Below are 72,089 nucleotides of genomic sequence, written 5' to 3' on the forward strand. Positions count from 1 at the left end.
CAAATGACAAACTACTCCGAAAGATATAAGTGAAGATTAATGAGTAGTCGAATAATTATGCAATTATGTGAAGACTCTCTAACATTTAATAATTTCAGATCTTGGTATTCTATTCAAGCATCAAGCAAAGCAAAATAAAATGACATTCTAAGAATAGCGAACATCATGTGAAGAAGCAAAAACTTAGGATCAACCGATACTAACCGATAGTTCTTGAAGAAGAAAAGTGGGATGCCAACCGGGGCATCCGCAAGCTTAGATGCTTGAGACTTCTTGAAATATTGTCTTGGGGTGCCTTGGGCATCCCCAAGCTTGAGCGTTTGTGTCTCCTTAATTCCTCTCATATCACGGTCTCCCTAAATCTCAAAAGCTTCATCCACACAAAAACTCAACAAGGACTCGTGAGATAAGTTAGTATAAACCATTGCCAAAACCTTATCATACTCTACTGTAGCAAATCACTAAAATTATTATTCAACATTGCATACTAAATGCCTCTTCATATTTAATAGTCCTATCCTCAAATAGCATCATTAAAGAAGCAAACATATGCAAACAATGCAAACATAACAGCAATCTGCCTAAACAGGATAGTCTGTAAAGAATGCTGCAACATCCATACTTCCCTAGCTCCAAAAATTATGAAATAAAATTCCCACTATAGTAAATTTATCAGATCATAATATGCAAAAGGTTTAAACATTTTATCACATTCTGACTTTTCTAGGGAATTATTGCAACAGCGGTAAACTTTCTGTTTTCAAACAGCAACATGTATACTTGTAACATAGGCATAGTAAAGGCTATCAATGCCACTTTTATTGAAATAAAGATGCAAAACATTGTTCTAAATAACACCAAGCAAATTCTAACAAAATAAATTGAGGCTCCAAGCAAAACACATATCATGTGGTGAATAAAAATATAGCTCCAAGTAAAGTTGCCGATGAACGAAGACGAAGGAGGGGATGCCTTCCGGGGCATCCCCAAACATAGGCTCTTGGTTGTCCTTGAATATTACCTTGGGGTGCCTTGGGCATCCCCAAGCTTAGTCTCTTGCCACTCCTTATTCCATAGTCCGTCGAATCCTTACCCAAAACTTGAAAACTTAACAACACAAAACTTAACAGAAAACTCGTAAGCTCCGTTAGTATAAGAAAATAAATCACCACTTCAAGGTACTGTAATGAACTCATTATTTATTTATATTGGTGTTAAACCTACTTTATTCCAACTTCTCTATGGTTTATAAACTATTTTACTAGCCATAGATTCATCAAAATAAGTAAACAACACATGAAAACAGAATCTGTCAAAAACAGAACAGTCTGTAGTAATCTGGATCAACGTATACTTCTGGGACTCATAAAATTCTCAAATAAATTGCTGGACCTGAGGAATTTATCTATTAATCATCTGCAAAAATAATTAACTAAATATCACTCTCCAAATAAAAATGGCAGCAATTCTTGTGAGCGCTAAAGTTTCTGTTTTTGACAGCATGATCAACAAGACTTTCCCAAAGTCTTCCCAAAGGTTCTACTTGGCACAAACACTAATTAAAAGCATAAAACCACATCTAAACAGAGGCTAGATAGATTATTTATTACTAGACAGGAACAAAAAGCAAGGACTAAAATAAAATTGGGTTGCCTCCCAACAAGCGCTATCGTTTAATGCCCCTAGCTAGGCATGATGGTTTCGATGATGCTCACATAAAAGATAAGAATTGTAACATAAAGAGAGCATCATGAAGAATATGACTAGCACATTTAAGTCTAACATACTTCCTATGCATAGGGATTTTGTGAGCAAACAACTTGTGGGAACAAGAATCAACTTGCATAGGAAGGTAAAACAAGCATAACTTCAAAATTTTAAGCACATAGAGAGGAAACTTGATATTATTGCAATTCCTACAAGCATATTTTCCTCCCTCATAATAATTTTCAGTATCATTATGAATAAATTCAACAATATAACCAGCACCTAAAGCATTCTTTTCATGATCTACAAGCATAGAAAATTTACTACTCTCCACATAAGAAACATTCTTCTCATGAATAATAGTGGGAGCAAACTCAACAAAATAACTATCATGTGATTGAAAATTAAGATCAAGATGACAAGGTTCATGGTTATAATTATTCTTTAAAGCATATGTGTCATCACAATAATCATCATAGATAGGAGTCATGCTTTCATCATAATAAATTTGCTCATCAAAGCTTGGGGGACAAAAAAATATCATCTTCATCAAACATAGCTTCCCCAAGCTTGTGGCTTTGCATATCATTAGCATCATGGATATTCAAGGAATTCATACTAACAACATTTTATAGATTTCTTCTTCTAGCACTTGAGCACAATTTTCCTTTCCATCATACTCACGAAAGATATTAAAAAGGTGAAGCGTATGAGACAAACTTAATTCCATTTTTTGTATTTTTCTTTTATAAACTAAACTAGTGATAAAACAAGAAACTAAAAGACTCGATTGCAAGATCTAAAGATATACCTTCAAGCGCTAACCTCCCCGACAACGGCGCCAGAAAAGAGCTTAGTTGACGGGGTGTTAGTGCCGCTTTCCTTGCCTCCCCGGCAACGGCGCCAGAAAAGAGCTTGATGTCTAATACACAACCTTCTTCTTGTAGACGTTGCTGGGCCTCCAAGTGCAGAGGTTTGTAGGACAGTAGCAAATTTCCCTCAAGTGGATGACCTAAGGTTTATCAATCTGTAGGAGGCGTAGGATGAAGATGGTCTCTCTCAAGCAACCCTGCAACCAAATAACAAAGAGTCTCTTGTGTCCCCAACACACCCAATACAATGGCAAATTGTATAGGTGCACTAGTTCAGCGAAGAGATGGTGATACAAGTGGTATATGGATAGTAGACAATAGTATTTGTAATCTGAAATTATAAAAACAGCAAGGTAACAAGTGATAAAAGTGAGCGTAAACGGTATTGTAATGTGTGGAAACAAGGCCTAGGGTTCATACTTTCGCTAGTGTAAGTTCCCTCAACAATACTAACATAATTGGATCACATAACTATCCCTCAACATGCCACAAAGAGTCACTCCAAAGTCAATAATAGCGGAGAACGAACGAAGAGATTATGGTAGGGTACGAAACCACCTCAAAGTTATTCTTTCCAATCAATCCGGTGGGCTATTCCTATAATTGTCACAAACAGCCCTAGAGTTCGTACTGGAATAACACCTTAAGACACAAATCAACCAAAACCCTAATGTCACCTAGATACTCCAATGTCACCTCAAGTATCCGTGGGCATGATTATACGATATGCATCACACAATCTCAATTCATTTATTCAAACCAACACATAGATCCTCAAAGAGTGCCCCAAAGTTCTACCGGAGAATCACGATGAAAACGTGTGCCAACCCCTATGCATAGGTTCCCAATGTCATGAAACCCGCAAGTTGATCACCAAGACATACATCAAGTGGCACGTGGTATCCCATTGTCACCACAGATATCCACGGCAAGACATACATCAAGTGTTCTCAAGTCTTTAAAGACTCAATCCGATAAGATTACTTCAAAGGGGAAACTCGATTCATTACAAGAGAGAAGAGGGGGAGGAGAAAATAAGATCCAACTATAATAGCAAAGCTCGCGATACGTCAAGATCGTGCCAAATCAAGAACACTAGAGAGAGAGAGATCAAACACATAGCTACTGGTACATACCCTCAGCCCCGAGGGAGAACTACTCCCTCCTCGTCATGGAGAGCACTGGGATGATGAAGATGGCCACTGGAGAAGGATTTCCCCCTCCGGCAGGGTGCCGGAACGGGTCTAGATTGGTTTTTGGTGGCTACGGAGGCTTCTGGCGGCGGAACTCCCGATCTATTGTGTGTTCTGGAAGTTTTAGGTCACGTAGGTATATATGGGTGTAGGGAGGACGTCGGAGGAGCCACAGCGGTCCCACGAGACAAGGCGCACGCCCTAGGGGGGCGTGCCCCCACCCTCGTGAGCACCTCGTGTCTCCCCTGACATGGGGTCCAAGTTCATCAGGTGTGTTTCCTTCCAAAAATAACTTCTCCACTTGATTTCGTTCCGTTTCGACTCCGTTTGATATTCCTTTTCTTCGAAACACTAAAATAGGCATAAAACAGCAAATCTGGGCTGGGCCTCCGGTTAATAGGTTAGTCCCAAAAGTAATATAAAACTGGATAATAAAGCCCAATATTGCCCGAAACAGTAGATAATATAGCTTGGAGCAATCAAAAATTATAGATACGTTGGAGACGTATCAAGGTTCCCCAAGCTTAATTCCTGCTCGTCCTCGAGTAGGTAAATGATAAAAAAGATAATTTTTGATGTGGAATGCTAGTTGGCATAATTTCAATGTAATTCTTCTTAATTGTGGCACGAATATTCAGATCCATAAGATTCAAGGCAAAAGTTCATATTGACATAGAAAATGATAATACTTCAAGCATACTAACAAAGCAATTATGTCTTCTCAAAATAACATGGCCAAAGAAAGTTATCCCTACAAAATCATATAGTCTGGCTACGCTCCATCTTCACCACACAAAATATTTAAATCATGCACAACCCCGATGACAAGCCAAGCAATTGTTTCATACTTTTGATGTTCTCAAACTTTTTCAATCTTCATGCTATACATGAGCGTGAGCCATGGACATAGCACTATAGGTGGAATAGAATGGTGGTTGTGGAGAAGACAAAAAGGAGAAGATGGTCTCACATCAACTAGGCGTATCAAAGGGCTATGGAGATGCCCATAAATAGATATCAATGTGAGTGAGTAGGGCATGGGAGGCGGCAGGGCATGGTGTGCCAACTGTCCGGTCCATCTCCCGTGTTCTACTTTTCCTCGCCGGAGACCGCACCTTTACTTCACGAGTCTTGAACCCTGCCCCCGTACATGGAGATCACAGATGGAGGACATCGGTCGCCATCGTAGAATAGGTTTAGGGTCGGGTTTCTTTTTTTGTCCTATAAAAGTTCGAAATGTAATGAAAATCTGCCGTGTTTGCATTAATCTCGGCCGGTGTATATGGACTTTCACAATAATATACATATTGTAGGAGTACTAGCAAGATGCCCGTGTGTTGCACGGAAGATCAAGATCTTGTGGGAGAAAAGGATGAACGAGGGAAAGCCTTATCTGCAAATGTGGAGAGGAGTGCGGGTAAATTGTCATAGTTTCCTTCCTATCCGTTAGATATAGATCGGACGGCCTATATTGCAGGATCGGACACATCTTTCTACATCTACGGGAACCTATGAAAGGGTTACCTAAATTGCCTCTCTCTCTCCTCCCCTGATTTTCATAGTGGTGGGCCCCTCCCTCCCTCCAATCTACCATCAACAGCTCACACGTTTCACATTACGTTAATTACGTAATTGGGATTACGTAGGTGTAGCATTACTCGTCCTAAAAAACCCAACTAAGCCAACCTCCCAGCATATCGCGCGGGAAAAGACCCGGCCGCGCCGTTTTAGTCGGGATTACCGGATTACTAGTAGTAGTATCGATGGATCACGCGAAGCAACATTTTTTTTGAGGGGGCGAAGCACCTAGTTTAAAAGGAAAAATGTGGTACACTCACAGCACTCCTGTCGCGGTCGCATTGCACCCAACACACGTTCGGTCCTGCACACGGCTCACGCAAACGGAACGCGCTTCGGCTTGCCTCTTCACTGACACGTGGGACTGCACTTGCAGAAACCGACCATGCGCCAAACAACCCCCGCCCACCGCGCGAAAATCCTCCCCCCCACACACCCAAAAATTCCCCCCAAATCCGATTCAACCGCCCTTCGGCAAACTAGCCAGTAATATTCCCCAAACCCCCCTCCCCCTGTCCCCCTCCACTCCATTCGCTCCGCCAAAGCCGCCCTCCCCACCGTGCCGATACGTCGGTGCCGCGGTTCGGCGATCCTCTTGCTTCCACAGTACGCTCACGTAGACTGTCGTCCTCTAGCCACGCCGCCACCTCTGGCTACGTTCTTGTGGAGGCGCACGGCGGTCAGCGCCGCCAGCGCTGGCGACGTTCGTGTGGAGACGCACGGCGGTCAGCTTCTCCCACGGTACGTGCATTCTAGACTGAGGCCCCATTCATGTCGGTGTAGCGCTGAATGTTAGCTGATAGACGCTGTTAATCTCACTGTTTGCCGAAGTAGTTTACTGTCAATATGCTCTGCTTAAGAAGCTTCCTTGCCTTGTTCTGCACTCAATCTGCTTAGCTGAGATGGCATGCCAAGGCCGATTAGTTGCTAAAATATCCTGCCATATATTTATTGTGACATAGATTGCCATGGTCTAGTAGCCAATCTGTTAGCTGAAATAGCTCTACACTGTTTTATACTCGATCTTTGTTGCTGCGATGGCCTTCGATAGTTCGACGGCTATGTGCTCGGCCTCATTGACTGCTGAAACAGCCTGCCATAATTTGGCACTCAAATCTGTTTGCTGAATTAACTTTACATATATTTCGTTACTTAGATCTGCTCGTCCAAATATCTTGCCATAGCTTTAGACATCGACCTAGGTATTTTTTCTGGACTTCGTAAAAAATCATATATGTTTTTCCTGTAATATCTAGTAGAAGAACTAATTTGTATGTCTAACAGATGGACAGGACTTGGATAACTTCTGCTTGAAGATTCTCTGCTGCATATGTCGAGGGGGTTGAAAACTTCATGAACTTTATCAGAGCTGAGTACGGTGGTCCGAAATCAGATGTGCTCTACCCGTGTAGCAGTTGTATGAATTCAGTTACAAGACCCCAGTCAACTGTGCAAAATCATCTACACTTGTATGGGATGTCGGACACATATACTAGGTGGGTTCATCATGGTGAAACTGTGAACGTCAATGTTATTGACTACGTGGAAGCAGCAGATCACCATCTTGATCTGCCTGATGCTCAGGTGGAAGAGGAGGGGGAGGTGGTGGCGGCGGAGCCAGTGAGTTTGACCAACATTGAAACAATGCTACGAAATGCTCGTGCATTCCGTGAACTTTCACCTGCAGAAATGCTCGTTGGAACAATGCAACGTTGCTGTCACCCCAGGAAATAAGCTGTCAGTATTCTCAGCTATGTTCACCTTTCTTCAGGTGAAGACATCTGAGCGGATGACCAACAAATCATTCGATGCGATGTTGGCTACTTTCCGCAAATCTTTCCCAGATGCGTCTGAGCTACCACACACCTACAGTAAAATGAAGAATTTCCTTTGTGCAGTTGGAATTGGATATGATATGATGCATGTTTGTAAGAATAATTGTGTTCTGTTCCGGAAGGATTATACCAACTTAAGTGAATGCCCGAAATGCAAATCATCAAGATGAAAAGATGGCGATGCTGTGAAGAGGATTCCTCATAATGTTCTGAGACATTTTCAAATTACACCAAGATTGCAGAGGTTGTTTCATGATGCTAAAACAAGAGAGGATGTACTGTGGCATTCTAGGAACCAGGAGTACAAAGATTGGAATGTAATGAGCCATCCATCTCATGGTAGTGAGTGGAAAAGCTTCAATGATAAACACAAAGAGTTTGCTGCTGACCCGAGAAACATTAGACTTGGCTTAGCTTCAGATGGATTTAACCCATTTGGCCACCAGAACGCCACATATAGCATGTGGCCAGTGCTTGTTATCCCTTACAACATGCCTCCAAATGTCTGCACCAAAGAATCAAACTACATGATGGCCTTGCTCATCCCAGGTCCAAAAAGTCCTGGAAAGGATTTTGATTTGTTCATGGAGCCTCTTGTGGAGGAACTTCAACAGCTATGGAAGGGTGTTCTCACTCGAGACCTATATAGCAGCCCACCAGCTGATTTCTTTCTGCGTGCTGTTATAATTTGGTGCATCCATGATTATCCGGCTTTGGGCACTATGTCAGAGCGAACGACACATGGTTACAATGCATGTGTTCACCGTGACAGGAATCCACTGTCATACGCAATACTTAGCAAGATCTGTTACATTGGACACCGTCGTTTCCTTGCCAAGGACAAGCCGCATCCTAGAAAATATCGAAGACATGTGTTCAATGCAAAGCATGAAAACCGTGATGCGCCAAAGAGGCTCACCGCCGATGAGTTGCAAGTGGAATTAGAGAAGGTCAGGCATATTACACTAGGAAACCATCCTGGTAATGGTAGCGGGAAGAGGAAGCGTGGCAGGGTAGAAGAGAGATTATTGTTTACCCGCAGGTCCACTTTGTGGGACTTGGAGTATTGGAAAGATTTGGATCTAAGGCATAATCTTGATGTGATGCACATCAAGAAAAATATATGTGACAGCATTATCGGCACACTTCTTAATATTGAAGGCAAGACGAAAGATACCTTAAAATCTAGGATTGATTTGACACACCTGGGTATCAGAAAGGATTTGCAGGTGCAAGATGAAGGTAAACCACGGGATATGGCACTAGCTATGTACGTCTTGGACAAGGTAAAAAGAAAAGAATTCTGCGAGGTCCTGTCACCTGTGAGATTCCCACATGGATTTGCTTCCAACCCTAAAAGGAGAGTCAGTGCAGATGGAAACAAGGTACAAGGGTTGAAAACTCATGACTGCCACGTCCTACTTCAAAGGGCTTTACCTGTTATCCTTAGAGGATTGGGCCGCCCTGACTTATACAGAGCAGTTGCAGAGTTGGGAAATTCTTCAAGGAACTCTGCATTAGGAATATCAGGATAGATGCTTTGGAGCATCTTAGAGACAAGATACCAACTATCCTATGCGACCTTGAGAAGATATATCCTCCAGCCTTCTTTGATGTGATGGTGCATTTGGCTGTTCATCTACCTAATGAGGCACTACTTAGAGGTCCAGTACAGTATGGCTGGATGTACCCTATTAAAAGGCGGCTAGGCACTTTCAAGGGCTATGTTAGGAACAGAGCTAGACCCGAGGGTTCCATTGCAGAGGCCTACATTGCTACAGAAGCGTTGACATTCTGCTCAAAATACATTGAAAAAGCTGATCAGCTTAGCAAAGAGGTGGGTGAAGACAATCCCGGGCTCAATGTTTTCGATTATTCTGTTCGAGTTACAGGGAAGAGTCGACAAGAGGACAAACCTAAAGATTTGGACAAAATGGTTTGGTATGTGTTGAATAACTATCCCGAGATACTACCTTATATCAAGTAAGTGTAGTACTGCAGCTTATACATCGTAATCTACTAAACTTGCAGCACATTCTTATATATTTAGATGTTTGACGCGATCACTATGTTGTGCAACATCTACAAAGAGGAGTTACTACCGCAAAATCCAAGAAACATTGACAAACTGGTTATGGCAGGATTTGCGAAATGGTTCAAGAACCATGTAAGCTTTTGAAGTGCACTGTCAGTTTTTTTAATATATTGAGTACATAAGATGATCAGCTTGTCTATTTTCTAACCATAGGTTAAGAAGATGCGGGAGGATGGGCAGGCAGTTGATGATGCCCTTTACTCACTAGCAATGGGTCCTGATACTCGGGTAAGACATTATGAATCTTGCGTTGTTGGAGATGTGCGCTACAACACCCTTGCAGGAGACGAAGGCAGGAAGACACAAAACAGTGCCATCATGAGCACGGATACATATGACAAAGAGACAACTGAAATGTATGCTAACATAACAGACATTATTCAGTTGCAGTATATCTCCAGTTTCGAGGATCATCGGTGTGTGGTTCTGTTGTGCTGTCGTTGGTATAACCTGTTTTCCAGGATCACAAAACCCAGAGCTGATGATTATTTCAAATCCATCAATGTCAAGGCAGCGTACCAGACCAACGAGCCTTTTATTTTGGCAAATCAAGCAACATGGATATTTTTCTTGGAAGACACATTTGCACGTAGCGATGACTGGAGAGTATTGCAAAGGTTTGAGCAGAGGAATTCGTTTAATGAAGTTGCACAACAAGATGATGCTTACATTGCTCCTGATGTACAAGATAACACAGATGTTCCTAATATCTTTGAGAACCATCACATCAATGACGCCGGCGAAAAGATTGCCTGTCGTGATGTGGACATACAAGAGTTGATCAAGAAGAAGCCAACGTTCGAGGACGTTGAGGACGAAGAAGAAGATGACACCGTGGGGAATTACGATTCAGATTGATACATATGGCGAAGATGTTGACGCTGCTGTTGCGGATGATGATTACATTGCTTTTGTCGTATTTGCCTGTCAGAAGACGTTTTTTTATCTACTATGTGAAATTGTGTTTGCTATGACAACAGAAACCTGATGAACATGTTGTTTAGTATTTTGCTGTGAGAACATCACTTGTTATGTATGCTGATTTGTGTTTGGTGATTGTATGACAACTAAAACATGATGACATCGTTGTTTAGTTGTACTCATATTTGGCTGTGAAACTTGAATTTGATGACATAGTTTGCTGTTGGACTACAATTTGCTCGACGTCTTCAAATGAGAACAAAGCTGACCCGACAGGGCCTCTGCTATTTATTTATTTATATGAGCAAAAGGGGATACCCCCTGATTTCCGTTAATAGAAATCATTAGATGTTCACAACACTACGCCCAGCCTGCTACACAGGTTTCATTCATTACTAGTTTCAGCAAAGTGCTCAACTCGTAGCCACTGAATACATCACGAGTGCTACATACACTGCAAATAAAGAGACAATCATCCTACAGAGCACATCAATTTTGCCCATTATCTTCACAAGCTCTTTCATCTCCTCATTGCTGTCAAGGCCGTTCAGTAGCTGTTGCTTGGCCATGATCAGAGGAATTGCATCTTTAAGCTTCTCTCTGCATCTTCCTCTTCTGACGTTCCTTCAGTTACTTGTCCAACACCCCAACCTGCTAGTATTGGGATTCCTCGGCTAACCAAATAATCAGCGTAGTTGCATTCCCCCACATCAGCAACTTCCCAGAAATACAAATCACACGAATCTTCCCTTTTCTGCACGAATCAAATTGGTAGATCATCAACCAAACTATTAAAAAATCAGCAACTGAAAGTAGCAGAACAACACTTAAACATATAATTACCCCATGATTCGGGCATTTGTAGAAGACTCGGCCAGGGTTGCGGATTGTGGTTGAGACGCGACGGATGACTCTGCGTGATTTGCAGCAGTGGCACCACACCAACGGCAGCGGGTTGCGATGAGCAATCGGCTGCAGTGCGTGTGCCGGCGAGGGTGTGATGAGACCCACAGGCGATGGTACGGGTTGCGACTTGGCGCATATCTGGTTGTTGCCTGCTGAAGAGCAAGTGGACGAGCAGCCAGCGGACATGGCTGCTGCAGCCAGAGCTTCTGATGCTAGGCAGAGTAAGTAGAGAAGAGGAGAAGCGAACGTTGGATATGTCAGTTTCATTACTTGCATAGTAGCATAGCACCATATATAGTCATAGTCTAGGTTTGGATTCGAACCAGCTACAGGAGCACGTCTTTCTTTTTCCTAAAACTCGGCAATGTCTCATTACTGGTACACTACCTTGTTCTGTATGCCTTCCCAACTCTTTGATTTTCTTTTCCTTTTTTGCGAGGAAGGAAGGAGGACAAAATTGAGAATTCCTGGGACTCGAACCCAAGACCTCTCGGTTGAAAACCAAGGGTGCTAGTCACTTATGTGGCGAACGTTCCCTGTGAGGAGGACGGCAGACGAACGCATTTTCCTCGCAGTTTTCTTCCTATATATAAAAAAGTATGCTACTTGGTGTCCGCTTAGTCAACAAAACGACTGTGCCAACCTTGACCGTTGGATTGACATTCAACTCTGTCGCGTTTCTTCAGTCTCTTCTTCCTCGAGCCGCCAAAGCCAAACCAACACCGGCAGGACCGCCTGCTCCCGCCTCCCACAGCTGGTTGTGATCTGCCCCGGCTCCTGTTCGTTCCCGTCCGAGGCCTCACCATCGTCCTCCGCCTTGGTTCGCTCGCCGCGGCGCCTCCTCCGGTGTTGTCAACATGGTCAACAACCGAGAGGAATAAGGAGATGACTGTACATGGTGAGGATGACAGTAGGGACCCAGCAGCGCGCGCAGTAATTTTATTTTTTCGGGGCGGAGAAGGGTATCAACTGGGTTGTGCGGGACCCATGGCCCGTCTAGCCCAGGCTTTTATTTCATATGTTTAGCACATGGCTAGCCCAGTTTGTTTTTTTCCTTTCTGAAAATTGCTAGCCAGCTATTTTGTTTTTTGCAGAATAACCAACATAGGCCTACTTGCTTTTCTACGCCCTGCTGGGCCGGAAATCTTTCAAGACGAGGAGGGATGCATTTTGCCCGGAAAATGGGCTATAAGTAATAAGAAATGGGCTGTAAAATAAAAAAATACAACAAACAGACAATTAGTTCCAAAATATTGTTTTCTTTCGGATTTTGATATTTTAAATTTCATTGTTTTTGTGCGGGTAAAATTTCATTGAATTTAAATTAAGGTATATTTAGATTTAAAATTAATTTGAATCTGGCTAGAAATTTCGGGCTGTATGCTGTTTGGGACAGATTTGGAGGCTGACTTGTGGGTCTACTAGGTTGACGTGTACTTTGGCTTTGTCAACTTAGTCCACAAACGATTCTAGCAGCAGTGACCGTTGGATGTTAATCCAAGGGCCGTGCTGCTTCTTCAATATCTGATCTTCTTGCTCCAGCCACCCAAACCAGCTCCGGTGGGACTGCCCGCTCCCGCCTCCCGTGGCCGGTTGTGCTGCCGCACAGGCCGCACCGCCCCACCCTACTTCATTGCTGGCCAGGCCATTCCTCTACTCAGCCACACCTCCTATTATTTTCCGGCGACGGCAGCCAGACCAGTAAACCCTCGTACTCCCCACCGCGTGGGCAACCATTGTCAAGTCTTCCCCGGCTCCGTGTCGTTCCCTTCCTAGGCCTCGCCGTCGTCCACCGCCATGGTGCTCTCGGCGTGGCCTGGTCAACTTGGTCAACGAACGACATCCATCGGCCGTGGACTGTACGCGCAAAATAATGATTCCTCCACCTGACAGCTGGGACCCACCAGAAAGGCCTCTGTATTTCGCAAAAAAAACGTTCCCCCCGCTGACATGTTGGACCCACCAGCTATATCTTCGCACGCAAGGAAGTGCCTCCTTATTACGCACAAAAAATGAATACCCCCTGCTAGCTGGGACCCACCATAGTGGGAGGATGACTTGTGGGCCAACAAAGTTGACGGGGACGGAGGGCTTTGTCAACTTAGTCAATATGAACGATTGTAGCTCCAGTGACCGTACGATATCCATCCAACGGCTGTAGTGCTTCTTCAACCTCTGGTCTTCTTGCTCCAGCCGCCCAAAGTAGCGCCGGTCGTGCCGCATGCTCCTGCCTCCCGTGGCCGACTATGCTGCCGCGGAGGCCTCACCGCCCCTACTATTCCCACCGCTGGCCAGGCCCTGCGGCGACGGCAGCCTCACACCGCAGCCGAACCAGTGAACCCTCGTACTCCTCTCTGCGCGGGCTCCCACTGCCGCATCTTCCCCGGCTCCGCGTCGTCCCCTTCCTAGGCCTCGCCGTCGTCCACCGCCGTGGTGCTCTCCGTGCGGTGTGGTCAACGTGGTCAAGGAACGACTTTCATCGGAAGAGTACTGTACGTGGAGAGGCTGATAGCTGGGTCCACGGCCACACTTGTGATTTGCCAAGTAAGTCGCTTTGTCAAGCCTGTTGGGCTACAAATCTTTCAAGACGAGGAGAGCTTTCATTTGACTGGCCGAGAAAATGGCCCATCAGTAATGAGAAATGGGTTGTACATTTTTAAAACACATCAAACCGGCAATTAGTTTCAAATATCTTATTTTCATTTCAAGATTTTAAATTACATTAATTTTTATGCGTGGAGAATTTGTTGGATTTTATATTGATATACATTTATTTTTAAAATCAGTTTGAATGTGAGTCGAAATTTCGGGATTAAAAACAGTTCGGACCGCACCGAAATATGCAAAATTTTGTATAATTTTTTAACCGTGGCCACAATTTGGGCTGTAATGCTAACAAAAAGAATATGGGCTCCAAAAAAACCTTAAGAATTAGCGAATGGGCTGAAAATTATTAGAAATAATGGCAGATGGGTTGTATGTTGTTTTCCACAGATTTGAGGCTTTCCTAAAAAAAGGCTGACGCACAAGCAGTGTGTAACCGCCCTCGATGCGGCTATATCTCTCACGTGTCGAAGCACGACTTAGAGGCATAACTGCATTGAAAGCAATGTCGCAAGTGAGGTTGGGCTCAGAATGGACAACAGAGAGAACTCGGAGAATCCGGACGAATGCAAGTTTCTAAAACATGATGATGCAATGCACCTGATGACATGGCAAGATGCAACATGCAAGCGAATGACACGGCAACATCGGCGAATAACTGGAAGACACCTGGCGCATTGATCTCGGGGCATTACAACACTCCACCACTACGAGAGGATCTCGACCCGATATCCAGGATGGCACCATAGGGAAACGGAAGAGGAAGAGAAAAGGTAAAACTAAGTTGCTTCTTTGACAAACGAGTGAAACCATGAACCTTGAGAGGTTGAACAAATTCGAGAAAAGAATACAATGAAGATGAACAAAGTTGAAAACACTCTGTTAGACAAGAGGAAGAAGAAACATTAGTAGAACCTTGTTGGTTGAAAGACATAAGAAAAGGGTTGCAATGGACAAAAGTACATGCAAGCACTCCGGTAGAAACAAGAAGTACAAGGAACAATAAGGATCAATTACGACCACACTCCGGTTAAAACAAGATAGAGAGGAAAAAAAGAATGGTATAATTTGGGCAGCACTCCGATTGAAAGTGGAAGGAATTGAACATGAACTTGACAAGATGAGAGGATACTTGATGAAATGAACAACACATTGCCTCCGGAACTATTGAAAAAATGGCACAATGGATAAGAAAGATTTAAGACAGCACTCCGGTTGAGAAAAGGAGGTAAAACTTGATAAGATGAGAGAATTGGAATGAAAACACGACACTCCGGTTGAATGGATAAGCAAAGGAAAGAACATGATCTTCACAATACAAGATGATGAGTGAAGAGAGCATCATCACAATGCCTCCGGAAGAAATGAAAGAATGCAATGAAAAGAACGGAGAAGAAAACAACATGTTCTACCTCAAATGAATTTGAGAGAGCATCCGTAAAAAGAAGGATTGAACGGAGTTGTTGGGAAATCAATAACGAAAAGAACATGCTTGTTGAGGGATTATGGAAAACATCTCAAAAAAAACTTGAGGTGAAAACCTGCCACAAACGAAAACAATTGCTTGCTTGAGAGCGATGGAGAGATGAAAACATCTTTCGTCGCGAGAATAGGAGGAAACTTGGATCATCGATAAACATCATAAATAGGAACATTCCTTAGGGAAGGTTTTAGGTGAAATATAACCCAAGATAACTCCAATGAACAGATCGATGGATTTAAGATATCTCATCCTTGACAACATGTGAATCATGAAACATGAACTCAAATTATCAAGAATGACATAGCACCACCTCAAATGATACGGTAGAAAGAATTGCACTTCGGAATGCCATATTAAGAATACTTGAGCTCCTCTGAAAATATCTTAATGAGCACTTCGAGAAGGATTAAATCCTTGCTGAACCATCATGTAATGCCTTCATGAAGAACTCCGGTAATAAAAGGATGATCAAGACGGAAGGAAAGAGAAGTTGAAAACACAAGGTGAAACCTTGCGATGATTTGATGGATCTCCGTGATAATTATAGCTTGGAACTCCGAGAAAGAAAAGGTGAACAAAATAAAGTCAAGAATTTATTCATCATGAACAAACTCTGATGGAAGGAATTTATCACTTGGAGGAAACACAAATAAGAATTATGTTATGCGTATCCTTCACCAATTTAATTGATGACAAGCAACCGGATTTGGCATACTACTTATTCTCGTAGAAAGGATTAAGATAGATATAGCGCAAACTTGAGAAGGTCTTCAACGAATCACCGATAGGATTGAAACAACGAAAGAATTGATATGAAACGAAGGAAGAAGAATCTTGAATAGCCACCATAAGAATTAAAATGATCAAGGAAAAGATATTGAAACACCGAGAAGAATTAGCACAAGAACGAAGATGCTTCAGGGGATTTTGATACAAGTGAACGAAAAGATGACAAGCTGATTAGAGAAAACTTGAATGAAGCACCGGTCAGATTTGGAGAACGAGAGCTCAAAGCTGAGAAAGAATAACCCAAAATGATGGACTCCGGATAGTCAAACTGAGAAGACTCTTGAATTGCTCCGGGTAGGTGAAAAGAATTCTCACAATCAAGACAATTATGAGAGGATGGCCTCAAACTAGAACCACGAATCTCTGAGAGAATGGATAAGATATGGAGGTAAAGCTCTTCTTCGGTCTTCAAGTGTTGAGAATGACGACGAGAAACACCACCAAGAATTATTGAGGCACTCCGGAATGAAGAATGGGAAGGTTGAGCCAATGATGAATTTTTTTTTTGAAAGATCTTGGAGAAATACATATGACTGATGATGAATCATTCTTACGTCAAACTTTGAAAGATTTGAGAATAGCTCCGGTAAAATAAGAAGAGTTAGGTAAGATCCTGGGAAAAGACCCATGGGTTAGGGCCCACTCAAAAGAAACACCGTAGAACGATTTAAAAGAGAGAAGGCACCGGTAAGATTTAAATGGCTAGAATGAGATAACAACCTCGAAAGATATTGAAAGAATGAGAATAAACTCTAGCATCTTCTGAGATATCTTCAGCACTCCGGAACAAATGAATAGCGAGAGGTGAACGATTAATAATTGCACCGACATGAGAAAGCATTGAAATGAGGAAAAGGTGTGATCAATAAAGCTTGACTTGAAACCACCAGAGATGAAAAGAATGAAGAATGATGAACTTGAGGCTCCGTTAGGATCTTCATGAGAATCACCGGATAAGAACATTGACGGAAAAGGAATGAGAGGCTTCCCATCAATAAAGGATACTTGAATAAAAATCCGAGTCCTTGAAGAAAACAAGGGAGGGAGGGCGGGAAAAACAAAGGCAACTTTGAGACGGATGAAACAAACACCGTTGAGAAGAACTGATACTTGATCTTGCGGATGTTGAAATGTTCGGATCCACTTGAAGAGAAAACACGCCGGTTGAAAAGGATTGCCAGCACAAACTCAATGATCAAGAAGGATTAGTATTCCCATAGAAATATGAGAACACCATTTAGAGAAGGTATGGAATCAACATTTGACATTGAAGCAACTCGAATACCACAACTCAAAACAAAACAAAGGATTGGCTTGCAGAATAAGCCGGAACAAACATATGATAGAGATTTCGCCCGAAGTTTTCGTGGTGGGGCCTACACGGGCTCGATCGTACAACACCATCATGTACAAGGCAGTGCACATGACATACGAAGCGTCCCTGAGTCGGCATAGCCAAGGACTCATTAAGACACAATGAGACCACTGTAAAACCAACCGTGAATAGGCGGACCACTAGATGTCGAACCCCAATTTTGTATCATACATCTGTCGGAAAGATATCCTAAGAGCTACTTGAATTCCCACTTATAAACTCCCGAAACTTGCCGGTTACGCAATCAGGTGTTGGGGATACAGGGGAAGCATAATATCTCACCCAAAACTAACAAATCCTACATCCAGCTGTATCCATCCTTCAACACATAACCAAGAAACCTTCGGAAATCATTTACCTCAACCTTCGAAAAGCATCCGTTATATGAGTTATGGCAATACTCCCGAACTCCCGCCCCAGTACTGGGTGGCGTCGAGGTTATCTCACCAACAACTGCATAAAAGAAATTTTCGATGTCGGCGAAACTAACTCAGGTATTCCAGAACTGCAATGATAAAATTGTGACGACAACACCTCGGAGCTCAACTCCCCGGGACACTGCCACTACCCCTAAATGACAGGAGGCACCAAGAACAATGTTCTCGTCACAAATCCATCGGAACGATTCCAAGATACCCGCGTGATCCTAATTTTTTTTAATGAAATTTGAGAAGAGAAGAGTCAAAACTCTACGTCAGGATGCCTCACCAGAGCGACGAAGGGACTAAGGAGTAAAAAGAATTCCTAACTCTCCGATATATATAATCCTAAATGACTCAAAACATTTCTAGACTCAATAACGCCAGTGATTCAATCAAGCAGGGGGCTCCTAAGGTCGGGGAAGGCTCTGATACCAACTTGTAACGCCCTCGATGCGGCTATATCTCTCACGTGTCTAAGCATGACTTAGAGGCATAACCTCATTGAAAGTAATGTCGCAAGTGAGGTTGGGCTCAGAACGGACAACGGAGAGAACTCGGAGAATCCGGACGAATGCAAGTTTTCAAAACATGATGATGCAATGCACCTGATGACATGGCAAGATGCAAAACGCAAGAGAATGACATGGAAACGTCGGCGAATAACTGGAAGACACCTGGCGCATCAGTGTCGGGGCGTTACACAGTGACTTTTGGATGTCCATCCAACGGCCATCGTGCTTCTTCAATCTCTGCTCTTCCTGCTCCAGCCGCTCAAACAAGCGCCGGCGGGACTGCCTGCTCCCTCCTCCCCGCGACCGGCTGTGGTGCCGCGCAGGCCTCACCGCCCCATCGTACTCCCATCGCTGGCCTAGCCATCCCTCTACTCACCCACACCTGCTATTATTCTCCGGCGACGGCAGACGAACCAGTAAACCCTCGTACGGTCGTACTCCCCTCCGCGTGGGAAACAACTGCCGAGTCTTCCCTGCCTCCGTGTCGTTCCCTTCCTAGGCCTCGCCGTCGTCCACCGCCCTGGTGCTCTCGGCGCGGTCTAGTCAACATGGTCAACGACCGACATGCATCTGAAGTGGACTGTACATGGAGAGGTCGATAGCTGGGTCCACGGCCGCACGCAAGGAAATGCCTCCTTATTACGTGCAAAATAATGATTCCTCCACCTGACATCAGGGACCCACCAAAAGGACCTCTGTATTTTGCGAAAAAAACGTTACCGCCGCTGACAGCTTGGACCCACCAGCTATATCTTCGCACGCAAGGAAGTGCCTCCTTATTACACACAAAAAATGAATACTCCCCCTGTTAGCTGGGACCCAGTATAGTGGCAGGCTGACTTGTGGGCCTACTAAGTTGACGGGGACGGAGGGCTTTGTCAACTTAGTCAATATGCACGATTCTAGCTCCAGTGACTGTACGATGTCCATCCAACGGCCGTAGTGCTTCTTCAACCTCTGGTCTTCTTGCTCCAGCCGCCCAAACCAGCGCCGGTCGTGCCTCGTGCTCCTGCCTCACGTGGCCGGCTGCGATGCGGCGGAGGCCTCACCGCACCCTACTACTCCCACCGCTGGCCAGGCCATCCCTCTACTCACCCACACCCCCTGTTACTCTGCGGTGACGGCAGCCTCACACCATAGTGAACCAGTGCCCTCGTACTCCTCTACGCGTGGGCATCCACTGCCGCGTCTTCCCTGGCTCCGCGTAGTCCCCTTCCTAGGCCTCGTCGTTGTCCACCGCCCAGGTGCTCTCGGCGCGGCGTGGTCAACATGGTCAAGGAACGGCTTCCATCAGACGTGGACTGTACGTGGAGAGGCTGACAGCTAGGTCCACGGCCGCAGCAAGGAAGTGCCTCCTTATTACGTGCAAAATAATTATTTCTCCACCTGACAGCTGGGACCCACCGGACGGGCCACCGTATTTCGCCCCCGTGATTGCTGGGACCCACCAGCTACATCTTCACACGCAAGGAAGTGTCTGACAGTCGGAACCCACCTGGTTGAAGCATACATAGTGTTGTCATTCTGGTCGTGAACGTGTACGTACATATATAGTGGTGGATGTAGAGGCGCGCACGTGTCATAGTAGAGGCGGCCAGGGTGCAAGAAAGAAAATACGGCCACGTATGTGTACATACGGGCGGGGTCTCGAACGCCTACTCGTGCATACGTACGGCGAGGGCTTGTTGACATGGCTGGGTCGGAACGGAGAAACAGCATCGTCTCGTGTTCACGGGAGGCAACGGAATGCGTCGTGTTCATGGGGAGGCAACGGAATGCATCGTGTTCATGGGGAGGCAACAAAATGCGTCGTGTTCATCGGGAGGCAACGGAACGCGTGGGGGCCAACCGGCTGGGTCGGAACGGAATGCATGGTCGTGTTCATCGGGAGGGCTTGGACGGAACAGGCGATGGAAACGAGGCCTGGCGTACCGCACAACGGAGGAAATGGACCTCCTACGTTCGGAACGGGGTCCTGTTGATCGGGAGGGGTCTGGCGTACCGCAAAATGGAGGAAACGGACCTCCTACGATCGAAATGGGGGTCCTGTTCATCGAGAGGGGTGTGGCGTACCGCAAAAAGGAGGAAACGGACTTGTGTTGGAGCGTTACGGTCGAAACGGGGGTCCTGTTCATCGGGAGGGGTGTGGCGTACCGCAAAACGGGCTCCACGGGATACTGTTCATCTCCACCGTCGACCCCCTCCAGCCTCCACGAGCTACTGTTCATCCACCGTCGACCTCCTCCAGCCTCCACCTGTGACTGTTCATCCACGGGCTCCTGTTCATCCAGCCTCCACCGCGCGCTACTCCATCGACTACTATTCAACCAGCCCTCTCCACGGGCTCCTGTTCAACCACCCCTCCACGGGCTACTGTTCATCCTGCCCTCCACAGTCTACTGTTCATCCTGCCCTCCACGGGGTGGTCCTGTTCATCCAGCCCTCCACGGGGTCCTGTTCATCCAGCCCCAACCGGCTCGATCGATCGGGGTCCTGTTCATCCAGAGGCAACACCACGGGGTCCTGTTCATCCACCCCCACCTGGAACTGTTCATCCAACCCCCCCCCCCCCCACACACACACAACGCTCACTGTTCATCCAGAGGCAACATCGATCGGCTTCAGTTAGCAGCACTAGCGAAGGAATCGCTCGATCGGGTTCAGTTAATAGCCATCGATCGATCGCTCGGGTTCAGTAACGCGTAGCCTGCAGTGCAATCGCTCGGGTTCAGTTAGAGCCCAACGCCTCGCTCGGGTTTAGTTAGAGACAACACCTCGCACACATGCGCGTACGTGTACGAGAGAAACGCGCATCGCTCGGCCCCCGACCTCCCACCGTAACCGGGAACTCCCCGAAATTTTCCTCCCCCTCGCTTCTACCATGGTTTTTTCCGTCATGGACGGCCCAAAGAATGTCATGCAGCTACTTCTCCAGCCTGCCCAGGACGAAAAGCCCATTTTCTGTCATGATTTTTTGTCATAGAAGTAGGAGCCCACCACATCTATGATGATACCGGGTTTTGTCACAATTATCGTCATAGAAGTGTCATATGTATGACAGGAAAAAAATTCGTTCGGCCTAAAATGTCACGGATGTGTCTTTTTTTGTAGTGTCCAGAATCTGATTGACTCTTTCGGTCTTTCCATCTGTCTGCGGATGAAAGGCTGTACTGAACTCTAGCCTGGTACCCAAAGTCTGGTGCGACTGATTCCAAAACTTCAAAGTAAACTGTGTTCCTCTATCTGATACGATGGTTCTCGGAACTCCGTGCAGACATACGATCCTGGTCATATATATCTTGGCCAACTTCACGCTTGTATAAGTAGTTTTCACTTGGATAAAGTGAGCCACTTTGGTCAAGCGATCAACTACTACCCAGATGGAGTCATAACCTGATCTTGTCCTGGGTAATCCTGTGATAAAATACATGCCAAGTTTATCCCACTTCCATTCGGGTATCGGCATAGGCTAAAGTAATCCTGCTGGCTTCTGATGTTCTACCTTCACTCTCTGACATACATCACATACTGATACATACTCGGCATTATCCTTCTTCATACCTGTCCACCAGAAATGTTCCTTCAGATCTAAATACATCTTGGTGTTTCCGGGGTGAATCGAGTATGGCGAATCATGAGCTTCCTGAAGTATTAACTTCCTGATCTCTGCATTATTGGGCACATATACACGATCCTCAAACCATAAAGTTTCGTGCTCATCCTCACAAAAACCCTTACCTTTTCCTTTGCTCATCTTCTCCTTTATCTCAGCAATTTCCTTATCATCCTTCTAAGCTTCTTGAATCTTTCCCAATAATGTGGAATGAACATCCATTGCTGCAACAAATCCTCTTGGAACTATCTCCAAACGAAGTTCCTTGAGACCGTCGACTAACTCCTGCGACAATCCTCCGCTTACGAGGGTATTGACATAACTCTTGCGGCTCAAAGCGTTTGCTACGACATTGGCCTTTCCTGGATGATAATGTAGCTTCATATCATAATCCTTTATTAGCTCCAACCATCTCCTCTGCCTGAGGTTTAACTCCTTCTGCGTGAAGATAAACTTCAAATTCTTGTAATCCGTGTATACATCACAACGGTTTCCAATAAGAAAGTGTCTCCAGGTATTGAGCGCATGCACTACGGCTGCTAACTCCAAATCATGCGTGGCATAATTCAACTCATGAGGTTGAAGCTGACGTGAGGCATATGAAACAACTCTTCTGTCATGCATAAGTACACCTCCAAGTCCCAAGTGGGAAGCGTCGCAATACACTTGGAAATCCTTGCATATATCCGGAAGAATCAGCAGGGGGGCTGAGACTAAACGTTTCTTCAACTCCTAAAAACTGGCCTCACACTCCTCGGTCCACTTGAACATGGTGTCCTTCTTCAACAACTCTGTCATGGGTTTCGCAATTTTGGAAAAATTCTCAATGAATATCCTATAATATCTTGCGAGTCCCAGAAAACTATGGATGTCTCCTACTGAGGTGGGTGCCAACCACTCAGTGACAAACTGAACCTTGGTAGGGTCTACTGCTATACCATCTCCTGATATAACATGTCCGAGAAATCCAACTTCTTTCAGCCAAAACTCACATTTGCTGAACTTGGCGTATAGCTGATGTTCCCTGAGCTTCTCGAGCACCAATCGCAATTGTTCCTTGTGTTCCTCTTCATTCTTTGAGTATACCAATATATCATCAATGAACACCACAACAAACTTATCCAAGAACTCCATGAACACCTTATTCATCATACTCATAAAATAGGCAGGGGCATTAGTCAATCCAAATGACATGACCGTGTACTCATATAGCCCATACCTTGTGGTAAAAGTTGTCTTAGGTATATCTTGCTCTCTGATCTTCAGCTGGTGGTATCCTGATCGAAGATCAATCTTGGAGAACACTTTAGCTCCTTGCAGTTGGTCAAACAAATCGTTGAACATCGGTAGAGGGTACTTGTTCTTGATCGTCACTTCATTCAATGCACGATAATCAACAACCATCCTCAAGGATCCATCCTTCTTCTCAACTAAGAGCACTTGGGCTCCCCATGATGATGAACTTGGTCGAATGTAACCTTTTTCCAATAACTCCTTAATCTGTTTCTTAATTTCCTCCAGATCGTTCGCGGGCATCCGATACGGTCTCTTCGGTATTGGTCTGGTGCCTGGCAACAACTCTATCAAAAATTCTATGTCTCGATCGGGTGGCATGCCCGGTAATTCCTCTGGAAACACATCCGGGTAATCCTTCACAACTGGCACTTCTTCCTGAACAACTCCCGAGAGGGAATTCACTTGGGTCCTCCTTGGCGCATGCGTAGATACATACTTGATCCTTTTTCCCTCCGAGGTGGTGAGTAAAATTGACTTACTAGCACAGTCAATGTTTCCTCCATACTTCGATAGCCAATCCATGCCTAGTATCACATCCAATCCTTGTGACTCCAAAATTATTAGGTCTGAGGGAAAAACATGCCTACCTATGGTCAATGGCACCTGAAAACATCCTCTGCTTGCCATATATTCCGCGCCTGGCGAGCTTACTAACATAGGTGTCTTAAGAACTTTGGTGGGCAACTTTTACTTATTCACAAATCCCCTTGATATGTATGAATGCGATGCACCAGTATAAAAAATAACAGTAGCAGTAAATGACTTAATCAAAAACTTACCGATAACTGCATTTGGCTGCTCTTCAACTTCCTCCATGTTAACGTGGTTCACCTGTCCTCTGGTGAAAGGGTTGGGCTTCTTCCCATAACTTCCATTGCCATTTCCATTCTTTGCTTCAAGACACTCGGTGGCATCGTGTCCAGTCTTCCGCACTTGAAACAAGTAATGTGACTTAGATCCTTCTTGGCAGGTGTCGTGGGGTTGAAACGGTTCTGACCGTTGTTTCCTCCATTCCCACTACCAGTCTTAGGGCCACTATGGTCATGTGAGCTTCCTCCATTATGAGTGTGGCCTCCATGGTTATGATGGGTATGTCCTCCCAAGTTTGGGGTAAAATGAGGCTTCTGCTGAGCTCCAGAAGTGTACTTCCCCTGTCCATACTTCCTTTTGCGGCTCTCTATCTGCTGCTGCTTGCCTTCTATCATAAGAGCCCTGTCTACCAACTCTTGGTAGTTAGTGAATGTTGCAACCATCAACTGCATACTCAGCTCGTCATTCATCCCTTCCATAAACTTCTCCTGCTTCGCAGCATCTATGGCCACATCATCTGGGGCATAGCGAGCTAACTTACTAAACTCACCCATGTACTGCCCCACGGTACGATTTCCCTGGCATAAGTTGCGAAACTCACGCTTCTTCATGCTCATGGTGTAACACCCTCGATGCGGCTATATCTCCCATGTGTCGAAGCACGACTTAGAGGCATAACCGCATTGAAAGCAATGTCGCAAGTGAGGTAATCTTCACACAACCCATGTAATACATAAGGGAAAGAGACACATAGTTGGCTTACAATCGCCACTTCACACAATTACAGAAATAAAGCATTACATCAACCCGATACAATCAAGGTCCGACTACGGAACCAAAATAAAAGAAGAACCCCAAATGCGACAAGGTCCCCGATCGACCCCAACTGGGCTCCACTACTGATCAACTAGAACAAAACAACACAAAGGACAATATCTTCATTGAGCTCCTCCTGAGCTTGGCTGCGTCATCTACACGGTCTCATCGGCACCTGCAAGCTGGTTTTTGAAGTAACTATGAGCCACGGGGACTCAGCAATCTCGCACCCTCGCGATCAAGACTATTTAAGCTTATGGGTAAGGTAAAGGTATGAGGTGGAGCTGCAGCGAGTGACTAGCATATATGGTGGCTAACATATGCAAATGAGAGCGAGAAGAGAAGGCAAAGCACGATCGAGAAACTATGATCAAGAAGTAATCCTAGAACAACCTACGTCAAGCATTACCCCAACACCGTGTTCACTTCCCGGACTTCGCCGGAAAGAGACCATCACGGTTACACACGCGGTTGATGCATTTTAATTAAGGTCAACTTCAGGTTTTCTACAACCGGACATTAACAAATTCCCATCTGCCCATAACCGTGGGCACGGCTTTCGAAAGTTCAAATCCCTGCAGGGGTGTCCCAACTTAGCCCATGACAAGCTCTCACGGTCAACGAAGGATATTCCTTCTAGCGGGAAGACCCGATCAGACTCAGAATCCCGATTACAAGACATTTCGACAATGGTAAAACAAGTCCAGCAAGACCACCCGCTGTGCCGACAAATCCCGATAGGAGCTGCACATATCTCATTCTCAAGGCACACCGGATAAGCTAAGCGTACAGGAGCTGACGTAACCCAAATTGCCAAGGGATGGCCCTGCATGGTGCTCTGGGTTGGACCAACACTCAGAGGAGCGCTGGCCCGGGGGTTTAAATAAAGATGACCCTTGAGTCTGCAGAACCCAAGGGAAAGAAAAGGCTAGGTGGCGAATGGTAAAACCAATGTTGGGCCTTGCTGGAGGAGTTTTATTCAAGGCGAACTGTCAAGGGGTTCCCATTATAACCCAACCGCGTAAGGAACGCAAAAATCCGGGAACATAACACCGATATGACGGAAACGAGGGCGGCAAGAGTGGAACAAAACACCAGGCATAAGGCCGAGCCTTCCACCCTTTACCAAGTATATAGATGCATTAATTAAATAAGAGATATTGTGATATCCCAACAGGTAAACATGTTCCAACAAGGAACAACATCTCCATGTTCAACCAAGGAACAAACTTCAATCTTCACCTGCAACTAACAATGCTATAAGAGGGGCTGAGCAAAGCGGTAACATAGCCAAACAATGGTTTGCTAGGACAAGGTGGGTTAGAGGCTTGGTTCAAACAATATAGGAGGCATGATAAGCAAGTGGTAGGTATCGCAGCATAGGCATAGCAAAAGAGCGAGCATCTAGCAAGCAAAGATAGAAGTGATTTCGAGGGTATGGTCATCTTGCCTGAAATCCCGCAAGGAAGAAGAACGAGTCATGAAGAAGACACATGGACGAAGTCGAACGGATCCTCACAAACGTGACGTTACCGGAACCAACCCGAAGAAGCAACACCGGAAAGAAGCACACAACATAGTAAACAACCAACAGATAACCATGGCATGATGCACAATCAAGTATGACGCATGTCCGGTTTAAAGAGGCATGGCATGGCAAAATGCACGAGCAACCCTACAAATTAAGTGGAGCTCAATATGCAACGAGTTGCATATTGACGAAACACCACGACAAGTTATTTAGTTCGATCTCGTTTATGTACCCAACAATATTAAATGTTGTAAAACATGGCAAGAGGGTGAAGCAAAAGAAAACTACCTATCTAGGCAAGTTTAAATGAGGCTGGAAGCAACGAACAACAATTCCGGTAAATCCCCATATGCATATTTTAGATTTGGTGCGGTTCTGCCCTAAGCCATATTTTATAGTTGGTAATCATGAAAAATGATGTCACCATGTTAAACTAGGCAAAATTTCTACCCCATTTACATATAAAGTTTAATAAATACGGAGTTACGGTTATTTAGTTATGAATTAAGTCATTTTAGCATGGCATAGGGGCAAATTTAAACAAACATCATTTTAAACATGGGTGAAAGTGACATATTATTAAACTAGATGAAAATATAAGCAAGTTTCATATATAATTTATTTAGATCCGATGCATGGTTGTGAAGTTATTAAATGCATGAAGCTTGGAGGGTTTTCTGTAAAACTGCAGTCTCCGGATAAATACTAAAACATTCATAACTGGAAAAAAAATGATGCGGGCCTAAACTAGACGGGCCAAAGTGCTTAGAGGGGCGGCCACTCACATTGGGCCATGGGCCTTGCAGGAAAACGGAGGGAGTCGATGCGGGCATGGCTCGCTCGTCTTCAGCGCAGAGGAAGCAGGGGCGCGACGCCTGGGAGCAGAACTCCAGCGAGCGGGGAAAACGGGCGGCGAGGCGAGGGACTGCGGCAGGCGACGGTGCATCTTGGCCGGCGGAGCTTGTCGCGGAGGGGCGACACGGCGGCTCGTGGTGGCCAACGCGCAGGAGCGGGACGAGGTGCGTCCCTCATCTCCTGGACGAAGCAGAGGAGGAGGCGCGTATGGACGGCGCTAGCACGGGATCCGGGTCGGGAAAGGTCGTGGCTGGAGGAGTCCGGCCGGACCTGGAGGAAGTCGTCGAAGAGCTTGGCTCCTGCGGACCTGGCGAGGCGGAGGGAGGCAGACACGGCAGCGGCGGCGTCGAAGCCCTGTCCATGGCGGCAGAGAGGGAGCGGAGAGATTAGAGACAGAGAGGGAAAAAGAGACGGTCAGGGGAGTGGCTACACTGGCCTGGTTTGGTAGCCGGTGGCACTCGGCGGAAGGAAGGTCCGGTGGAGGAGAAGAAGACGGCAGGGGCGGAGCTCTCCGGTGGCTTGCGTGCTCGGGAACGGGAGGCCTCGGGCGCGAGCTCTTGCTCGATTCAACCGAGAGAAAGACGAGCAGGGACGAGGTGCGAGGGGACGAAGGCGATTCATGCTCGGAAGCAGAGGAGGCATAGGCGGACGAGACCGTGGCCTTGATCCATCCTGGATCGGGCGCCGACTGGCTGCGGGAGAGATCGAGCGTGGGGGGCTGTCAGCGGATCCATTGGACAGGGGAGGATACGGGATGGATCCCGATGTGGATTCAGAGTGGAGGCGGCAGAGAAGGATGGATGGGACATCTCCCTAAAATTTAGGGTTTTGGTCTGATTTGTTAGGGGTTGCCCACTATATATAGTAGGTGGCTAAAAATAGAGGGGATTAGAGCCTCTAGATTTTGATTGAACGGCTTCGGGTGGTCCAAACAAAGAATGGATGATGTTTAGGATAACTCAGGATTGTTCCGGACCCACTGGTCATGACCGTACGGATTCGGGTTCGGGGAAGTTTCGGACATGGTTGCGAAGGGTTTTGATGCACTGTGCAAAGAGGGATTCCGACAAAAGGCCATGGAGGCAAGGGGGGAGGGGGGTAGGATGGGTTTCGGAGCCTCTGATCACGACCGATGGATCCGATCGAGAGGGGGGGGATAGGTAGGCCTAGGTGGGATGATTGTGACTGTGTAGAAGGCCGAGGGCTGCGGGAGAGAAGAGAGAGAGAGAGAGACTCGGCAACAGTTTCCGGAGACCGAAAACGTCCGACATTAGACCGGCTATATTGCCGCTATAGTTATCCGTTGGGGCGTCAAACGGACTCCGAATGCGATGAAACTTGGCACGCGGCCTACTAATAACAAAACAACACCGCATGCCAACTTTCATCCCATTCCGAGAACATTTTTCGGCCACTTATAAAATAATATCTCGGACATGCCGCAGGCGCGTGCAAGTGTGTCTGGGCTTAGAACGGACAACGGAAGGAACTGGGAGAACCCGGACGGATGCAAGTTTTGAAAACATGATGATGAAATGCACATGATGACATGATGAAATGCAACACGCAAGCAAATGACAAGGCAACAACAGCGAATAATTGGAGGACACCTGGCGCATCGGTCTCGGGGCGTCACACATAGCTTCGGTTGAGACGTGTGCAGTGCGGAATGCTTGCTGGAACTGATCCCAAGTGACATTGGCTATGGGGAAAATGGCTGTGTAATTCTCCCACCATGAGGCTGTGGGTCCATCGAGTTGATGTGCGGCAAAGCGCACCTTCTCAGCATCTGTGCAACCTATGGTGGTTAGCTCCCTTCCAATCCTGTGGAGCCAATCATCAACCACAATCGGCTTGGTGCTACTAGAGAACACCAGCGGATTCAACCTTAGAAAACGGGCTAAATTGTCAACTAGAGGTGGTGGCGGTGGGTGGTTGTTGTTGTTGTTGCCTTGATTCTGAACTAGCAACTGCATCAAGGCATTCTGATGTTGGGTCAACTGAGTGAGCTCCGGTGGGAAGACAAATCCGGGGTCATGTCTTGGAGGCATCTAATAGGTTTAGGGGTGAGAATAGAATAGAGTGAGGTCTAAAGAGAAATCACTACCCATATGCACATGAGACAAACACATTCATTTCACACCACTCAATTCAAACAAGAGGATACAATCGATCTAGTCTACCGATACAAAATACTCAGACTACTACTATATACATGGAGGAATACTACTGATAATATGGTGGTCGACTAGAAATTTTGATCGGAGGAAGACTCCATGATATCTGCTCCAACTTCGTCTTCATAATCATTGTCGGTGTCAAAACCGGTGGATCTCGGGTAGGGGTCCCCGAACTGTGCGTCTACGGCGAGTGGTAACAGGAGGCAGGGGACACGATGTTTACCCAGGTTCGGGCCCTCTTGATGGAGGTAATACCCTACGTCCTGCTTGATTGTTCTTGATGATATGAGTATTACAAGAGTTGATCTACCACGAGATCGTAGAGGCTAAACCCTAGAAGCTAGCCTATGGTATGATTGTATGTTGTCCTATGGACTAAACCCTCCGGTTTATATAGACACCGGAGGGGGCTAGGGTTACACAGAGTCGGTTACAAGGGAGGAGATCTACATATCCATATTGCCAAGCTTGCCTTCCATGCCAAGGAGAGTCTCATCCAGACACGGGACGAAGTCTTCAATCTTGCATCTTCATAGTCCAACAGTCCGGCCAAAGGATATAGTCCAGCTGTCCGGAAACCCCCTAATCCAGGACTCTCTCAGTAGCCCCCGAACCAGGCTTCAATGATGATGAGTCTGGCGCGCAGATTGTCTTCGACATTGCAAGGCGGGTTCTTCTCCAAATTCTGAATATCTGCTGAGTAGTGTCCGGCTCTCCATAAATGTTGCACTTCTTGGCTTTTGCGCCCAATAAGGGCTATCTTCCACGTGTTGACCGAATGCGAGGAGCCAGGGCATTTTTACATTCGCCACCCTAGCCATGTAAATAAACTGTCTATTAAAGGGACGGGGATTCTTAGATCCAAATCATACCATCCTCCCACGGCAAGTATCCATCGGAGCAAGCTCGGAAAAATCCATTCCAACATGGCCGGCCACCGCAGCTCCTACTCCCGCTCCCGTAGCCCTAAGCCCGGTGACAGGGAGAAGTGTTCCGTCCCGCACAGCCAATTAGTAGAGTTGCAGACCCAGGGATTTCTCCCTCCAGCATATATGGTCCTCGCTCAAGCCGGGCTCGCCACCTATAATGGCGGGGAGCAAGCGGAGAGCTTCCCCAATCCCTCCAAGGGGGAGCGGGTATGCCTCGTCCCTTATTTACTAAGGGGACTTGGATTTCCAATCCATTAGTTCCTCTGCGGGCTCCTGGAGTTTTACGGCCTCCAGTTGCATAATTTCACCCCTGCTTCCATATTACACATCGCTGGTTATGTCGCCCTTTGCGAGCTGTTTCTGGGCTGTGAGGCTTATTTCGAGCTGTGGAAGAGGCTATTCTGCCTTGTGCCCCACACACAAGAGGGGTCACTATATCAAGTGGGCGGAGCCGAAATATGGCGCATCGCCGGGACCGGATACCTGTCCGGTACCCTGAAGAAGACGTCCGAAGACTGGCTTTCGGAGTGGTTTTACATGGAGGACGTCCCCCTTCCAGATCCTATTCGGAGGGGTCTTCCCAAGTTCCACAATGCTCCTCTGAAGAAACGCCGAAGCTGGCGCCCACGGAGCCCCCAGGAAGAAGATAACAAAGAAGTCCTTTACCTGATGGACCGGATTAAAGTGCCGGCTCAATCAGGATTGAAAATAATCGAGGTTATGTCAATATGCATAATGCGGGGGGTGCAGCCACTTCAATATCAAGGGCACCCCCTGTGGTGATTTAACGGGGAAGATGATGCCACCCGCTGCGGGCGTAAGGGACCGGACTCCGCTGCTGCTTTAGCAAAAATTCTGTCCGAGTTGTTCAAGGGAGAGGAAGAGGAGTTTGTCCATATTAAGCCACGGGATGGATTCTCCATGTACAACCCTCCAAGCTAGGTGAGTTTTCACTCTTTACTCCCAACCTTCCCGCATTCTTCGTCGTAAATACTCACCTTGCTGTTTCATGGCAGGAACTGTGAAAAGCTGTAAGGGAGGTCAACAGCCCACCTCCACAACCGGAGGACCCTGACCGGGCCCTCGATCTCGGACTCGAAGAGGATCCGAACATATTTGTGGAGTTGATAGACAGGACGTTCTATCAATTGAGCTGTGATGACGCCATGGTGGCCATTATAGCCGACTATCCTAGGCTACTCCCTGCATCGCAGGTAAGGGAAAACCGGAGTCCCAACTTCCGAGAAGGATCCCCTTTTATGCACTTCACCGACCGTACACATATGGTGTTTTACAGGGAAGGCCTTCGGGACGCCATGCCGAACCCATAGTGACTCGCCAACAAGGGGCACCGAAGCCGAGTAGGCCAAAAAGGAACACGGTCGGGACTGAGACGCCGGCACAGAGGTATGATACAAAACCTCGCTCCGTGGTTGTCGTCTTTCTTTAAAATATAATGACGTCCATGTTTCCTAATAGGAAAAACGCTCGCCGGACTATATCCGGAGAGGCTGCCGATCACGCCTCCACCAGTCGGGCTCCAGGGCCTGACATAGATGCGGAAGCTAACACGGGGCGGACGCCAGATGCTCCTCCTACGAAGGATGCGGACACACTATCCACTACAAATTCCAAAGTGGAGAGCGCCATGAATCACAGGCGTCGCCGGGCAGTACTCCGTGACGCTTGTTTCTCCCAAGAGGCGTTCGATGCCTTCAACTCAGGAGATGCGTACATCCGTGCTGCTCAAAATGGTCTTGCCAGAGCCACAGACCAGTATTTAAAGGATATACGGGTAGGAAAATCTGACGGTTATATATATATATATATCACTAGCCCCTGAGACTTGAAACAGTTGACACAACTGATTTAAGGATCATTAATCGTGTAGGTTCTTACAGAGAAGAATACCCAATTGTCTCAAGAGCTGGAAGAGTGCAAAGCCCAGCTACAGGCCGCGGTGGCCGCGTTGAAGGAGTCCGAGAAGGCATCCGCTAGTAACACTTGCTTCTGTTGCAAAGAATTGCAGGTACCAGATAGTATGCGGCATGCATGCAAATCTAACAGTAGATGTTGCAGATGACCCCGGAGTGAATTCGGAGGCCATGCTGGGGGATGCGCAACGTGCTAATCGATAGCTAAATGCTGGCGAGCGCGTACTTACGTGGGTCAGGCAGGAGAAAAATAATTTCCAGGACGCCAATATCCGGCTGTACGTGGAACTGAAAGACGTCCGAGCCCAGCTTGCGGACTCCGTGAAGGAGAATAAGCGGCTTCGATGCGACATTTTTAGTAAGTGCTTGAATGAACTTTTGAAGGACTTCGGCAAAGAAGTCGACTAACAGAATTATGTATGCAGGTATGCTGACGGGTCGTCCCGCGGAGGAGATGCCCGGGTCTGTGGGTGATCTTCTACCAGAGCTCTCACAACTGCACAAACAAGTTCGGCAGGTGATGCAGGGTATTGCCCAAGCCTTGTGGCCATCCGCGTCCCCGCCAGGAGGCATTGGGGAGCTTATAGAGAAGCTCAAGGGAGCGCGGTGGCGCTTCCGATTATGGAAGATATCAGCCTGCCGACAAGGTGCAAGGGAAGCCTGGGCTATGGTGAAGACGCGATATACCAAAGCTGACCCAAACCACATGGCCGAGGTCAGACCTGTGGGCCCCGATGGGAAAGAGATCCCTGTCAGTTTGGTGTATGACCAAGTAGAATTAGCCGCAAAGTATTCCCAATAGGATTGTAGGCTAGATAGCCTATTGGATGGTATAGAAGAAGAATTTAATCAGTCTTAGTGACTGTGTACTTTCAGTGACATATATAATGTCCCTAGCCGGATTGTAAATCATTTGTCATGGCGGACCTTTTCGCTTCGACCTCTGGACCCGATAGTCCGGAGTGTATCCGAATACCCACTCGGTTATGTAAAAACTTGGGTGTGCATGGAAACCAGGTGTAAGGGGCCATAAGTGCTTGAACAGACAAGTACCCAACTAGCTATGTTATATTACATGGATAGTAAGAAACATCTTCCAGGGAGAATAGTTCTGTTAAGGGTTCCTTTCCCTGGGTACACATGCCCTAATGTGCATGTCCGAACTGCGAAAAGAGACGCAGGCTATAAACATCTGGGGGCGTGTGTCAAATTAAATAAAAGTCATCTTCTGTTCACCGACCGAATATTCCCTTAAGAATGCTAGCTTTCGGCTTCACCGAGTCTGAGGTACACATCCTGCTGACCCGGCAGTAACAATCACAGAGGTGCTCCCCTTATGCCCTAGCCGAATTAACAGGAACGTAGGGCATAAATACAAGAGCTAGGCAACCCAACTTGGCCAAAACTTAAGTCATATCGATGCATATAATGGCGAAAAAAGGTGCATGTGGAAGAATAACACATGTGTGGGGCACAAAGCCCAGAAAAATAGTTATATTAAGCTTCTGTATAAGAAGCCCCCAGGTATAATGAGCGCGGTTAGCGCGTCAAGATTGTGTAACCAAGACACAAGTTTAGCCTTTTAAGGCCTTGAGGAGAATAAAAAGAGAGAAAGAGAGAGAAGACAGATAATTGATATGCAAAAAATTGACGGAGGTAAGGAGACGAACATAGAGTCCGGCACTAGGCATAGAATCTTCGGAGTCTGGTTGCGTTCCATGGGTCTGGCTCGAGTCGATTGTCCGATGCATCCCGCAGACGGTATGCTCCACCGGTCAGAACTTGGTCAATAATGAAGGGACCTTCCCATTTGGGCTTGAGCTTGTTCTTTTTCTTCTCCGGCAGGCGTAGAACTAGTTCGCCAACGTTATAGGTTTTGGCCTGTACTTCTCTGCTTTGATACCTTTGAGCTTGTTGCTGATAGAATGCGGAACGGGCTTTTGCCACGTCGCGCTCCTCCTCCAGGGCACCCAAACTGTCCTGCCGATCGAGCTCGGCCTCTTTTTCTTCGTACATGCGCACTCGAGGTGAGTCATGAATTATGTCGCAAGGCAGAACCGCCTCTGCGCCATACACCATAAAAACGGTGTGTATCCGGTAGTGCGATTCGGCGTGGTCCGCAGCCCCCATAGTACGGAGTCGAGCTCCTCTACCCAGTGCGTGTTTGATTCCTTTAAGGATCGCACTAATCTGGGTTTGATGCCGCTCATGATAAGACCATTTGCTCGCTCGACTTGACCGTTAGTTTGTGGGTGATAGACAGAAGCATAATCGAGCTTGATGCCCATGTTGATGCACCAAAGTTTTACCTCGTCGGCTGTAAAGTTCGTGCTGTTGTCAGTGATGATGCTGTGGGGGATGCCATAACGGTGTACAACCCCAGATGTGAAGTCTATCACCGGTCCGGATTCAGCCGTTTTGACAGGTTTGGCTTCAATCCATTTGGTGAATTTATCCACCATGACCAGTAAGTATTTTTTCTTATGGGTTCCCCCTTTAAGGGGTCCAACCATATCAAGCCCCCAGAACGCAAAGGGCCAAGTAATGGGGATTGTTTGGAGAGCGGTAGGTGGCATATGGCTTTGGTTTGCAAAGAGCTGGCAACCGACGCAATGTTGGACCAGATATTGTGCATCTGCTCGGGTCGTCGGCCAATAGAAACCTGTACGGAAGGCCTTGCTTACAAGGGCCCGGGCTGCGGCGTGATGGCCGCTGAGTCCAGCATGGATTTCTGCCAAAAGCTTCCGCCCTTCCTCTTCGGAGATGCACCTTTGAAGGACTCTGGTAGTGCTTTTCTTATAAAGCTCTCCCTCGTGGACCTTGTAGGCTTTAGATCGCCGCACTATGCAGCATGCCTCATTTTGGTCCTCGGGTAGTTCCTGCCTTGTTAGGTAGGCTAGGAATGGTTCTGTCCATGAGGCGATGACGGCCATTATCACGTGGGCTGAAGGTGTTATTTCGATGGCAGAGCCTCTGATTGTGTCAGAGTGTTCGGTATCTGATGATGTGGCCGGGTCCGGACTATTTCTACCTGTGTCCCCTTCCCATACCACGGATGGCTTAAACAGTTTTTCCAAGAAGATGTTAGGTGGAACAGGATCGCGCTTAGCGCCGATACGGGCGATGATATCCGCCACTTGATTGTTTTCCCGAGCCACATGGTGGAATTCAAGCCCCTCAAACCGAGCTGGCATTTTGAGGATGGCATTGCGATATGCCGCCATTTTCAGATCCTTGGCATCGAAGTCTCCATTTATTTGAGATATTGCAAGGTTTGAGTCCCCACGCACCTCCAGGCGTTGAATGCCCATGGAAACTGCCATCCGGAGACCATGTAATAGGGCCTCATATTCGGCTGAGGTGTTGGAGTCTGTATATAGTATTTGGAGTACGTATTGGACTGTATCTCCGGTGGGGGACGTCAGGACGACGCCATCCCCCAGACCAGCCAGCATTTTAGAGCCGTCAAAGTGCATGATCCAATTGGAGTATGCGTCGTGCTCTTTAGGGAGTTCGGCTTCTGTCCATTCGGTGACGAAATCGTCCAGGACTTGCGACTTAATGGCTCGATGTGGTCTATATGTTATGTCGAACGGGAAGAGCTTGATATCCCATTTGGCAATCCGGCCCGTGGCATCGCGGTTGTTTATTATGTCGTTGAGTGGTACTTCTGAGGCCACCGTGATTGAACACTCTTGAAAGTAGTGTCGTAACTTCTGGGATGCCATAAATACCGCGTATGCTATCTTTTGATAATGTGGGTACCGTGGTTTGCATGGAGTGAGGACAGTGGACACATAATAGACCAGCTTTTGAAGTGGGAATTTATGTCCGTCCGTCTCTCGTTCGACGACGAGCACTGCGCTTACAACTTGGTGAGTTGCCGCTATATATAACAGCATTGGTTCGCCAACATTTGGTGCGGCCAAGATTGGGTTGGTGGCTAGGATGGCTTTTATTTCTTCCAATCCGGCTGTGGCTGCGTCCGTCCACTCGAAGTGTTCGGTGCACCGAAGAAGGCAATAAAGGGGGAGTGCCTTTTCTCCTAATCGGGAGATAAAGCGGCTTAAAGCCGCCATGCATCCAGTTAACTTCTGGATTTGCTTGAGGTCAGTTGGGATAGCCAACTGTGACAGAGCTCAGATTTTAGTCGGATTTGCTTCAATTCCTCTACTGGAGACGATAAAGCCCAGGAGCTTTCTGGCGGGTACGCCGAAAACACATTTTTCCGGATTGAGCTTGATGTCGTATGTTCGGAGATTGTAGAACGTCAGCCTCAAGTCGTCTATTAAGGAGTCGACGTGTCTGGTTTTAACGACCACATCGTCTACGTATGCCTCCGCTGTTTTGTCGATCTGTTTTTTTAGACATGTCTGAATCATGCGCTGATACGTTGCACCGGCGTTTTTGAGCCCGAAGGGCATTGTGTTAAAACAGAAGGGGCCATATGGAGTGATAAATGCTATTGCGGCTTGATCGGACTCCGCCATCTTAATTTGGTGGTAACCGGAGAATGCGTCGAGGAAGCACAATGAGTCGTGTCCTGCGATAGCGTCGATAATTTGATCGATGCAAGGGAGGGGGAAGGGATCCTTTGGGCAAGCCTTATTGAGATCCTTGAAGTCGACGCATAGGCGCCAGGATTTGTCCTTCTTTGGTACCATCACCAGGTTTGCTAGCCAGTCCGGATGCTTTATTTCTCTAATGAATCCAGCCTCCAGTAACTTGGCTAGCTCCTCTCCCATGGATTGTCGCTTAGGTTCAGAGAAACGCCAAAGAGTCTACTTGACGGGCTTGAATCCGTTTAGAATGTTAAGGCTATGCTCGGCCAGCCTGTGTGGGATTCCTGGCATGTTTGAAGGATGCCAGGAGAATATGTCCCAATTCTCGCGCAGGAACTCCCGTAGTGCGACGTCTATAACGGGGTTTAACTGTGCCCCGATGGATGCTATTTTTGAAGGGTCCGTTGGATGGACTTGGAATTTGACTATTTCATCAGCTGGTTAGAAAGAGGTGGACTTGGATCTTTTGTCTAGTATAACGCCGTCCCTGTCCACTATGGAGCGCAGCGCGGTTAATTCCTCCAGCACAAGGGCTTCGGATAATGCCTCGAGGGCCAGTGCGGCTGTTTTGTTCTCGGCGCGAAGTGCTATGTCCGGATCACTAGCTAGAGTGATGATCCCATTGGGCCCGAGCATTTTGAGCTTCATGTATCTGTAATGGGGTATGGCTTGGAAGATTGTGAATGCCTCCGTGGTATCCGCTACTGAACGGGGCCACTTGGAATGTAATTTCTTCGGACCTGTAATTCTTCGGAGTGCTGAATACCACATCTAGTGTGATTTTCCCAGCGCAACATGCCTCCCGACTAGGGATGATTCCTCGGAAGGTCATGCTACTTTGCTCGATACGATTTCTGTCTATTTCCATTTTTTGAAGAGTCTCCTCATAAATGAGGTTTAATCCGTTGTCGCCGTCCATGAGCACTTTAGTGGGCCGAAAGCCGTCCACAATTGTACTGAGGACCAAGGCGTCTGGTTCTCGGGTTGTTCAGAATTTAGGTTCATCACTGGCATTGAAGGTGATAGCCGTGTCGCTCCATGGATTTATTGTTGCCACATGGCAGACTTCGGCAAGGCTGCGGAGTGCTCGCTTACGCCTATTATTTGAGGCGAAGGTCTCGAAGACTGTAAATACTGTATTGTTATCCAGGGGATGGTGCTCTGAGGTGTTTTGGATGAGGAGATCCTCACCGCTCTTGGCTACCTGCCAGAGTACCCAACATGCTCTAAGGATGTGTGTTGGTTGGTATCCGCTGTACTATGAATTTAGCAGGGCCCGTTAAGCCATCCCTCCAATACAGTTCCACGCCCTGTAGTGGGCTTTTGCTTCTTTGTAATTGAGTCAGGCAACTTATGAGAGTGCACCCTTTTAGTTCGGACTGGGGGTTTTGTCAGAGCTGGATTATTCCAAAATTTTGTTTGGGTTTTCCAGGCGCTTTCCATCACACAGTACTTCCGTACTATGGCCGTCGAGTCGGCGAAGTGTGCTATGTCACGACAACTTATGGCGTTGAGGATTCCCTTGTCCATGCAATTGTTGCAAAAGGACAAAATTGCATCTTCCTCGCGACAGTCCTTGACCTTGTTCATTACAAGGAGGAATCTGGCCCAATAGTGATGTACTGTCTCTTGGGGCTCTTGCCTAATGTGGGAAAGATTGTTTGTATCTGGGTGGGTGGATTTAAGTCCAGACCTTGACCCAATCTGAGACCCCGGGGCGGGGGAGTTTCCGATCTTGGAAGTTCGGACTCCGGGATGTTGCCCCGCAGGTTTGGCATGCAGCCTGATTCTAGGTTTAGGGTTAGGGTGAGGTCCTCCTGTGGGCGGGTATCCGGCTCGGAGAGATCGGGAATCCGGACATAGTTCATCCTCAGGATAGAGGGAGAATCTCCGCATTGCTCCTCCACCACCGCTATCTGATGGGTGACCGGCGGAGAGTTAATCTCCCTTTGGTCGGGTTTAAGCCCAATCCAATCATAGTCCATAGCGACTCCCAGAGCGGCGATGTGATCCAAGAGCTCATTCAAAGAGGAGAGCTCCATTGGATCCATCTACTCAGCGAATTTCGAGCCGATGTGGAGGCTATTTTCGATGACCCAAGAAGTCATCGTCGGCGCAGCGGCCGAGCGGGTGGTCATGACGAAGCCGCCTAGTCGGAGAGTTTGGCCTACAACCAGGGATCCCCCAGAGGTGATGTTGTCCTTGACAACGAGACGGGCCATCCCTCCTTATGATGACGACACAGCGGAACTCTCAATGAAAGCACCAATGTCGGTGTCAAAACCGGCGGATCTCGGGTAGGAGGTCCTGAACTGTGCGTCTAAGGAGGATGGTAACAGGAGGCAGGGGACACGATGTTTACCCAGGTTCGGGCCCTCTTGATGGAGGTAATACCCTACGTCCTGCTTGATTGTTCTTGATGATATGAGTATTGCAAGAGTTGATCTACCACGAGATGGTAGAGGCTAAACCCTAGTAGCTAGCCTATGGTATGATTGTATGTTGTCCTATGGACTAAACCCTTCGGTTTATATAGACACCGGAGGGGGCTAGGGTTACACAGAGTCGGTTACAAGGGAGGAGATCTACATATCCGTATTGCCAAGCTTGCCTTCCACACCAAGGAGAGTCCCATCCGGACACGAAGTCTTCAATCTTGCATGTTCATAGTCCAACAATCCGGCCAAAGGATATAGTCCGGCTGTCCGGAGACCCCCTAATCCAGGACTCCCTCAATCATCATCACTATCGGGGTCGGGGTCAGTGTCGTCGATGATGATGTAGTCTTCGGGGTGGTTGCCCTCCTCGGGTTTGGGATATCCCAGGAATATTCCTAGCTTCTTCTTCAGGTCTTCATTCTTCTCTAGTAGTACTGCAATTTCCTTTTCATATCCATCGCGTGTAGACTTGAGTTCCTCTTCTAGCTCCATGTTCCTGGTCATCACCTTCTTCATGTCTATCATGCTGGCGCACATCTGGTTCCCCTGACGATGAATGTGTTGGTTTAACTCCTGGATGTAGGCTGCAATGGATTTATCCCTCCTGGTACAAATAATCTCCCATTGCTCATCCCGGCGTCCACATATCTTGTAGATGGTGTCCTTAAGATCCTTGTGGTATACCTTGCCGATGTGTCCCATGGCGATGTGGGCTGCCATGCTCTTTCCTAGACTCCGGGTTGGTGCATCAAAGGAAAACTCTATGGGCTCGGTAACTGGCGTGAATGTCCTTCCTGTAACAAGTACTCAAATCGTCCAACGCTCCTCTTCTGGTAGAGTGGCGGTGTAGGTCTCGGTGAAGCTTGGTATTCCGATGCTCAAGTACCTAGTGACTTCCTTCAAGTGTCGTCCAAACGGGGTGTCATCATCTGGTTGGGTGAACTTGTTCCTCGGGTCCACCATCTATAGAGTATAAAATGGAGAAGAGTCAGAAATGAGTAGAGAAGAGTATCCTGTGGCTTATCCTAGTGGTCACGTCCTATAGTCAGCGTGTGCTCTGATACCATCTTGTAGCGATCCGACCTCAGATGGTCAAACCTCTGTGTATAAGTGTCATCCTTGGATCGGTAATGCTGACACACACAGTACTCGAGGATTTATAATAGAGTGAAATCACACACTTACTACATCGAATATCTCAAAGAGAGTACTTATTACAATATTATGGCTGAAGGCCATCTAAATAAGATAACAACGGAAGCTTTGAAGGTAAATTAGTCCATCAACTCCAACGGCATAGGTGAGTGCACGACAATGACCTAGCGCACCTTACTCTTCGTCGGAAAACTATGGAACATAATACATTGCAGCCTGTGTAGGTCGGCACATGGAATATGCTGGCAAGATAAACTATAGAGCAATGAACAAATAACAACTATCACTACATGCATATATGGCTAGTGGAGGCTCTATGGTTATCATTTGCATAAAGCTAGTTTTTCCCTACAACAAAGGAATATATTTTATTTAACTACAAAGTTGGTTGAAAAGTATTGAGAAAGTTCCTCCAACTCAATCCCAAAATAATAGTTGTAACCCAACAAGTTAATTAAGCAAAGTGATGAGATCAACATAGTGATTCAAGTACCAGATACTCAAGATGTCCATAACCGGGGACACGACTAACCATGATTAGTTTATACACTCTGCAGACGTTTGCGCACTTTTCCCCACAAGACTCGATCTCCTCCATTGGATTTCTCGCACTACATGATTTTTGAGAAACAGTTGATCGAGACACAGTCTTTCCAAAGAGGTCCCCTTAACCGATAGATAGGCCGGTACACCTACAATCCCCTACATCCGCTAGCCCGTCATGGAAAGGATTCCCACAACTTACTCAACTATGCCAGAGCCCATAATGGCTTGTGGCTGCACACGGAAGTTTCTAGCATGACTAATATTATGATCCCTTCGAGCCTGGGTGGCAAACCATAGGATGATCACACGGGTACCCCGGGATATCCTAGGACAACACTGGATTACTCTAGGTACCCGGACAACCACTGGGTGCTCCAAGGTGCCCCAACCAATCCACCTAGAGGTGTATTAAAGTAGCCACCTTAAGTTAAACCTTAGTTAACAATAATATCTCACAGCTTTCATGAACACACTCAAACCAATCCACGTCTACGAGCATAGCATAGCAATATAAGCATAACATAGAACACCCAGGGTTTGAAATAAAAGACAATATGTTCTACCTCATCAACTACTTCCCGAAAACCCACATGTTAACAAATCCTACTCATGCAATGTTTGAGGGTTGAAACTAATGCATAAAAACTGGGTAATAAGGGGTATGATCAAAGTGTTATGTGCCTTGCTGACGATCTGAAAACCCTAGCGATTTGTAGTAGCAAGCCCCGCACTCCGAAAACTCTATCGTGAACAAACAATATCATACATAAGCACTCAATCATAAGATGCATGGGTAAAACTCAAGAGAAAAGATCCAAACTGAAAGTTCAACTAAAAAGCTTCAATTTGTAAAAAGAATCAATCGAATCGGAGCTACAAAACTCAAACTACGATCAAAAGAAGTTTGAATTCAAATATGCTTGAAAAAAATTTAAATTGTCAAAACCATGTTCAAGTTGATTATATGGAATGAGGGGAACAAGACGAATATTCTGGCGTTGGTTTCACTGGATTTGGACAAACGATCAAAAAGTAACGAGGGTTTGAAGATCAGGGACTAATATGTGATAAAAGTATTCATGGATGGGTCCCTGGCCGAAAAATAAACAGAAAAAGAAAAATCTAACGAAACGAACGTTCGCTAACAGAACTAAACGAACGAATTCATTCATTAACAGATATAATCGGGTGAACGTTCGTTAATTAACGAACCCTAAATTAAAAACCAATCTAAATGGAATAAACCGAATAAATCGAGAAAACCTAAAAAACCGGGTTGAGTTCGGCGGTTATAACGGTTCTTGGAAAAAAACCGGCGGTGACGGCGGCGGGTTCCGGCGAGACTGGGCAGCGGCGTCGGCGGCGGCTCACGGTGCGGGGTGGTGCGTCTGCGGCTCGGGCTGCAGCGCGGCACGGCAACAGCGGCAGCGGTGAGCGGCGGCAGCGGCTTGTGGCGGCGGCGCGGCTCGGCTTGGGAAGGCGGGCTGCGGCGGCGGCGGGTTGAGGAGAGAGGGGGCGGCTCTGGCTTTTAAAGGGGGGCGAGGCCGACTTGGGCAGGGGGTCGGGCGGCGGCTCGGACTCCTTGTCGGAGTCCCGCTTGGGCACGGCGGCGCACGGGGAAGGCGGCGACGCAAGCGGGCTGGTTGGGCCTTCAGCCCAGTTCGGTCAGAAAGGATTTTTTTCAAATCAATTTCGCCCAAAGAAAAATCCTAATAAAATATAAAAGAAATTCTAAAAACACCAGAAATAATTTTCACCGTCCAAACCTAATATTTAGGACAAGATGAAAATTTTTCTCGCCTAAGATGCAATTTTCAAAAATGCATATTTTTTCTAATTCAAATAAAATAGCAAAGAAAATAGAAATAGAAATAATAATTGGATTTCAAAATTTCTTCTCCAATATTCCTCTCTTGTTGAAGAAGTCATTTTATCTTCTCTCATTTATTTATTTTATTATAGGAAATAATTGGGGAGAAAAATATTAGAACCGAATTAATCCTCTTTTCAAATTTGAAGAAAATTCAAATATGAAAATTTGTGAAACCTTCAACTCTCTCCTTGGGTCCTTGAGTTGCGGATGGTTTCTTGGATCAACCAAAAGTGCAAGTAAAATAAGATATGCATATCATGACCTATGCATAACATCCAAATTGAAAATTGGGATGTTACACTCTTCCCCGCTCGTTGCTATGCTTCTCCTAGATAGATCTTGGGTGTTCGTAGGAAAATTTTGAAATACTACGTTCCCCAACATTTGATGTATCCTCCATCGCGAATGTTTTGCACCTTTTTTGACGGTTTTTACACCACCGCTTGCGAATATTGCGTTGCACACAATTTTGTCGAAGGGTCTCTGATCGTAGTGCCGCGTTAGTAGCATCCTGCAGTAGTGCATGCCGATGCTTTGGAGATGGAGATCAAAAGCACAAGATGATGGCCATATCATGTCATATATTTTTTATTGCATGTGATGTTTATCCTTTATGCATCTTATTTTGCTTAGAACGATGGTAGCATTATAAGATGAACCCTTCACTTAATTTCATGATAAAAGTGTTCTCCCTGGGTATGCATCGTTGCCAAAGTTCGTCATTTCGAAGCACCTCGTGATGATCGGGTGTGATAGATCTTACGTTCACATACAATGGGTGTAAGCCAGTTTTGCACATGCAGAATACTTGGGTTAAACTTGACGAGCCTATCATGTACATACATGGTCTCGGAACACTGAAGACTGAAAGGTCGAATGTGAGTCATATAGTAGATTTAATCAACATAGAGATGTTCACCATTGATGACTGCCCCATCTCACGTGATGACCGGACATGAGTTAGTTGATTTGGATCATGTATCACTTAGACAACTTGAGGGGTGTTGATTTAAGTGGGAGTTCTTTAGTAATTTGATTATTTGAACTAAAATTTATCATGAACTTAGTCTTAATAGTTTTTGCATATCTATGTTGATTTTACGACTAACCATGTGAATGACCAGTTCCTGTCATATCTCTAAATAGATATAAGTGAAGCAAGAGAGTTTAATTCTTTTTACAAAAGATATGCCCACGCTCTAACAAATATAAGTGAAGCAAAAGAGCATTCTACAAATTGCGCTTTTCTATGTGAAGAGAAATAGGCAATCCAAACTTCAAATGATATAAATGAAGCACATGAAGCATTATATAAATCAACCATGGACTATCTCATACCAGCATGGTGTATAAAATAGAAGTGAAAACTAAATGCAAAAGACGCTCCAAGATTTGCACATATCACATGAATGAAACGAATCCGAAAACATACCGATACTTGTTAAAGAAAGATGGGATGCCTTCCGGGGCATCCCCAAGCTTAGATGCTTGAGTCTCCTTGAATATTTACTTGGTGTTCCTTGGGAATCCCCAAGCTTGAGCTCTTGTCTCTCCCCCTTCTCCTCATATCGAGATATGCTCGATCTTCGAACACTTCTTCCACACAAAACTGAACAGAAAGCTCGGTAAGATCCGTTAGTATAATAAAGCAAATCACTAATCTAAGTACTGTTGCAAACCAATTCATATTTTGTTTTTGCATTGTAGCTACTGTAATATAACTTTTCCATGGCTTAATCCATTGATATAAATCGATTGTTTCATCAAAACAAGCAAACTATGCATCAAAAACATAATCTGTCTTAAACAGGACAGTCTGTAGTAATCTAAACATTCCCCATACTTAAGGTACTCCAAAAATTCTGAAAGAATTAGGAAAAATAAAATTTTGTATAGAAAGACAATGCAAAAAGTTTCAGATCTGTTTGACGTTCTAGTAAAAAATGTAAAATCACGCACTACAGCCAAAGTTTCTGTTTTGCACCGCACGAACCAACAAGCAATGTAAACATCCTAAAGGCAAATCTTGGCACATTATTTTCATTTCTAACCTTTATAAAATCACACAACATAAATAAATGACTCTCTAAAACTTCCAGGTTGTCTCCCTGGCAGCACTTTCTTTAAAGCCATTAAGCTAGGCATATAGTGCTCAAGTAATGGATCCACCCGGATCCCAGGGTATATCAAAGAAAATTTTAATTAACAATGATTTGTGATTTAGTAGTGAGCACAAGGCAACATATATCAAGCAATGACGAAGTCTAACTCTCTTCCTATGCATCGGCATGTCATAAAAGAACAATTCATGCACACATAGTAAAGGCCAATGCATAGTATAAATAGTTTCTTTCAATTTTATCGTGTTGGAAACAAAGAGAGGCGGAGATTTAGTTCCTCTCTCATAATAATTGCAAGTAGGAGCAGCAAGCACGTACATATTATATATATCAAAATCATCATGTGTAGTAGTGAAACACAACCCATCAATATAACCCTTAATAAGGGCAAACTTGTCCGGTATAGTGTACTCGGGAGAATTCAAAAAGATAATAGGACTATCATGCGTGGGTGCAATAGCAACAATTTCATGTTTAAAATAAGGAACTTTAGCAAGTTCATCTCCATAAGCATAATTAATTTTGTGTAACGCCCCGTATGTAACCTGCCATATTTGTATTCCAACTCTTGCCATTTCAGGCACTAAGTTATGATATTTCCTCGTTGTCGGGTTTTTGCCTTCGTGTGTTTTTGTCTTTCTCATGCATATCATATCATGTCATCATGTGCATCGCATTTGCATACATGTTTGTCTGATGCATCCGAGCATTTTCCCCGTTCTCCGTTTTGCATTCTGGCGCTCCTATGTCCTCCGGTGTCCCCTTTTACCTCTTTTTGTGTGCGGGTGTAAAACGTTTTCGGATTGGAACGAGACTTGCCAAGCGGCCTTGGTTTACTATCGGTAGACCGCCTGTCAAGTTTCGTGCCATTTGGACTTCGTTTGATACTCCAATGGTTAACGAGGAGCCGAGAAGGCCTCATGTGTGTTGTGGCCCAACACCCCTCTAAAGTGGCCCTAAACTCACCTAAACCCCGTCCATCATCTAGGTTGTTCGATCACGATCGCGTGGCCGAAAACCGTGCTCAATTTGGAGCCTCCTAGCTCCTCCTACCTATAAAAAGGCCACTCCCCCGAAAATTTCGGATCCCTACCTACCCTAACCCTAGCCTCACTCCTCTCCGCGCGCCGGACGCGTCCGCTGGCGCCGGACACACCCCGCCGCCGCCAATCACCGCCAACCACGTGTCCCTCCGCCTCCACCACCGCCGCGGCCCGCGACCGGGCCGAGCCGCCCCGCGCCGCCTGCGCCTCTTCCCGCTGTCGCGCCAAGCTCCTCCACCGGCGCCGCCCCGCTCCGGTGACCGCGCACCGCGCCGCCCCTGCCGCCCGGCGCCGCCACGCCTCGCTGCGCCGCCCGAGGCTGACGAGCTCCTCCGATCCGGCCACCCCGCCCTCCTCCGTCGTCCCTCGTCATCTCCGGCGTCGACTCCGGCGAAGCTCCGGTGTACCTCCACTTCCGTGCCCGATCTGGATCTGTATCTAGAGCACCCCAGCTTAACTCAATCGAGCTCTACTTTTGCTATAAAATATTCCTAGCAGAATGTTTACGTGTTAAGCATTTTTGCCGGGCTTGTTATAGTTGATCCTTGCATGCTATGAGGTTGTTCTTGCCATATTTAGCTTCTATGCCATGTCTACTTGCTGGGTGTATGCTTAGTTTGTCATGCAATGCTTTCTGGTGAGTGCATCGAGCTCGTAAACATGCCTACTTAATATCTGTTTTGCCATGTTCCAGTTTTCTACTAAGTCTGAATCTGTTAACAATAATTGCCATGTTCACATGGTTCCCATTGTATTTTCTGATTTCTTTTGGCTTATGGTCAGTAAGGGACTTTTGTTGTACGCTTTGAGTATATTCATGCCTTGCTTTGCTTTGCCATGATATGTTCCTGTAGCATGTTGTTATCGTGCTCTTAACATTGCTTCCTGATGTTAAATTCCTAACATGTTGCTATTTTCACTAAGTCTGTAACATGATATCTTTTGCACTTTTGCCATGCTTGTTTGAACCTGCTATTGAGTGAATTAGCCGTAGCTCAATGTTCATCTTTTGTTAAGCATCTTTATTGGATCCCTTCCATGTGTTTTGATGCTATGTTAGAGTGCAGTAGCTTGTGGTTCTTGATGCATTTAGATGGCCTCGTGCTGTTAATCGCAGACCGATGCCATATTTGTTTTGCTTGCCATTTGCAAACCGTGCATCCAATTCCGGTGATCTTTATATCGATTTCGACAGAAATCAACTCATCTTTCCAGCGACACTCTTGGTTTTCCAAGTTGAGGCCAGGTTCAATCTTTCCTTTCTGAAACATGCATATGCATTGCAAATCACATCCCGCATATCATGCCATGTTTTGCATCATGTTGTTTGTGCATCGCACGTGGTTGATTGTGTCTTCCTTTGCTTGTGTTCTTGCTTTGGGTAGAGCCGGGAGACGAGTACGTGAACGAGGAACCCGTTGAGTACGCTTACGAGGATCAAGCTTACGTCAACTCGGAGAACTTTGCAGGCAAGATGACCATACCCTCGAAATCACTTCTATCTTTGCTTGCTAGATGCTCGCTCTTTTGCTATGCCTATGCTACGATACCTACCACTTGCTTATCATGCCTCCCATATTGCCATGTCAAACCTCTAACCCACCTTGTCCTAGCAAACCGTTGTTTGGCTATGTTACCGCTTTGCTCAGCCCCTCTTATAGGGTTGCTAGTTGTAGGTGAAGATTGGCGTTTGTTCCTTGTTGGAACATGTTTATTGTTGGGATATCATTATATTCTATCTTGTCTACTTTAATGCATCTATATACTTGGTAAAGTGTGGAAGGCTCAGCCTTATGCCTGGTGTTTTGTTCCACTCTTGCCGCCCTAGTTTCCGTCATACCGGTGTTATGTTCCTTGATTTTGCGTTCCTTACACGGTTGGGTTATAATGGGAACCCCTTGACAGTTCACCTTGAATAAAACTCCTCCAGCAATGCCCAACATTGGTTTTACCATTTGCCACCTAGCCTCTTTTTCCTTTGGGTTCCGCGGAATCAAGGGTCATATTTATTTTAAACCCCCGGGCCAGTGCTCCTCTGAGTGTTGGTCCAACCTGTCAGCTGCCGGTGGCCACCAGGGGCAACTCTGGGCTGGCCTACCGGAACCTTGGACAATCCGGTGTGCCCTGAGAACGAGATATGTGCAGCTCCTATCGGGATTTGTCGGCACATTCGGGTGGCTTTGCTGGTTTAGTTTTACCATTGTCGAGATGTCTTGTAACCGGGATTCCGAGTCTGATCGGATTGTCTTGGGAGAAGGAAGATCCTTTGTTGACCGTGAGAGCTTGTCATGGGCTAAGTTGGGACACCCCTGCAGGGATTTGAACTTTCCAAAGTCGTGCCCGCGGTTATGGGCAGATGGGAATTTGTTAATGTCCAGTTGTAGAAAACCTGAAACTTAACTTAATTAATATGAATCAATAGAGTGTGTGGCCGTGATGATCTCTTTTCGGCGGAGTCCGAAAAGAGAACACGGTCTCGTGTTATGCTTGAACGTAGGTTGTTCTAGGATCACTTCTTGATCATACTTTCTCGAACGTGCTTTGCCTTCTCTTCTCGCTCTCATTTGCGTATGTTAGCCACCATATATGCTAGTGCTTGCTGCAGCTCCACCTCATACCTTTACCCTACCTATAAGCTTAAATAGTCTTGATCGCGAGGGTGTGAGATTGCTGAGTCCCCATGGCTCACGGATTACTTCAAAACAAGATGCGGGGACCGATGATACCATTCCAGAAGATGCGACTGAGCTCAAGTGGGAGTTCGATGAGGACTCACGACGTTACTACGTTTCCTTTCCATACGATCAGTAGTGGAGCCCAGTTGGGGCGATCGGGGCATTATGCATTTGGGGTAGTCTTATTTTGGTTCCGTAGTCGGACCTTGATTGTATCTGGATGAATGTAATGTTATATTTATGCATTGTGTGAAGTGGCGATTGTAAGCCAACTATGTACCTCTTTCCTTATTCAGTACATGGGATGTGTAAAGATTACCCCTCTTGCGACATTGCCTTCAATGCGGTTATGCCTCTAAGTCGTGCTCCGACACGTGGGAGATATAGCCGCATCGAGGGTGTTACAAGTTGGTAATCAGAGCCTTCCCCGACTTAGGAGCCCCCGTGCTTGATCGAATCGCTGGCGTTGTTGAGTCTAGAAAAATAGTTTGAGTCATTTAGGATTATATATATATCGGAGAGTAGGATTTTGTTTACTCCTCAGTCCCTTCGTCGCTCTGGTGAGGCATCCTGACATAGAGTTTTGACTCTTCTCTTCTCAAATTTTACTAAAGAAAATTTAGGATCACGCGGGTATCTTGGAATCGTTCCGATGGTTTTGTGACGAGAACATTGTTCTTGGTGCCTCCTGACATTTAGGGGTTGTGGCAGTGTCCCGGGGATTTGAGCTCCGAGGTGTTGTCGTCACAATTTTATCATTGCAGTTCTAGAATACCTGAGTTTTGCCGACATCGAAAATCTCTTTTATGCAGCTGTTGGTGAGATAACCTCGACGCCACCTAGTACTGGGGCGGGAGTTCGGGAGTATTGCCATAACTCGTATAACGGATGCTTTTCGAAGGTTGAGGTAAATGATTTCCGAAGGTTTCTTGGTTATGTGTTGAAGGATGGATACAGCTGGATGTAGGATTTGCTAGCTTTGGGTGAGATATTATGCTTCCCCTGTATCCCCAACACCTGATTGCATAATCGGAAAGGTTCGGGAGTTTCATAGGTGGGAATTCATGTAGCTCTAGTATTTCTTCCGCAGATATTTGGTTTGTGACTGGGTAATCCTTACCAAATATTTGTTCTTGTCCGTACCTTGTTGTTTTATTCTTCTACCTCTATCTAAGTGGCTTCTCAATTTATGGAAGTGTGACCATGTATTTTGGAATGCATTCATTCATTCTTATTCAAATGTTAAGACTATATGTTGCAATTTCGATCCTTTCAATTCAGCTTAAATATATATCTGTCAAGATGCTAACGGATGTCACCATCTTCAGGATGGCTCCTGCTAAGGGTCAGAATCAGGATCCGCCGCCGCCACCACCTCCACCTCCGGAGGCATGGCAAGCTGTGATGGCCGCTACCAATGCCAACACGCAGATGCTTATGCAAATCTTGCAAGAACGCACCCAAGCAAATCAAGGCCATGGCAACAATCAGAATCGTTTTGCTACACTCTACTAGTTCCTCGCAAACCAGCCAAAGACCTTCAGTAACTGTGTAGAGGCAACAGACACTGATGATTGGCTCGTGGATATCTGCAAGCATTTCGAGTGCAGTAACGTCAGGCCTGAGGACTTTGTCAAGTTTGCCTCGTTCCAACTCAAAGACCAAGCTGCAGAATGGTATCAGCAATACAAAGATTCCAGAGGAGGTTGTGTGATTACCTGGGATGAATTCCGTCAAGACTTCAAAGCTCACCACATTCCTCAGAGTGTTGTTGAGAGCAAGCGTGAGGAGTTCCGCAATCTGAAGCAAGGCAGTTTGTCTATTTACCAGTATAACATCATGTTCCAGAAGCTCGCTCGTTTCGCTAAGCAAGACGTCCTTGATGAGAAGAGCATGATTTATCAGTTCAGAGGTGGCCTCAGAGAAGATCTCCAACTAGCTCTCGTGCTTTTTGAGCCGAAGAAGTACGATGAGTTCTACAATATGGCACTGAAACAAGAGACTGCTCAACTCAAGTGCGATGCTTCCAAGAAACGAGTCAATGATGCAACTCCTTCTTCCTCAACCCAAGTGGTGGCTAAGCATCAAAAGTATTGGTTGCCTCCTCCTCCTCCGTTCCGTCAGCCTTATCAGCAGAAGAGCAAAGGTGGCAATGGATCTTCCCACCCACCCAACCCAGGCTTTCAGAACAAGACTTTGTCTCAAGCTCCAAGATCAAGTGCTCCGTATCACCATCCGCTTTCAAAGGTCACGTGCAACAAGTGTCAGCAGAAGGGCCACTATGCCAACAAATGCTTCAATCAGAGGCGTCTCCCTCCTCCTCCTCCTGTGAGATCTGCCAGCACCGAAGTGGTCAAGCATAATCCCAAGCATGCCAAGGTCAACTTGATGAATGCAGCTCAGGCAGAGGACTCGTCAGAAGTTATCATGGGTAACCTTCCTGTTAACGATGTTCCTGCAAAAGTTCTTTTTGACACTGGTGCATCGCATTGTTTCATCTCAAGACCATTTGCATCTAAGCATGAATTGGCTTTCCAAGTTTTGCCTAGTCCGCTAGCAGTTGTCTCTCCGGGTAAACGCATGAACGCTAACTCCATGGTCCCGGATGTTACTATCATGTTGGGCGACTATAAGTTTCTTTCTTCTCCAATGGTCCTTGGTAACTCGGATATTGATCTTATTCTCGGAATGGATTGGCTTTCTAAGCACAAGGCTCAGCTTGATTGTGCTGCTAGGCAGATTCAATTGACACATTCGTTCGAGGATGTAATCGTCTTTGCCGCTCGTGATGATACCATTAGACTGCTTTCTCTCAATGAGAAGGGCGAGCTGGATGACATCTCTCAGATTCCAGTCGTTTGCGAATATCAAGATGTCTTTCCAGAAGAGCTTCCAGGGATGCCTCCTCACTGGCCAGTTGAATTCGTCATCGAACTTGAGCCTGGCACAGAACCTGTTTGTAAACGTCCTTACAAGCTTGGACCTGAAGAGTTGAAGGAGCTGAAGAAACAACTCAATATTCAAGAGCGTATGGGTCTCATCCGACCAAGTTCTTCTCCATGGGGTTGTGGTGTTCTTTTTGTCAAGAATAAGGATGGAATGGACCGACTTTGTGTCGACTATCGTCCATTGAACAAGAAGACCATAAAGAACAAGTACCCACTTCCCAACATCAATGAGCTTGTCGAACAACTCAAAGGTGCTCAAGTATTCTCCAAGCTTGATCTCCGTATGGGCTATCATCAGATTCGCATTCATGAAGAAGATATCCCCAAGACAGCATTCAGAACAAGCTATGGTTCATATGAATACACTGTCATGTCTTTCGGCCTCGTCAACGCCCCTCCAACATTCTCCCACATTATGAACTTCATCTTCAACGCCTACACAAATGACTTCGTCTTGGTCTACCTCGATGACATTCTGGTCTTTTCCAAGAACAAGGAGGATCATGCCAAGAACTTGAGATTGGTGCTGGATAAACTCAAAGAACATCAGTTCTACGCAAAGTTTTCAAAGTGCAAGTTTTGGCTCGATGAGGTTCTCTACCTTGGGCATATCATCTCCGCCAAGGGCATAGCAGTTAATCCTGAGAAGGTGTCTACAATTGTGAATTGGGAACCGCCTCAGAATGTGAAGCAACTCCGCAGCTTCCTTGGTCTCGCAAGCTATTGTCGAAGGTTCGTTAAGAACTTCTCAAAGATCGCGAAGCCTCTTTCCAACCTTCTCCAGAAGCATGTGAAGTATGTCTAGTCGCCTGAATGTGACATCGCTTTCAACACCCTCAAAGAGAAGTTAGTCACTGCTCCAGTTCTGACTCCTCCTGATGAATCCAAACTGTTCGAGGTCTTCTGTGATGCTTCCCTTCAAGGTCTCGGTGCAGTGTTGATGCAAGAGAAGAAAGTTGTGGCCTATACCTCTCGCCAGTTGAAGCCCAACGAAAAGAACTACCCCACTCACGACCTCGAGTTGGCGGCAGTTGTGCTTGCTCTTTTAACTTGGAGACATCTCTAATTGGGAAGAAAAGTGGACATCTTCACTGATCATAAGAGTCTCAAGTACATCTTCACTCAGCCAAACCTCAACCTCAGGCAGACTCATTGAGTCGAAATGATTCAGGAGTATAATCCGAGTATTGAATATACTCTAGGCAAGGCCAATGTTATTGCTGACGCATTGAGCAGAAAGGCTTACTGCAACAGTTTGATTCTCAAGCCCTACCAACCAGAGCTTTGTGAAGCTTTCCGCAAACTTAATCTCCAAGTTGTTCCTCAAGGATTCCTTGCCAACCTCCAAGTCTCACCTACTTTGGAAGATCAGATTCGTGAGGCTCAACTTCTTGATGAGGGTGAAGAAGGTAAAGATTGGGATTGCCAAGATCCAACCTAAGTACAAGTGCTATCGCCTTGATGACAAGGATACTCTATTCTTCGAGGATCACATTGTTGTTCCTAAAGGTGACCTTTGCAAAGTCATTATGAACGAAGCTCACAATTCACTCCTCTCTATTCACCCTGGAAGTACAAAGATGTACCAGGACCTCAAGCAGTCATATTGGTGGACTCGAATGAAGCGCGAGATTGCTCAGTTCGTGAATGAATGTGATGTCTGCATAAGAGTGAAAGCAGAACACCAACGACCAGCTGGTCTCCTCCAACCTCTTGCCATTCCAGAATGGAAGTTTGACCATATTGAGATGGACTTCGCGACTGGATTTCCAAAGTCCAAGCGTGGCAATGATTCTATCTTTGTTGTCATCGACAAACTCACTAAAGTGGATCATTTTCTTCCTATCAAAGAATCTATCACAGTAGCTCAGTTGGCAGAGCTATATACCTCCAGGATTGTCTCTCTGCATGGCATTCCGCAGTTGATATCTTCAGATCGTGGAAGCATCTTTACCTCCAAGTTCTGGGATTCTTTTCAGAAGGCCATGGGCACCAACATTCGCTTCAGCACAGCTTTTCATCCTCAAACTAGTGGCCAAGTCAAGCGAGTCAATCAGATTCTTGAAGATATGCTCAGGGCTTGTGTCATTTCTTTCAGTATGAAGTGGGAAGATTGTCTTCCATATGCCGAGTTCTCCTACAACAACAGCTTCCAAGCGAGTTCGGGCAAGGCCCCATTCGAGATTCTCTATGGCAGGAAGTGCCGTACTCCTCTTAACTAGTCAGAGACTGGTGAACGCCAACTTCTTGGAAATGACTTGATCGCAGAGGCTGAAGAAATGTGCAAAGTCATTCGTGAAAATCTCAAAGCCGCGCAATCGCGCCAGAAGAGTTACTATGATAGCAAGCATTGTGACTTGGCTTTCGAGATCGGAGACCATGTCTACCTCCGTGTCTCTCTAATGAAAGGTACTCGTCACTTCGGTATCAAAGGGAAGCTTGCCCCTAGATACGTGGGTCCTTTCAAGATCATTGGCAAAAGAGGCGACCTCGCCTATCAACTTGAGCTTCCATCCAACTTTGCAAATGTGCATGACATGTTTCACGTGTCTCAACTCCGCAAGTGTTTCAAGACTCCTGACCACGCCGTCAACTTTGAAGAGATTGATCTCCAAGAAGACCTGTTTTATCATGAGCACCCCGTTGCTATTCTTGAAGAAACTGAGCGCAAGACTCGCAACAAGTCTATCAAATTCCTGAAAATGAAGTGGTCACATCATTCCGACCGTGAAACCACCTCGGAACGCGAGGACCACCTCTGTTCCGAATATCCGGAGTTTTTCCAGTCCTAGATCTCCGGACGAGATCCTTTCGTAGTGGTGGAGTGTTGTAACGCCCCATATGTAACCTGCCATATTTGTATTCCAACTCTTGCCATTTCCGGCACTAAGTTACGATATTTCCTCGTTGTCAGGTTTTTGTCTTCGTGTGTTTTTGTCTTTGTCATGAATCTCATATCATGTCATCATGTGCATCGCATTTGCATACGTGTTCGTCTCATGCATCCGAGCATTTTCCCCGTTGTCCATTTTGCATTCCGGTGCTCCTATGTCCTCCGGTGTCCCCTTTTACCTCTCTTCGTGTGCGGGTGTAAAAAGTTTTCGGATTGGACCGAGACTTGCCAAGCGGCCTTGGTTTACTACCGGTAGACCGCTTGTCAAGTTCCGTGCCATTCGGACTTCGTTTGATCCTCCAACGGTTAACCGAGGAGCCGAGAAGGCCTCGTGTGTGTTGCAGCCCAACACCCCTCCAAAGTGGCCATAAACCCACCTAAACCCCTTCCATCATCTAGATCGTTCGATCACGATCGCGTGGCCGAAAACCATGCTCAATTTGGAGCCTCCTAGCTCCTCCTACCTATAAAAAGGCCACTCCCCCGAAAATTCCGGATCCCTACCTACCCTAACCCTAGCCCCGCTCCTCTCCGTGCGCCGAACGCGTCCGCCGGCGCCAAACACACCCCACCGCCGCTAATCACAGCCCGCCACGTGTCCCTCCACCTCCACCGCCGCGGCCCGCCCGTCCCACGGTCAGCCCTCCCGGCCCGCGACCGGGCCGAGCCGCCCCGCGCCGCCCGCGCCTCTCCCCACCACCGCGCCAAGCTCCTCCACCGGCGCTGCCCCGCTCCAACGACTGCGCCCCGCGCTGCCCCTGCCGCCCGGCGCCGCCACGCCTCGCCGCGCCGTCCGAGGCCGACGAGCTCCTCCGATCCGGCCACCCCGTCCCTCCTCCGCCGTCCCTCGTCGTCTCCGGCATCGACTCCGGCGAAGCTCCGGTGTACCTCGACTTCCGTGCCCGGTCCGGATCTGGATCTGGAGCACCCTATCTAAACTCAATCGAGCTCTACTTTTTCTATAAAATGTTCCTGGCAGAATGTTTACGTGTTAAGCATTTTTGACGAGCTTGTTATAGTTGATCCTTGCATGCTATGAACTTGTTCTTGCCATGTTTAGCTTCTATGCCATGTCTACTTGCTGGGTGTATGTTTAGTTTGTCATGCAATGCTTTGTGGTGAGTGCATCGAGCTCGTAAACATGCCTACTTAATATCTGTTTTGCCATGTTCCAGTTTTCTACTAAGTCTGAATCTGTTAACGATAATTGCCATGTTCACATGGTTGCCATTGTATTTTCTGATCCCTTTTGGCTTATGATCAGTAAGGGACTTTTGTTGTATGCTTTGAGTAGCTTCATGCCATGCTTTGCTTTGCCATGATATGTTCCTGTAGCATGTTGTTATCATGCTCTTAACATTGCTTCCTGATGTTAAATTCCTGACATGTTGTTATTTTCACTAAGTCTGTAACCTGATATCTTTTGCACTTTTGCCATGCTTGTTTGAACCTGCTATTGAGTGAATTAGCCGTAGCTCAGTGTTCATCTTTTGTCAAGCATCTTGAGTGGATCCCTGCCATGTGTTTTGATGCTATGTTAGAGTGCAGTAGCTTGTGGTTCTTGATGCATTTAGATAGCCTCGTGCTGTTAATCGCAGACCGATGCCATATTTGTTTTGCTTGCCATTTGCAAACCGTGCATCCGATTCTGGTGATCTTTATATCGATTTCGACCGAAATCAACTCATCTTTCCAGTGGCACTCTTGGTTTTCCAAGTTGAGGCCACGTTCAATCTTTCCTTTCTGAAACATGCATATGCATTGCAAATCACATCCGGCATATCATGCCATGTTTTGCATCATGTTGTTTGTGCATTGCACGTGGTTGATTGTGTCTCCCTTTGCTTGTGTTATTGCTTTGGGTAGAGCCGGGAGACGAGTATGTGAATGAGGAACCCGTTGAGTACGCTTACGAGGATCAAGCTTATGTCAACTCAGAGAACTTTGCAGGCAAGATGACCATACCCTTGAAATCACTTCTATCTTTGCTTGCTAGATGCTCGCTCTTTTGCTATGCCTATGCTACGATACCTAACACTTGCTTATCATGCCTCCCATATTGCCATGTCAAACCTCTAACCCACCTTGTCCTAGCAAACCGTTGTTTGTCTATGTTACCGCTTTGCTCAGCCCCTCTTATAGGGTTGCTAGTTGCAGGTGAAGATTGGCGTTTGTTCCTTGTTGGAACATGTTTATTGTTGGGATATCATTATATTATATCTTGTCTACTTTAATGCATATATATACTTGGTAAAGTGTGGAAGGCTCGGCCTTATGCCTGGTGTTTTGTTCCACTCTTGCCGCCCTAGTTTCCGTCATACCGGTATTATGTTCCTTGATTTTGCGTTCCTTACACGGTTGGGTTATAATGGGAACCCCTTGATAGTTCGCCTTGAATAAAACTCCTCCAGCAATTCCCAACATTGGTTTTACCATTTGCCACCTAGCCTCTTTTTCCCTTGGGTTCCGCGGACTCAAGGGTCATCTTTATTTTAAACCCCCGGGCCAGTGCTCCTCTGAGTGTTGGTCCAACCTGTCAGCTGCCGGTGGCCACCAGGGGCAAATCTGGGCTGGCCTACCGGAACCTTGGACAATCCGGTGTGCCCTGAGAACAAGATATGTGCAACTCCTATCGGGATTTGTTGGCACATTCGGGTGGCTTTGCTGGTTTAGTTTTACCATTGTCGAGATGTCTTGTAACCGGGATTCCGAGTCTGATCGGATTGTCTTGGGAGAAGGAATATCCTTCATTGACCGTGAGATCTTGTGATGGGCTAAGTTGGGACACCCCTGCAGGGATTTGAACTTTCGAAAGCCGTGCCCGCGGTTATGGGCAGATGGGAATTTGTTAATGTTCGGTTGTAGAAAACCTGAAACTTAACTTAATTCAAATGAATCAACAGAGTGTGTGGCCGTGATGGTCTCTTTTCGGCGGAGTCCGGAAAGAGAACACGGTCTCGTGTTATGCTTGAACGTAGGTTGTTCTAGGATCACTTCTTGATCATACTTTCTCGAACGTGCTTTGCCTTCTCTTCTCGCTCTCATTTGCGTATGTTAGCCACCATATATGCTAGTGCTTGCTACAGCTCCACCTCATACCTTTACCCTACCTATAAGCTTAAATAGTCTTGATCGCGAGGGTGTGAGATTGCTGAGTCCCCATGGCTCACAGATTACTTCAAAACCAGATGCAGGGACCGATGATACCATTCCAGAAGATGCGACTGAGCTCAAGTGGGAGTTCGATGAGGACTCACGACGTTACTATGTTTCCTTTCCAGATGATCAGTAGTGGAGCCCAGTTGGGGCGATCGGGGCATTATGCATTTGGGGTAGTCTTTATTTTGGTTCCATAGTCGGACCTTGATTGTATCTGGATGAATGTAATGTTATATTTATGCATTGTGTGAAGTGGCGATTGTAAGCCAACTATGTACCTCTTTCCTTATTCAGTACATGGGATGTGTAAAGATTACCCCTCTTGCGACATTGCCTTCAATGTGGTTATGCCTGTAAGTCGTGCTCCGGCACGTGGGAGATATAGCTGCATCGAGGGTCTTATATTTTGACATCTTTGCCACAAGCATAGCAAGCATCATCAAAAAGGGATATTTCAAAAGAATCAACGGGGTCATAACAGTCATGATAGCAATCATCCTTTGTTAAGCACGAAGGGAAATTAAACAACGTATGAGTTGAAGAGTTACTCTCATTAGAAGGTGGGAACGGGTGATCAATCCGCTCTTCCTCCTTTTGTTCTTCGCTCTCCTCCTCATCTTTTTCATCCAATGAGCTCACAATGTCATTAATTTCTTCTTCCATAGACTCCTGCAAAATATTAGTCTCTTCTTGGACAGCGGAGGAGTCCTCAATATATGGTTTAATATAAGGATTAGAAGCATAATTATCATAGCAATATTTAAGTATGGCCAAATTTTCAGATTTGTAGAGAGTAGTATCACACTCTTCAATAAAAGAAGCAATTTCACAATACCCCTAAAGGCAAAAAATTCTTCAATTTGTTGAACATCATTGTAATTATAAATACCCTTAGTATACGAAGATACAATTCCATTCTCACTAAACTCACATTAGTAAGGAAGGTGTTTCTTAGGGTCTTTAGAACAACAAGTACAATCATATATTTCACATAAATTCCAAGCATAGCATTGCAAACGATGAACTTGATCCAGTAAAAGTTTCCCTTTTTCAGATATGCGGTGTCGCACATAACAAGCATGCTCATCTAAAGATTTTCCCTCAACTAAGCTAGTTGGGGTTTCAGCCTAAGCACATAGGGATCGAAGATGATCCAAGTAAAAAGCTTCAGGAGTGTGATAGATTTTGAGTGGCTCTTCAACCATTGGTGCAGTAGGTACAACTAATTATTTTGGTATTTTGCGTTTCCTACCCATAACTAAAGATAGAGAACAACTTAGAATAGAAAATAAAAATTACTTAGTGATAATGCAAACAAGCACACACGAGAATATTCACCCCACGCTATAACTCCCCGACAATGGCGCCAGAAAAAGGTCTTGATAACCCACAAGTATAGGGGATCAATTGTAGCCTCTTTCGATAAGTAAGAGTGTCGAACCCAGCGAGGAGCTAAAGGTAGAACAAATATTTCCTCAACTTCTATCGACCACCGATACAACTATACGCACGCTTAACGTTCTCTTTACCTAGAACAAGTATGAAACTAGAAGTACTTTGTAGGTGTTGTTGGATAGGTTTGGAAGAATATAAAGAGCACGTAAATAAAAACTAGGGGATATTTAGGTAAAGAAGCAATAAAGTTAGTATAGCGAGTGTGGAAAAGTGGTGGTAGGAGTTGCGAAATTGTCCCTAAGCAATTGACTACGTTACTAGACCGATAACAAGCTTTATGTGGGAGAGGCCACTGCTAGCATGTCATCCTTGACTTGGAATTCTATGCACTTATGATTGGAACTATTAGCAAGCATCCGCAACTACTAACGTTCATTAAGGTAAAACCCAACCATAGCATTAAGATATATTGGTCCCCCTTCAATCCCGTATGCATCAATTTCTATGCTAGGTTGAAGCTTCTGTCACTCTTGCCCTCCAATACATAGTCCTATCAACATACAACTAACCCTATGGTGTGATCCACGCGCGCGCTCATACGATGGGCACCAAAGGACAGCAACATAAACACAAGAAAATTAAACCAATCATATCAATTCACCAATTACCGATAGGACAACGAAAATCAACTCAGACATCATAGGATGGCAACACATCATTGGATAATAATATGAAGCATAAAGCACCATGTTCAAGTATTGGGTACAGCGGGTTGCGAGAGAGTGGACCACTGTAGATAGATGGGGGAAGGTGATGAAGATGTTGGTGAAGATGACGGAGGTGTTGGTGTAGATTGTAGTGACGATGATGGCCCCGGCGGCGTTCCGGTGCCACCGGAAGAGAAGGGGGGAGAGCCCCCCTTCTTCTTCTTCTTCCTTGACCTTCTCCCTAGATGGGAGAAGGGTTTCCCCTCTGTTCCATGGCCTCCATGGAGGCGGAGGGGCGAGAGCCCCTCCGAGATTGGATCTGTCTCTCTGTCTCCCTCTGTTTCTGCGCTCCTAGATTCTACCCTTTCACCGTTTCTTATATTCCCGGAGATTCATAACTCCGATTGGGCTGAAATTTGAACACGATTTTTATTCGGATATTGGCTTTCTTGTAGCGAAAGAAGGGCACCAACCGCCTTACGGGGTGGCCACGAGGGTCAGGGGCGCGCCCCCTGCCTCGTGGGCCCCTCGAGCATCGTCTCGCATTGATTCCACTTCCCAAAATACACATATATTCCAAAAAAAATCCCCGTCAGTTTTTATCCCATTTGGACTCCGTTTGATATGGATTTTCTGCGAAACAAAAAACATGCAACAAATAGGAGCTAGCACTAGGCACTGGATCAATGTGTTAGTCCCAAAAATAGTATAAAAAGTTGCCAAAAGTATATATGAAAGTTGTATAATATTGCCATGGAACAATCAAAAACTATAGATACGACGGAGACGTATCAGCATCCCCAAGCTTAATTCCTTCTCGTCCTCGAGTAGGTAAATGATAAAAAAAGATAATTTTTGATGTGGAATGCTAACTAGCATAATCTTGATCATGTAATATAATCATGGCATGAATATTAAGACACGAGTGATTCAAAGCAATAGTCTATCATTTGACATTAAGATAATAATACTTCAAGCATACTAATAAAGCAATCATGTCTTTTCAAAATAACATGGCCAAAGAAAGTTATCCCTACAAAATCATATAGTCTGGCTATGCTCCATCTTCACCACGCAAAATATTCAAATCATGCACAACCCTGATGACAAGCCAAGCAATTGTTTCATACTTTTGACGTTGTCAAACCTTTTCAACTTTCACGCAATACATGAGCGTGAGCCATGGACATAGCACTATGGGTGGAATAGAATATGATGATGGAGGTTGTGTGGAGAAGACAAAAAGGAAGAAAGTCTCACATCGACGCGGCTAATCAATGGGCTATGGAGATGCCCATCAATTGATGTCAATGCGAGGAGTAGGGATTTCCATGCAACAGATGCACTAGAGATATAAGTGTATGAAAGGTCAAACTGAAACTAAGTGGGTGTGCATCCAACTTGCTTGCTCATGAAGACCTGATAAGTCTCCAACGTATCTATAATTTTTGATTGCTCCATGCTATATTATCTATTGTTTTGGACATTATTGGGTTTTATTATCCACTTTTATATTATTTTTGGGACTAACCTATTAACCGAAGGCCCAGCCCAGAATTGATGTTTTTGCCTGTTTTAGGGTTTCGAAGAAAAGGAATATCAAATGGAGTCCAAATGGAATGAAACCTTCGGGAACGTGATTTTCTCAACGAACAAGACCCGGGAGACTTGGACCCTACGTCAAGAAAGAAAAGAGGAGGCCACGAGGTAGGGGGCGCGCCTACCCCCCAGGCGTGCCCTCCACCCTCGTGGGCCCCCTGTTGCTCCACCGACGTACTCCTTCCTCCTATATATACCTACGTACCCCCAAACAATCAAAAACGGAGCCAAAGCCCTAATTCCACCGCCGTGACTTTCTGTATCCACGAGATTGCATCTTGGGGCCTGTTCTGGAGCTCCGCCGGAGGGGGCATCGATCACGGAGGGCTTCTACATCAACACTATAGCCTCTCCGATGAAGTGTGAGTAGTTTACTTCATACCTACGGGTCCATAGTTAGTATCTAGATGGCTTCTTCTCTCTTTTTGGATCTCAATACAATGTTCTCCCCCTCTCTTGTGGAGAACTATTCGATGTAATCTTCTTTTTGCGGTCTGTTTGTTGAGACTGATGAATTGTGGGTTTATGATCAAGTCTATCTATGAATAATATTTGAATCTTCTCTGAATTCTTTTATGTATGATTGGTTATCTTTGCAAGTCTCTTCGAATTATCAGTTTGGTTTGGCCTACTAGATTGATCTTTCTTGCAATGGGAGAAGTGCTTAGCTTTGGGTTCAATCCTGCGGTGTCCTTTCCCAGTGACAGTAGGGGCAGCAAGGCACGTATTGTATTGTTGCCATCGAGGATAACAAGATGGGGTTTTCTTCATATTGCATGAGTATATCCCTCTACATCATGTCATCTTGCTTAAGGCGTTACTCTGTTTTTAACTTAATACTCCAGATGCATGCTGGATAGCGGGCGATGAGTGGAGTAATAGTAGTAAAGATGCAGGCATGAGTTGGTCTACTTGTCTCGGACATGATGCCTATATACATGGTCATGCCTAGATATTCTCATAACTATGCTCAATTCTGTCAATTGCTCAACAGTAATTTGTTCACCCACCGTAGAATACCTATGCTCTCGAGAGAAGCCACTAGTGAAACCTATGGCCCCCAGGTCTATCTTTATCATATTGATCTCCTACTACTTAGTTATTTCCTTTGCTATTTACTTTGCCTTTATTTTACTTTGCATCTTTATCATAAAAATACCAAAAATATTACCTTATCATATCTATTAGATCTCACTCTCGTAAGTGGCCTTATAGGGATTGACAACTCCTATTTGCGTTGGTTGCGAGGATTTATTTGTTTTGTGTAGGTACGAGGGACTCGCGCGTAGCCTCCTACTGGATTGATACCTTGGTTCTCAAACACCGAGGGAAATAATTACGCTACTTTGCTGCATCATCCCTTCCTCTTCGGGGAAAACCAACGCAATGCTCAAGAGGTAGCAAGAAGGATTTTTGGCGCCGTTGCCGGGGAGGTCTACGCAAAAGTCAACATACCAAGTACCCATCACATACCCTTATCTCCCTCATTACATTATTTGCCATTTACCTCTCTTTTTCCTCTCCCCCACTTCACCCTTGCCGTTTTATTCGCCCTCTCTCTCTCTATCCTCCCTCTCCATTTGCTTCTTTTTGCCCGCTTGCTTTTTGTTTGCTTGTGTGTTAGTTTGCTTGCTTGTCGTTATGGCTAGTCCCTTATCTTCTTCGTTGTCTCCCGAGAATGAAATTCTAAATTTTAAGCAAAGGGAGGGAGAAAATCTAAAAGATACTTGGTATAGAATTTGCAACGCTCAAAATAGATCTACTAGGAAGCAATCTACTTCCATTCTTCTTCTTCGCAATTTTTATGTAGGCATTACTCCTTGGCACCGTTATGTTCTTGATACTATTACCGGAGGGAATTTTTTGGGTAGCCATACTTTTGATTCTTATAATGCTATGTTAGATTTATTTGGCTCACCTTCTCTCTTGGTTAATGGAACTATATTAACTTTGGAGCATGTAATACAAAGGCTTGAAATTCTTGAAAATAAGGTTGCTACCATAGAATTAATTGAAAATTTGGATAAAAATATCCACAGCCGAATCTCTCAATATGGATCTAAAGTAGGAGTTACTTTGAAAGATACTAAAGAAAAGGAACCCATAGTTAATGAGAAAATAAATCACAATTCCGTTAGGATCGATAAACTTGAGGGTATTATTACCAACTTGGGAACCGCTTTTTCTTCCGTAAAGAATACTCCAAGTCCTTCCACTAAAGTTGCCAAGCTTATGTACGTTCCTAAAAATAAGGATGAATCCTCTAGTAAGGAAAATGCGGATCTCAAATCTATAAGTATTCATCCCAATCTTTTTGCTATCATTAAGGAACCATTTGCTACAAATGAATTTTTCGATCTTGTGCCTAAAAGTTTGATAATTAATAAAAATAAAGAAATTCCTAAAGATGGTAGATGCCTAATTGAAGAATTGCCTACCAAAGATGGCAATACCTAGATCTATTCTTGCTTGTTATGCCTAGCTAGGGGCGTTAAACGATAGCGCTCGTTGGGAGGCAACCCAATTTTATTTTTATTCCTTGCTTTTTGCTCCTGTTTAGTAATAAATAATTTATCTAGCCTTTGTTTTGGTTGTGTTTTTGTGTTTAATTAGTGTTTGTGCTAAGTAGAACCGTTGGGAAGACTTGGGGAAAGTCTTGTTGAACTTGCTGTAAAAACAGAAAGTTTAGCACTCACAAGAACTACTGCGATTTTTATTTGGAAAGTGTTATTTAGTTAATTATTTTTGCAGATGATTAATAGATAAATTCCTCACGTCCAGCAATTTATTTTAGAATTTTTGGGGTTCTAGATCTTGCGCTAGCTACAGATTACTACAGACTGTTCTATTTTTGACAGATTCTGTTTTTCGTGTGTTGTTTGCTTATTTTGAGGAATCTATGGCTAGTAAAATAGTTTATAAACCATAGATAAGTTGGAATGCAGTAGGTATAACACCAATATAAATAAAGAATGAGTTCATTACAGTACCTTGAAGTGGTCTTTTATTTTCTTTCGCTAACGGAGCTCACGAGATTTTCCACTTTAAGTTTTGTGTTGTGAAGTTTTCAAGTTTTGGGTAAAGATTTGATGGATTATGGAACAATGAGTGGCAAGAGCCTAAGCTTGGGGATGACCATGGCACCCCCATGACCTAGAAGTATAGGGGATCAATTGTAGCCTCTTTCGATAAGTAAGAGTGTCGAACCCAGCGAGGAGCTAAAGGTAGAACAAATATTTCCTCAAGTTCTATCGACCACCGATACAACTCTATGCACGCTTAAAGCTTGCTTTACCTAGAACAAGTATGAAACTAGAAGTACTTTGTAGGTGTTGTTGGATAGGTTTGGAAGAATATAAATAGCACGTAAATAAAAACTAGGGGCTGTTTAGGTAAAGAAGCAATAAAGTTAGTATAGCGAGTGTGGAAAAGTGGTGGTAGGAGTTGCGAAATTGTCCCTAAGCAATTGACTACGTTACTAGACCGATAGCAAGCTTTATGTGGGAGAGGCCACTGCTAGCATGTCATCCCTGACTTGGAATTCTATGCACTTATGATTGGAACTATTAGCAAGCATCCGCAACTACTAATGTTCATTAAGGTAAAACCCAACCATAGCATCAAGATATATTGGTCCCCCTTCAATCCCGTATGCATCAATTTCTATGCTAGGTTGAAGCTTCGGTCACTCTTGCCCTCCAATACATAGTCCTATCAACATACAACTAACCCTATGGTGTGATCCATGCGCATGCTCATATGATGGGCACCAAAGGACAGCAACATAACCACAAGCAAATTAAACCAATCATAGCAATTCACCAATTACCGATAGGACAACAGAAATCTACTCAGACATCATAGTATGGCAACACATCATTGGATAATAATTGAAGCATAAAGCACCATGTTCAAGTAGAGGGTATAGCAGGTTGTGGAAGAGTGGACCGCTGTAGATAGATGGGGGAAGGTGATGAAGATGTTGGTGAAGATGATGGAGGTGTTGGTGTAGATTGTGGTGACTATGATGGCCCCGGCGGCGTTCCGGCGCCACCGAAAGAGAGGGGGAGAGAGCCCCCCTTCTTCTTCCTTGACCCTCTCCCTAGATAGGAGAAGGGTTTCCCCTCTGGTCCATGGCCTCCATGGTAGCGAAGGGGCGAGAGCCCCTCCGAGATTGGATCTGTCTCTCTGTCTCTCTCTGTTTCTGCGCTCCCAGATTCTGCCCTTTCACCGTTTCTTATATTCTCGGAGATCCGTAACTCCGATTGGGCTGAAATTTGAACACGATTTCTATCCAGATATTGGCTTTCTTGTGGTGAAAGAAGGGCACCAACCGCCTTATGGGGTGGACACGAGGGTCAGGGGCGCGCCCCCTGCCTTGTGGGCCCCTCGAGCATCGTCTCGCGTTGATTCCACTTCCCAAAATACACATATATTCCAAAAAAATCTCCGGCAGTTTTTATCCCGTTTGGAATCCGTTTGATATGGATTTTCTACGAAACAAAAAACATGCAACAAACAGGAACTGGCACTGGGCACTGGATGAATATGTTAGTCCCAAAAATAGTATAAAAAGTTGCCAAAAGTATATGAAAGTTGTATAATATTGGCATGGAACAATCAAAAATTATAGATACGACGGAGACGTATCAGTCGACTAGAACACATACCACACTAGATTAGTATGGTAATCCTGTCGTGGAAGTCATGTTGCTAGTCAACGGCGAACCTAGGAACTATGAAGAAGCTATGATGAGCCCAGATTTCGACAAATGGCTTGAGGCCATGAAATCTAAGATAGGATCCATGTATGAGAACAAAGTGTGGACTTTGGTGGACTTGCCCGATGATCGGCAAGCCATTGAGAATAAATGGATCTTCAATAAGAAGACACACGCTGATGGTAATATCACTATCAATAAAGCTCGACTTGTCGCGAAAGGTTTTCGACAAGTTCAAGGGGTTGGCTACAATGAGACTTTCTTACCCGAATCGATGCTTAAGTCTGTCCGAATCATGTTAGAAATTGTTGTATTTTATGATTATGAAATCTGGCAAATGGATGTCAAAACTGCATTCCTTAACGGGTTTCTTAAAGTGTTGGGGAACGCAGTATTTCAAAAAAAATCCTACGATCATGCAAGATCTATATAGGAGATGCATAGCAACGAGACGGGAGAGTGTGTCTACATACCCTCGTAGGCCGAAAGCGGAAGCGTTAAGTAACGCGGTTGATGTAGTCGAACGTCTTCACGATTCAACCGATCAAGTACCGAACGCATGACACCTCCGCAATCTGCACATGTACAGCTTGGTGACGTCCCTCGAACTCTTGATCCAGCTGAGGCCGAGGGAGAGTTTCGTCAGCACGACGGCATGGTGACGGTGATGATGAAGTTACCGACGCAGGGCTTCGCCTAAGCACTGCAATGATATGACCGAGGTGTGTTTCTGTGGAGGGGGGCACCACACACGGCTAAGAGAAACTTTGGTGTGCCTTTGGGGTGCCCCCTCCCACATATATAAAGGGGGAGGGAGGAGGAGGCCAGTCAGGGGGAGGAGGCGCGCCATGGGGGGCAATCCTACTCCAAGTAGGATTCGCCCCCCCCCCCCTTTCCTATTCCAACAAGGAGAAGGGGGAAGGTGAGGGAGGAGAGAAGGAAAGGGGGACCGACCCCCCTAGTCCAATTCGGTTTGGGCTAGGGGAGGCGCGCGCCCTGCCTTGGCCTGCCTCCTCTCTTCCACCAATAGGCTCATGAGGCCCAATAACCCCCGGGGGGTTCCGGTAACCCCCCGGTACTCCGGAAAATACCCGATACACCTCGGAATTGTTCCGGTGTCCGAATATAGTCTTCCAATATGTTAATCTTTATGTCTCGACCATTTCGAGTCTCCTCGTCATGTCTGTGATCTCATCTGGGACTCCAAACTTCCTTTGGTACATCAAAACACGTAAACTCATAATACTGATCATCATCGAACGTTAAGCGTGTGGACCCTACGGGTTAGAGAACTATGTAGACATGACCAAGACTCATCTCCGGTCAATAACCAATAGAGTAACCTAGATGTTCATATTGTCTCCCACATATTCTACTAAGATCTTTATCGGTCAAACCGCATAACAACATATGTTGTTCCCTTTGTCATCGGTATGTTACTTGCCCGAGATTCGATCGTCGGTATCATCATACCTAGTTCAATCTCGTTACTAGCAAGTCTCTTTACTCGCTCTATAATGCATCATCCCGTTACTAACTCATTAGTTACATTGCTTGTAAGGCTTATAGTGATGTGCATTACCGAGAGGGCCCAGAGATACCTCTCCGACAATCGGAGTGACAAATCCTAATCTCGATCTATGCCAACTCAAAAATCACCATTGGAGACACCTATAGAGCATCTTTATAGTCACCCATATACGTTGTGATGTTTGATAGCACACTAAGTGTTCCTCCGGTATTTGGGAGTTGCATAATCTCATAGTCATAGGAACATGTATAAGTCATGAAGAAAGCAAAAACAATAAACTAAAGGATCATAGTGAAAAGCTAACGGATGGGTCATGTCAATCACATCATTCTCTAATGATGTGATCCCGTTCATCAAATGACAACTCATGTCTATGTCTAGGAAACTTAACCATCTTTCATTAACGAGCTAATCAAGTAGAGGCATACTAGTGACACTTTGTTTGTCAATGTATTCACACATGTACTAAGTTTCCGGTTAATACAATTCTAGCATGAATAATAAACATTTATCATGATATAAGGAAATATAAATAACAACTTTATTATTGCCTCCAGCGCATATTTCCTTTAGTCTCCCACTTGCACTAGAGTCAATAATCTAGATTATATAGTAATGATTCTAACACCCATGGAGTCTTGGTGTTGATCATGTTTTGCTTGTGAGAGAGGCTTAGTCAACGGGTCTGCAACATTCAGATCTGTATGTATCTTGCAAATCTCTATGTCTCCCTCCTTGACTTGATCGCGGATGGAATTGAAGCGTCTCTTGATGTGCTTGGTTCTCTTATGAAATCTGGATTCCTTTGCCAAGGCAATTGCACCAGTATTGTCACAAAAGGTTTTCATTGGACCCGATGCACTAGGTATTACACCTAGATCTGATATGAACTCCTTCATCTAGACTCCTTCATTTGCTGCTTTCGAAGCAGCTATGTATTCCGCTTCACACATAGATCCCGCCACGACACTCTGCTTAGAACCGCACCAACTGATAGCTCCACCATTTAATAAAAATACGTATCCGGTTTGTGACTTAGAGTCATCTGGATCAGTGTCAAAGCTTGCATCAACGTAACCGTTTACGACGAGCTCTTTGTCACCTCCATAAACGAGAAACTTATCCTTAGTCCTTTTCAGGTATTTCAGGATGTTCTTGACCATTGTCCAGTGATCCACTCCTGGATTACTTTGGTACCTCCCTGCTAAACTAATAGCAAGGCACACATCAGCTGTGGTACACAACATTGCATACATGATAGAACCTATGGCTGAGGCATAGGGAATGACTTTCATTTTCTCTCTATCTTCTGCATTGGTCGGGCATTGAGTCTGACTCAACTTCACACCTTGTAACACAGGCAAGAACCCTTTCTTTGCTTGCTCCATTTTGAACTTCTTCAAAACCTTATCAAGGTATGTGCTTTGTGAAAGTCCAATTAAGTGTCTTGATCTATCTCTATAGATCTTGATGCCCAATATATAAGCAGATTCACCGAGGTCTTTCATTGAAAAATTCTTATTCAAGTATCCTTTTATGCTATTCAGAAATTCAGTATCATTTCCGATCAACAATATGTCATCCACATATAATATCAGAAATGCTACGGAGCTCCCACTCACTTTCTTGTAAATATAGGTTTCTCCAGAAGTCTGTATAAAACCATATGCTTTGATCACACTATCAAAACATATATTCCAACTCCGAGATGCTTGCACCAGTCCATAAATGGATCACCGGAGCTTACACACTTTGTTAGCACCTTTTGGATCGACAAAACCTTCCGGTTGCATCATATACAACTCTTCTTTAAGATATCCATTAAGGAATGCAGTTTTGACATCCATTTGCCAAAATTTCATAATCATAAAATGCGGCAATTGCTAACATGATTCAGACGGACTTAAGCATCTCTACGGGTGAGAAGGTCTCATCATAGTTAACTCCTTGAACTTGTTGAAAACCTTTTGCAACAAGTCGAGCTTTGTAGACAGTAACATTACCATCAGCGTCAGTCTTCTTCTTGAAGATCCATTTATTCTCTATGGCTTGCCGATCATCGGGCAAGTCAACCAAAGTCCAACTTTGTTCTCAAACATGGATCCCATCTCAGATTTCATGGCCTCAAGCCATTTCGCGGAATCTGGGCTCATCATCGCTTCCTCATAGTTCGTAGGTTCGTCATGGTCAAGTAACATGACTTACAGAACAGGATTACCGTACCACTCTGGTGCGGATCTTACTCTGGTTGACCTACGTGGTTCGGTAGTAACTTGATCAGAAATTTCATGATCATCATCATTAGCTTCCTCACTAATTGGTGTAGGAATCACCGGGACTAATTTCTGTGATGAACTACTTTCCAATAAGGGAGAAGGTACAGTTACCTCATCAAGTTCCACTTTCCTCCCACTCACTTCTTTTGAAAGAAACCCCTTCTCTAGAAAGGATCCATTCTTAGCAACAAATATCTTGCCTTCGGATCTGTGATAGAAGGTGTACCCAACAGTCTCCTTTGGGTATCCTATGAAGACACATTTCTCCGATTTGGGTTCGAGCTTATCAGGTTGAAGCTTTTTCACATAAGCATCACAGCCCCAAACTTTAAGAAACGATAACTTGGGTTTCTTTCCAAACCACGGTTCATATGGTGTCATCTCAACAGATTTTTGATGGTGCCCTATTTAACGTGAATGCAGTCGTCTCTAAAGCATAACCCCAAAATGATAGCGGTAAATCAGTAAGAGACATCATAGATCACATCATATCTAATAAAGTGCGGTTACGATGTTCGGACACACCATTACGCTGTGGTGTTCCAGGTGGCGTGAGTTGTGAAACCATTCCGCATTGTTTCAAATGAAGACCAAACTCATAACTCAAATATTCATCTCCACGATCAGATTGTAGAAACTTAATTTTCTTGTTATGATGATTTTCCACTTCACTCTGAAATTCTTTGAACTTTTCAAATGTTTCACACTTATGTTTCATCAAGTAGATATACCCATATCTGCTTAAATCATCTATGAAGGTCAGAAAATAATGATACCCGCCACGAGCATCAACACACATCGGACCACATATATCAGTATGTATTATTTCCAATAAGTCTGTTGCTCGTTCCATTGTTCTTGAGAACGGAGTCTTAGTCATCTTGCCCATGAGGCATGGTTCGCAAGCATCAAGTGATTCATAATCAAGTGATTCCAAAAGCCCATCAGCATGGAGTTTCTTCATGCGCTTTACACCAATATGACCTAAATGGCAGTGCCACAAATAAGTTACACTATCATTATTGAACTTATATATTTTGGCTTTAATACTATGAATATGTGTATCTCTACTATCGAGATTCAATAAAAATAGGCCACTCATCAAGGGTGCATGACCATAAAAGATATTACTCATATAAATAGAACAACCATTATTCTCTGATTTAAATGAATAACCGTCTCGCATCAAACAAGATCCAGATATAATGTTCATGCTTAACACTGGAAACAAATAACAATTATTCAGGTCTAACACTAATCCTGAAGGTAGATGTAGATGTAGCATGCCGACCGCGATCACATCGACTTTGGAACCATTTCCCACGCGCATCGTCACCTCGTCCTTAGCCAATCTTCGCTTAATCCATAGCCCCTGTTTCGAGTTGCAAATGTGAGAAACAGAACCAGTATCAAATACCCAGGCGCTACTGAGAGCATTAGTAAGGTACACATCAATAACATGTATATCAAATATACCTTTCACTTTGCCATCCTTCTTATCTGCCAAATACTTGGGGCAGTTCCGCTTCCAGTGACCAGTCCCTTTGCAGTAGAAACACTTAGTCTCAGGCTTAGGTCCAGACTTGGGCTTCTTCACTTGAGTAGCAACTTGCTTGCCGTTCTTCTTGAAGTTCACCTTCTTCCCTTTGCCCTTTTTCTTGAAACTAGTGGTCTTGTTAACCATCAACACTTGATGCTCCTTCTTGATTTCTACCTCCGCATCTTTTAGCATCATGAAGAGCTCGCGAATTGTCTTATCCATCCCTTGCATATTATAGTTCATCACGAAGCTTTTGTAGCTTGGTGGCAGTGATTGAAGAACTCTATCAATGATATTATCATCAGGAAGATTAACTCCCAGTTGAGTCAAGTGGTTGTGGTACCCAGACATTCTGAGTATATGTTCACTGAAAGAACTATTCTCCTCCATCTTGCAGTTGTAGAACTTATTGGAGACTTCATATCTCTCAATCCGGGCATTTGCTTGAAATATTAACCTCAACTCCTAGAACATCTCATATGCTCCATGACGTTCAAAACGTCGTTGAAGTCCCGGTTCTAAGCCGTAAAGCATGGCACACTGGACTATCGAGTAGTCATCAACACGCGTCTGCCAGGCATTCACAATGTCTGCAGTTACTGGCGCGGGTGGTACACCTAGCGGTGCTTCCAGGACGTAATTCTTCTATGTA

The sequence above is a fragment of the Triticum aestivum genome, chromosome 5A (genome assembly GCF_018294505.1).
Source record: "Triticum aestivum cultivar Chinese Spring chromosome 5A, IWGSC CS RefSeq v2.1, whole genome shotgun sequence".
Taxonomy (NCBI): Eukaryota; Viridiplantae; Streptophyta; class Magnoliopsida; order Poales; family Poaceae; genus Triticum; species Triticum aestivum.